This window comes from Hetaerina americana, unplaced genomic scaffold, assembly GCF_022747635.1.
Source record: "Hetaerina americana unplaced genomic scaffold, ioHetAmer1.1.p SCAF_37, whole genome shotgun sequence".
In the NCBI taxonomy this organism is placed as follows: domain Eukaryota; kingdom Metazoa; phylum Arthropoda; class Insecta; order Odonata; family Calopterygidae; genus Hetaerina; species Hetaerina americana.
This window is the reverse complement of record NW_027286952.1, coordinates 216,649-288,737: the sequence shown is the minus strand read 5'-3', so window position 1 is coordinate 288,737 and position 72,089 is coordinate 216,649. Positions and strand designations below refer to the sequence as shown.

Genomic DNA, 72,089 nt, shown 5'->3' with positions numbered 1-72,089 from the left:
CATTAAATTTGTAATTTGATGGTGGATTAATTATCTTGCGTATATCTTTCAAAGATTTCAGAGTAATAACAATACAATTTCAAGGACATCGGTAATTCTCATGAATCGCAACCAGAATAGAAGCTTCACCTCATTTCACTGAATTTCCAGCATGTGAATGAAAGTTGTTTGGGGATTCATTGAATTAGTTAGCTTTGCTGATGAACACAGGTGTAAGTTGCCAAGCAGCCAAGAGGTTGCCAGCATTGCCGAGAGTATGAGAAAGTCAGGGCGATAGATACGGGATGAGAATAAATATGGACAAAGCAAAGGTTATGCGGTTTTCGAGAGAGAGAAAAACTAAGTTAAATATTAAAGCAGGACTGCATAAACTGAATCAGGTTGAACAGTTCACCGGTCTAGGAAGTGTTTTGAACCAAGATGGTCAAAGTAGTCGGGATATAAGAAGAAGAATTGCACTAGGCAAAGAGCCTTTCACAAGGAGGAGGGTATTGATGACTGGGACTTTGAAGTAAGGATGTTAAGAAAAGGCTCGTCGAAACTTAAACTTGGAGCGCAGTTATGTACGGCGCGGAAACGTGGTCACCGAAGCTGGGTGATATCAGTAGATTGGAGGCTTTTGAGATGTGGATGTGGAGAAAGATGGAGAAGGTGGAATGGGCGGAAAGGAAACCAAACGAGGAAGTGCTGGGTTTGGTGAGGGGGGAGGAGAGGGGATTTCTGTGACATATGCAATCGTATTTCCATGTTGCCCAGGAAGATTTTCTAGTTTAAACTGGAAGCAGGCATTCACGCTAAAATATGTCAGTATAATCGTGCTCTCATGTGGATCGGATTGGAATAGTGCCCTTGCACTCCACTCCTTATTAGGCCCGGGTTCGAAAACCGGTGGTGGCAGGATTTCTCACCGGTATCAGGATCCCAACTTGCGACGTGGAGGAGAGTGGAGTTCGCCACCAGTCGATTGCCCCCTTCGTAGTCTAATGCCGACGCCGGGTTTCCCTCAATTCTCATCCTCCCCCTCCCTGAACATACCACTCTTCCGAAACGCCACACCATTCCTAATTGCGGCAACGGCCTCGACTGTCGATCGCCTCGCCAAAAAATCACGACTTGGAACCCTGGAGCATCGGGCGAAAGGGTGTGGATAAATCCGTCCGGATATTGCGCGTGCAGGAGCCAAGGGGAGGGCGAATAAAACAGAAACAAGTTAGCTGAAACATTGAGGCTCTCTTCCCCTTCTCGTCATCGCGGAAACAAACTTGTGATTTGATGTGCATTTTGTCATTCCGTGATTATGGTTTCGAGGCAAAATGTTGAGGCGTCTCACTAGTCGCGGAACGAAATAACATACGCTGGATTTGAGGGTTTGACACGATTCCGTCGAGGAGGGGACGGGAGAGAGAAGGTAAACCACCCGCCCCTCCTCCGGCCCTCCCCTCCGGAGCAAGGGGGCGAAGGCGGCCGCGGTGCGCGCCTCTCCCCTCTCTGCTTCTTCATCTTCTGGCAGCGACGGCGGCGGCGCTCGAGAGTGATTCCGGAACCGGAGATAGCGACGGCCGACTACGGCGAGCGAAGAGGAGACCAAGCCAAGGTGAGGAGGGGGCCGCCTCGGACCCATTCTCTCTCGGACCGAAGCGAATCGCGGGGTGCGGCGAGGGCCGCAATGGCCTAAAGGCGACATTCATCCGGTGGCGGCGAAAGGACCCCTAAAGGTGATCGAGCGGGTGCACCATCGTGCGGGAGGGCACCCCCCCCCCCGCGGGGGCCGGTGCCAGCGCCCCCCGACGGAATCGACTCGTCGCCCCCGTCCGATATCGCGATCGCGCGCACGCCCCATCTCTCCCCCCTCGTCTTGTAGAGGAGTTGGAGCGATGGACAGTCGGGTCGAGGAAATCCCTGCGAAAAAAGTCGAGAATTGAATCAAAGGATAGCGGTTCTCAGCTCGCTCGAAACTAATTCCTCCATTTGAGGTGAGTTTCGCACTTTTCGCCACTTATCCCGAGTTTCGCTCATTAGTATGCATAGGTTAAACGTCGATTAATTTGAATGCCATCGAGGAAATAAATGGATGCGAAAACGCACGAATGGCTCTTTCTTCTGCCTTCAAATCACGAATCCTGCGTGCATCGCGAACCCTCAGCCTCCACGACCGCCAGGGAGCGGCAAGTAATCACTAAATTCCTACCGCAAATATTGTTATTGTTGTGATAAATATATTTATTTTTGACTGGCCTTCAATTGGATTGAATTTGAAAAGAAAAGACGAATTCTAGATTCATTCTTCCAAGCAATAAAGATAGGAATAAATCGATTCCTAAGAGTGTATACTCTGCAGCGGGGAGCGCTGTGTGTGTGTGTGTGTGTGGGACCACTGTGGATTGATCGCTGGGCTACTGTCGAGAGGGTCCGGGTTCGAATCCGTCTTATCCATTTGAGCACCCGATCAGAGTAATTGTCCGGGTGCCAGACCTTCCTGCAAGATCACAGAATCGGTGAGGGGAAAGGAACGTTGTTACACTGTTGATGCGTGAATTTCAGGCGCCGAACGGGGCGAGGGCATCTATGCCCTTTAGGAATGCTGTGGTACTATACTTCTAAATACGTTAGCATGTTTCTGTGAGTGCATTGCGCCAGCGTGTTGGTTAGTGAATTGTAATTTTTAATTCACTTTATAATATTTATGGGACGTGGTAGTCCAGGGGTAGAGGATTGGACCACTGAATCGGAGGGCCCGGGTTCGATTCCTGGGCACGCCACTCTGGGCACCTTCAGCTCCAGCTGTGTGATTTTCCGGGTGTCAGATCTTCCTGGGAAACCATAAACGGCGTAGGGACAGGCACTGGCCCCCTTATTACCCTGATGATTTGTGAATTCCACTCGCCTTGTAGGGCTTAGTGTACTGGGTGAATTCTACCAACACCTACCAAACCGACCTTCGGGTTGATTACTGTGTTTATTGTGTATCCAATGAGTGTGTCCAGATTGTTTATATTTTTTATTCGGTATTCCTAAGGACAAAGTATTCCAATTCTACTCTCTTCAAACCGGTTGGATGGCGAAGGAAAGATATGCTGGAGTATGAATACTCGGGGTCCAGAAAATAACTGGGAATGTCGGGTGCTCTCGGCAGTCTCCATTGCCATTTATTTTATCGTGAATTTTCGGTACTAGTAGTAATCATTGACGGTTCCCCAGGAATATCGACGTGCCTCCTCCCCTCGAGTACGAATCGTTTCTTTCTTTTAGTGTCGCCATCGTCTTGGGAGATTGGAAAGGTTCGCCCGGCACCGACTGCTGTCCTCCGAAATCAGCCGTCCGACGAGAGCTAGCTCCTCAAGGGAACTCATTATTTTTTCACGTCTCTCCCCAAACATTACTCCTGGGTTAAATGAAAGAAGGGACCATTTGGTCTCGATTTCGCCCTAATAAAGACCTCTTATCTATCTCTCCTGCGTTGTTAACTTCGGTTTTTTTTAACTATTGTCGTGATGCAGAGGCTAGTGAGCATGCGCAAAGGGCGTTTCGGTCTTCGCCACTGCCACTCGTCTCCCGAGTTAGTGGGGCGAGCGTCGACCAAGTCCGTGTTTACTTACTTCAACCGAGAGTCCCCCGCCGCCTTGAACCAGCGCGGCGGCCAAACACGCCCGCCTCCCGGCGCACGAACCCCCCCCCCCCTTTTCACTCTCGCCCTCGACCTTGGAAGGGCGGCAGTGCTTCCTTTCACGCCCTCCCTCCTCGTCAAAGGGAAGGCGAGTTCGCCGGGATCTCCTTCTCGACTGCTTGGGCCCACTTTCGAGTGGTGTTGTATCGCTCGCGTGAAGCTGAAAGTGGCATCACCGTGTTGGCCCAAGATTTAAAATTCCATTTCAATCGGTTGGCTTCATCGCAAATCATAATTGGGATCCATTTGTGTTTCAAGGAGGCCAAAAAGTACATTTTTGGCTTCTTTTTTTTTTACAGAAACACGACCTTTTGAAATCGGGCTAATTGATTCCATGCCATCTTCCGCAGATCTTCCGAAAACACTTAACTGAAGCTACATCAGAATATTTCAAAGTAACCTGGGAGTCACAGTAAATCAAGGCCAACTAACCATGATTTGTCCTCGTTAAACTTCAACCACGTAAATTATCACTTAAGTATTTGTTAAATATGAGCCAATAACGAATTCCCTGCTATTCTTCGATGGTAAAATGATGGAATATAATATTTCTATGAGTGCGTAAATTCTGTACTTAAATATGAATACAGCATCAAAATTCTGAAGGAGCTGTTCCTTCAATCTAACTTAAAGCCGCTGATGGGATGAGCTTGGTGTGGGTCTCATGAAATAGTTTTTGATCCACAAGTTTTTTTTTTATTTGCGTTGATTTCTATGATTACAATCGTTAGTTGTAGCTGAACGGCCAATGTTGTGTGCCAGGTCGGTCTAATAAATACGCGAAGTTTTTATTTTAAGAATACCAAGTTTTTACTTTAATTTGCAATATTTGGTCTTACAATCGCTTTTGTCCCCTTCTTCAAAGTACTCTCCATCCGTTGCTATGTCTTGTCCATACTCCATCTTCTTCTTTTCCACTGTTAATTAAACAGTTTGGAAGTCCTCCTCGGCAGTTAGGAATTTTAGTTTTATCGTCGTTTCTTCCTTCATTGTGTCTTCCACATCTTCCCAGTGAAGTGCCCTCATCGCTTTTTTGCATTTTGGGAATGGTAAAAAGTCGCCGGGGTCGAGATCTATAAGAATAAGGAGGATGATCAAGGTGGTTGAATTTTTTGCCAGAAACTGGCGAACAGTCAATTGCTGAATGTGCAGGTGCGTTGTGTCATGGTGCGAAGGATCCATCCATCCATCGCCTTGAGTCCAATTCGGTCGAACACGACGCACGCGATCTCTCAAACGCTTGAGAACTCTCAAGGTAGAACACTCTGCATTAACTGCTTGTCCTTCAGGAAGAAATTCGGGATGAGCAACACAACTTCCACGTCAAAGAAAACGAGGAGCATCGTGACTTTGTACGAGCACGATCGGATTTTTCGGTTTGATTCAATTCACTTGAAAACAGATGTTTTATTCCGAGCATTATCGCCGCAAGCAGCTGTCAACATTTCAGTCATTTCTGGATAGCTTCTACCGCAATTCACCTGGAAACTTGATGTTGATCAGATGCTCCATGATTTCGCCAATTTCCATTTTTGAGAAACGGTAGAAACAAAGACAACAGAAACTAACATAACTGGCAGCATGCACTCAGCTTGACGATCCACCAAGCACATACGGCGCAATGGGTCTCAGGCAACTAGCGCCGCTGGGCTTTAGTTCGCGTCATGGGCGCCAGATTGGACCAGTTCGCGCATTTATTGGATACCTCAGATGCATTCAAATATCTATATATATATTCTATATCAGGAGACCTCACATGCATTCAAATGTGTTAATATTTGATTTCATGTTATCTGAATACGAAAATAACTATGTTGATACTAATCCAGCAATGGTATTTTTTTTAAGGAATTAATGTCCCTAATAATGCAAACGTTCTGACAAATTGCTTCAGTAATATCCTCAACTAATTTATTTATCACAATATATAATAAATATGAAATATCTAAAATCTTTCTCACTCGGCATGATACTCGTCTGCACAATAAGTATTCGGATGACGTAACTAGTGAAAAAGTAGTAACAAGAGGTTTCATTTGCTTCCGAAGCACTTTCACGTGAATCTCTCATCTTTCATAAGTATCTTTGAGTCCATACTTTTCTACCGACTGGTTGGCAGAAAAAGTTATCTCGCTCAGTGGCAGATTTGGCTTGGGCGAATTGACGAGAAGAAAACATTTTATCTATCCTCCCGGAGAGAAAAGTGGCTTTCAGACTTGGCGCCCAAGTCTGTTCGCACTGACTATTTCCGCCCTCATTGTACGAACACGCATTTCAAACGTAATCTTCCCTAATAATTTGAAATCTGCAATAATAGAATAAAAAATCATTATTATAATTAAAATAATTGCGAGTAAACCCGATAATTAGGTTGGCACTTCTATTTAAGAATTTGAAAGGCATTGGAATTCATGGAAAACGAAATAGCCGAGACCGTAAACTTGATTGGCTCTTGGTTTGTTTAAGGGGGGGGAAGTAAAAACAAAGTTACAAGTAAGGGGAAGATAGGGAGCTCACCCTAGGTAACTTGGTTGATTTTGGGGAACAGTGACCCATGTGTACTTCAATCACACACAAACAATTCAAAATTAATAAATAAGGAAACAAACTTACAACCACTCGATCACTATGGTGTGTGTTAAGGAATAACAGTCACTCTCGCGCATCGCATTCATACACACACTCAGGGTTTGCAAGGATATCTCCTATGCCAGGGACCTGTCGTTCTCACACTGGAATGAAAAACAAAATGAAATTAAAATCAAAAAAGACCCAAGTTCACATTCACAGTCATACAATCACTCGGGTGTATTAGACCTTTGAGAATCGCACTCATTCACTCTTTCAGGGTTAACAAGGATTCCTCCTATGCCAGTGACCCATCAATCACACAGATGAATACAAAAATACTAAGGATGGATGTAGGTAGCGGGGGTAGAAAATTACTCAGAGAAAACCTGATACCTGGTGCTTTGCCCACCAAGTAGGCCTATTCAGAGAAGAATGCGTTTTTACCTCCCCCTGTTAAACAAAACTAGTGCCAATTAAGTTTAGGGTCTCGGCTTTTTCGTTTCCCATTGCTTTACGACCATAGGTATGTTCAATTTCAATCCACAGTGGAATTCATTTTTAAAAGATTATCAATATGATGAGAAAACAGGTTTCAGTCTTTGAGTGTTGCCACCAGACATTGCCCTTCACCAAGGGTCGAAGTACCATGGCAGCAATAACTTTATATGGGTTTTTCACAAATCCCTATGCTTCCCATGGTTCCCAGAAAACTTAATTTCCAAATGACCTAGAAGATTTTTCACCTAGCTGATATAAAAAAAGTTGCTCGACCTGGTGAACCTGGATATGAGCCATGTGCCTGAATTCATCATGTGTGTATCTTTTTCAGACTATTGCACTCTGTATCTGCAGTTGAGTGTTGACTAGAGAGTTGGAACAAAGAACCATACACAACTCTTGGAGTATCAACCAAATAAAAGCCACCATTGGTAGGATACAACAATTTGGCAATTTTGTGACTCTATGTGTCCATTTTTTACATATTGAGGAGCAAAGTGTTGAAGCTGAAATCCAAAAGAACGGTCTAGGATATATTGTAGTCATGAAATTATTGAAAATGGGAACTTACCTTAGAAAAGGTTATATTTTTATGGACATTTTTTTATCTGTACCTCTGGCAAAACCTTTGTTTGATCTAGATTGTTTCATTACTGGCACCATTAGTGGAAGTGCAAAATTCTTGCCCAAACAACTGAGAAAAATTAGCTGTAGTAGTGAAGAGGTATTTCTGCCAAGGATCTATTCTCACTGCTGCCATGTACGTGAAGAAATCATAAGATTTTCCAGGAATCTTGTTATCCACGAATTCCAAAGCAGAAAATGTTGAACACTCACCCAAACGTAGAGGTAAGAATAAAGTGTTATGATAACCATCAATTATACAATGATGAGATGATTACCTGGGTGGAATCAACTCATCTTGTATGATGCTGTATGCATATATTGTGAGATATGGACTGTGAAATACTGGAAAAAATATGCTCCAACATATTTTTGTCAATGATGCTCACCAGCTCTATATGAGGGTACTTAGAAAGTTTCTCGGAATCACAACAAGATGTCAGGACTAGCGCATCGAGCTTCCCACATAGTAAATGTAATCCTTAATGAGGAAACACGTCACATGTTGGTGCTGTAGGAAGAGATCTGTGGTGTGTCACCTCTCTGTTGTTGTTCCCATGTACTAATTTGTGAAGATGGAAAGAAAGTGAGAAGTGATTAAATACATCTTAAAGAAAGGTACAATAGCAAAAGAAATTCATACAGACTTTCAGAACACTCTGAGAGACTCTGCTTCATGTTCAACTGTTTCCAAGTGGACAAACGAGTTTAAGTTTGGTCTGGGAAGCTTAGATGATGATTCATGTAGTGGTTGGCCAAAATGTACCTTTACCCCAGAAATTTATTTACTTTATTTATTTATTTATTCAGTATTAGTCCGAAAACAGCACATTTTGGCCTTTACATCGAACTATTAACAACGATAACAATGGTCACATTTACAAACACCCAAGCCCTAGGTGGAGGAAAACTCACCCAGGTGGGAATCGAACCCGCGACCCTTGGAATGGCAGACGAGGACTTTACCCCGCCGCCACCGGGGTCGGCAAAGAAAAGAAATTAAAAGAAATTATTGCAAAAGTGCATAAAGTGGTCATGGAGGATCACTGACTGAAAGTGCAAGAGATCGCTGAAGCTGTAAGAATGTCATCTGAACGGGCAAATCACATTTTAACAGTGGATTTGGATTTGAGAAAATTATCAGCTAGATGGACGCATCACAATGGAAATTTCCAACCATTGTTTGACCGGTTGTTAAAGCAACAAACTAGATGTTCGGTGCCGGTTTGTAACTACAATGAACTTCGGTCCACTATTATACCCCAGAGATAAAACAGCAGTCATCGCAGTGGAAACATATTGATTCACCATCAACAAAGAAAACAAAATCAATATGGTATGCCAGGAAAGGTGATGGCTTCAGTTTTCTGGGAAGTGAAAGGGATTGTGCTGATGAGATGAGATGAGATTTCCCACTGGTCAAACAATTACTGGACAATACTTCGCTAATCTCCTGGACCAACTACAGCAAAAGGAACACGAAAAAAGGCCAGGTTTGGTAAGGAAGAAAGACACTTTTCATCAAGACTATTCATGCCCTCACACAAGTGTCATTGCCATGGAAAAAATATGTGAACAAGGATATGAATTGTGGCCTAACCCTCTTTATTTCCCTGATTTGGCTCCATCAGATTTCCATCTCTTCCCTAAACTCAAAATTTTCCTTAGAGGACAGAGATTCTCTTCACACAAAGAACTAAGAGCTGAAGTAGACGAGTATTTTGTGGGTTTGAAGGACTCTAGACATTGAATATCACTGGACCAAGTGCTTTAGTATACAGGGAGAATACATTGAAAAATAAAAAAAAAATCCCTAAGGTAATTCATTCAGTTCTATTCCAATTAGAGAATTTTTCAAATTACCCAAATCATTAGTGACCATACATAATCTGCCTATATATTGGGGGAATGCCTTGAATGAATGTCTTCATAGTCAATGCTTGATATATTGTGTTTGTTTGGGATCTCATGTGTCCTCAAGTCAACTCAACCCTGCTCTTCTGATTATTATTATTATTAAAATTTTCATGTGCAGATAGACTGGGTCAGGTGGCACACAAGTCCCAAGTAATCACAAAAGATAATAAATAAAATCAGTCAGTAAAACAGAAGTATACTTTAAGGAAACTTCAAAACACAAATATCTTTCAGAAAACAAGAAAATCCCCATCTCATTAACATCAATCAATTAGCAAGGAAATAAAAAGATAAATTAAAAATAAATTATGCAGTTACATATAATTTTACACCACACATCAATCAAATTATTACACATATTCCTTACATCTTTTCTTAAAAGTACACACTCTGTTAGGAAAGGGCTCGAATATTTTTGCAGGTAATGTGTTCCATCCACAATTATTTTATTTAGAAAATAAAATTTTTTTTATTCATTCTCGGTACCCAGCATTTTACCTGAAATTTATGATCATTCCGCCCTATAAAATTTGGCTTCCCCCACCTCTTTCCTAAGATCTGCCCAAGCTTTCTCTCCCTTCAGAATGCCGAACATTCCACAAAGTCTGCTTATTTTTCTTCTACTTCGTAGAGGTTTCCAGCCCAGCATTTTGGACATGTGAGACACACTCTCCATGTTTCCCCAGTACATATCAGGCAGCCTTTCTTTTTACCTTTTCCAGTTTTTTCATATGTCCTTCTTTTTTTTTGATATTGTACCTTTTTATATGTCCTCTCGTCGTTTTTTGATATTCCCTCACCTATCCACATTCCTATGCTTGGTGAGGTCCCTCTCTTTACTCAGATGGCTCTACTTTGTAGATGTTTGCACCTTATGCTTTATGTGAACAAAAAGACAAAAGAAATGCATGCTAATTTATTTCTTTACTCCATCATGTTAATATTTACTCCTATATAATTTGGGGATCAAGATGGTGCGGTGGCTGTCATACTGGCTTCCCACCCAGGGTTCGAATCCTGGTGGCGTAGAATATTTTTCAGTGGTATCGCAATCCCTTCTTGAGGTGCTAGTTTGAAGGCACTTCAAGTGAGTGCACCATCCGTAAGATGGGACATTAAGCTGCGGACCCCTTGGTGCCTTTCGTTAAGAGTAGGCTAATGCCAATGCTGGGTTTCCCTCCACCCTTCATCCTTTCCTGTCCATCACTAATGGTGCAAATGACCTCAGCTGTCGGTCACCTCCTCTAAATACTATTACTACTCCAAAATATTTCTTTTCCCCTTATATCAGCATAAAAATTTCCTGAATTGTGCTTTTCTTAAAGTCAACTATGCAGTCTTATACATATGCATATAACCATGAAAAGTTTTCCTTTTTATATAAATGAAATTGTTTCCAATTGATTCGAGTGTGAAGAATGCTTAAAATAGTTAACCATAATTTTTGTTTAAATTTATAAAAATCACCATGTTAATAGGGAATAACAATTGAGAAAATTCCCCTTTGCCAGAATTACACCTTCGACTGAGTTGACGTTGTCGGCCAGTGTATTCTTGTTGAATGGTGTGACCATTGATTTGAGCCAATTAGGTCGCTATGGTCAGTATCCTACCATAAAAAAGTCTTACAAGCATGTGTACACATGGCCTAATTTTGTGCTGGTACTAATTGGTCTCATTAAATTATAGTTTTCCAACCTTTGTCCTAAATTACAAAGGTTGGAATGAAGAAGAAGATTTTGGAAATATATGTGCATATATTCTGGATAAGGCTGACTGGGTAAATCATATGTAGACTGAGAAAGCTATTCCATGATTGTTTTATTTTTGTTACTTTAGTTTATCTGAAATGGAAATAAAAGATATCCCAAAGTGCACCATTACAATATTCTCTGCAGTCTAAGGATTTTAAATGAGGCAGAAAATTCACACTTATCTTTTTCAGATGAAGAATAAAAATTCACAGCACATCAAGCGCCCTATGAATGCATTCATGGTGTGGTCCCAGATTGAGAGGCGTGCCATATGCCAGAGGCAGACAGGACTTCATAATGCAGAGATCTCAAAGAAGTTGGGGCAGCGGTGGAAACAGCTGACGGACGAGGAGCGGCGACCCTTTGTTGAGCAGGCAGAGAAACTTCGCGTGTTGCACATGAGGGAGCATCCAGACTACAAGTACCGTCCACGGAAGAAGAGAGCCAAAGGGCCTATGCCCTCAGCGATGGGGATCCAAAGGCCTGCATCCTCCTCTGGGGACACCCCCTCCGGGAAGCCCACCCTCGATGTAAAGAAGGTGACGGTGACCCCGGCCAATTACAGTGACTGGTGGGTGGGGGAGTCACAGACTGATGGTAATCTCTCGACTCCACTGCCTCTTGACCTGTGCCTTGCCCTCGACCCCCGGCTAGACATGTCGTGGGCACTGCCCTTCGACTTCGCTGCCCTCTTGCCAGAAGATGCCATCCTTGATGGGGGGGAGGACCAATGGCAGGACATCATGGCTTCCTAGTGGAGTGGTCAGGGAGAAGCCCTCGTTGGCTTGCTGAGAGACTGAGGCAACAGCAAGATAATCTTCCTGTTGTGCATGATCAAGCAGCCATTTGTTTTGTGTGTGTGCTCTCCTTGGAATTTCAGACGCTCATGGAGGAGAACTCCAAATAAGTTCCTGTTAAAACAATATAAGGTGAAATAATTAGTATATATTATGGTACTTTTACAGAGTGTTTATGCAGGGAGGAAAGAGTGGCTGGTTACCAGAAGCTCTTATGTTTGAATTCAAACGACAACCTAACGATACTAGCAGCAAAATCCCCGAGGTTTGTGGTGATCAAGGTGAGCTGCATTGTATCGGTCACTTACTATGGGGAACACAGGAAAATAAATAAATAAATTGACCATATAGAATATTAAGTATGCATTTTCAGTAATTCTTCTTTCTGAAAAATTCATTCAATGATGACTGAATGTCATGGAGTTGCCTCAACAGGCAGGTGTAGACACATTTCTTGTGGTTCCTTACATTAAGTGTAATTTTGTATTGCTGGTGTGATTATCAAGCACTATAAGTAAACACATAATTTCCCTCAATTTATTTCTCAAAATACATATATCATAATGAACAGAATTGCTGCAGAGCAGAATTGATTGGAAGATCATATGACAGAATTTACATACCAAACGTTTGACTATTGATGTCTCTTTTCTGTATTTTTGTTGAAAGCTGTACTGAGAGTTTATATCTGTGCAAGGATACAGGGAGAATTGGAGTACCTAATGCATCAATGATGGATGGTCTGATTACATGTTGATCACACAGATATCTATTGTTACGCAATTCCTTGCATGAATAGGTGAGTTTAATGGTTGTCCAGTGTATGGGGTCTGAGCTATTGATCCAAGGGCCCAGATTTGATTCCCGGGGATGCCACTAGACACCCTCAGTTTCACCCAACCTGCACCCAAGCAATGGTTTATGTTGCTGGGAATCATAAGCTACACAGGTAAGGGAACACGCTCATTGTAGTGAATTACTAATGATGTTGGGCTTAGGTGAGCTCTACTCTATCCTGTCCAACCTTTGGATTGATCTCTGTGGTGATGCATGCCAACTACAGAAAGTAGATAACCCTTGTTTTTCAGATCATGAATCAAGAAATACATTTATATAAATCTGATGTGAGCTTGTATGTGATGGGACTATGGACCATTGAATAGGACTCTATATATCAATTAATGGTAGTGTTGGTAAAAATATCGTTGAAAAAGTCAATTTTAAATGGGGTGAAATGGAAATTGAATGAAATTACCCCTCGGCAACACAGGAATCATGAGAAAGAGACTGAGATGACAAGTGCTATTGCACATGGTTGGGCAACATAACTTCCTTTTCTTAAGACGCAATAAAACCCATTCTATGAAACAGAATCTTTTTATTATCTTTTTAAATGTAGGTACATATTTAAAGTTTTTTTTCCTCAGTTTAAAAAATCGAATCAGGTACATGACACCCTCCATTGTTCATACACGGAATAAGCCGATTTCTGGCATTTGTCATGGCCCTTACCAGCATAGCAGCAGGTATGCTGGCAATTTCTGCCCGGATGTTGTCTTTCAATTGTTCCTGGTGGGGTCACCCATGCCAGATAGATTGAAGGTTTGGAGCCAGGCGAAAGGTAGACCACACAGCGTCTGTTCCTCAATGAGGCGGCTGCAATGGCGTCTGACCCAAGTAGGGCAGCCAGTAAGTGATATTGTCACGTTAAAAACACTATTGAGGAAGGCAATCGGAAACCACCTCAGTTATCATTCCCAAGATTAATATGATGGTCACTACAGATATTTTATGTCCTGGCAACTACGGGGCTCGGCCCAATCGACCGTGTGTTGTGCCCGGCATCGGGTGAGGCAAGGCTTCCGCGGTCGTCATTCCATGACACCCTTGCAAGGGACAACCGACAGCAGCAGGGCAAAAGACGCAGAAGAAGAAGAACACATTAGTTATAATAGGAACGTGGAATGTTAGGACAATGATGAAGACAGGGAAATTGGAGAATGTCAAGCGAGAGATGGAAAGTGGAAATATAGATATTTTAGGTCTATGCGGGGTGAGATGGAAGGATAGCGGGGATTAATGGAGTGATCAGTATAGATTAATGTATGGCGGCGGGGATGAGAGCCAACGAGGGGTTGCTATAATATTAAATAAAGAGGTAGGAAGAAGCGTATTCAACATAGAACAGGCAATGGATAGAATATTACTATTAGAGATAGATGTAGAACCAAGGAAATTGGTCATTGTTCGGGTATACATGCTCCGAGCAACCATTCGGAGGAAGAGGTCGATAGGATATACTATACGAACAGTTAAGAGGACATAATCGAGTGTGTTGCTGCAGGGAAACATTTGATAGTGATGGGGGATTAGAATGCGACGGTAGGCGAAGTAAGATATGGTGACGAGGTCAGGGACTACGGTTTAGGCACGAGGAATGACCGCGGGGAGAAAGCAGTTGAGTTCTGCAGGAGACAGGGGTTAGTCATCACCAACACTTGGTTTAGGCACCATAAAAGACACAGGTATACATGGAAAATGCCAGGTGACTAAGAAAGGTATCAGCTAGATTATATCCTGGCTAGACACAGGTTTAGGAACAGTGTGATAAATTTACACAGCTTCCCCGGAGCGGATCCGGACTCTGACAACAATTTAGTTGTTATGAAATGTAGCGTCCGTTTCAAAAAGATAAGGCAGGGGCGGCGAGTTTGAAAATGGAATGTAGAAGCATTAAATGGTTTGAAAAGGAAGGAATACAAACAGGTGGTAAAGGAAATCATGGAGGATGGTAAAGAGCTAAGTACCATCGAAAAAATATGGGAAAGTATCAAGAAATGGTTATCGAAAGCCGCAAAAGATACTATTGGAACCGTTAATGTGAAAAGGATTAGGAAACCATGGATCACGGATGAGATGATTACAAAGATGGATGAGCGGAGAAAATGGAAGAATGTAAACACGGAGTCAGGCAAAATGAAGTACAAAGAATCAAAAAATAAATTGAGGCAGGCAACAAATAAAGCAAAAGAAGCATGGTGGAAGACACAGTGCGAGGATATGGAAAGTCTGCAGAGGAAGGGTGAAATCGGTGCGCTGTACAGCAAAGTTAAATCTTTATCGGGAAGTAAGAAAGGGAAATCTATGCTAACAGTTAGAGATAAGGCGGGTAAGGTAATAGTTGACACAGGAAAGATCCAAGAGAGATGGAAGGAATATATAGAAGAACTGTATATTAAAGTGCTTAAGCCAACAAACTTAGATATTGAAAAGGAACATGACGTAGAGGAAGATAGCTTAGGTCCAGGTTCTCTTTCTTTCACCTCACCAAGATAGCTTAGGTCCAGGCATACTAGACAATGAGATAGAAAGGGCATTAAGGGAGATGAAACTAAATAAGGCTGTAGGGGTGGATAGCATTCCCATGGAACTATTGAAATGTTTAGGAAAATGTGAGAGGAAGAGGCTATACGGGCTGATCCGTAGTATTTATGAGGAAGGAATCTGGCCGGAAGGCTTTGTGAGATCAGGTTTAGTTCCTATTCCGAAAAAGGTAAAGGCTACATCATGTGAGGACCATAGGACAATAAGTTTTATATCCCACGCAGCTAAAGTTGTTCTCAGGATCATAAACAAAAGGATATAGAGTAGGGCAAATGATTACTTAGGGGATGATCAGTATGGGTTTAGGAAGGGGAGAGGTAAGCGTGATGCCATTGCAGTAATAAGATTATTAATCGAGAGGAATATAGAACACAACCAGGAGGTATTTGCCTGTTTCGTAAATTTCGAAAAAGCGTTTGATAGAGTGAACTGGGAAAAACTAATGAGTATTCTGCAGGAAATAAGGATAAATTGGAGGGAAAGGAGGCTAATCCGCAACCTGTACATGTCTCAGACTGCTCAGGTGTGGGTGGGGAACAGGGAGTCTGGATGGGCAGTGTTAGGAAGAGATGTAAGGCAGGGTTGCCCATGATCACCATTGCTGTTCAACCTGTATGCAGAGGAAATGATTAAAGAGGCATGGGAAGAGCTGGAGGTAGGAATGAAAGTGGGCGGGGAATTTGTAAAATCAGTTAGGTTTGCTGATGACCAAGCTTTAGTTTGTCAGTCAGCCAAGGGGTTGCAAGCATTGCTGAGTGAATTGGAAATTCAGTGCGACAGGTATGGGATGAGAATCAATATTAATAAAACAAAGGTTATGCGATTTTCTAGAAAGAAAAAGGCTAAGCTAAACATTAAAATAGGAGGGCAAAAACTAGAGCAGGTAGAACAGTTTACGTATTTTGGAAGTTTTTTGGACCAACATGGTCAAAGTAGTAGGGACGTAAGGAGAAGAGTTGCGCTAGGCAAAGAGGCTTTCACAAGGAGGAGGGAGTTGATGAGAGGGACTTAGAGTAAGGATATTTAGAAAAGACTCGTAAAAACTTTTATATGGAGCGTAGCTATGTTTCGCGCGGAAACGTGGTCATTGAAGCAGGAGGATAGACGTAGACTGGAGGCTTTTGAAATGTGGGCTTGGGGAAGAATGGAGAAGGTGAAATTGACAGAGAAGAAAACAAATGAGAAAGTACTTGGTATGGTGGGCGAAGAGAGGGGTTTGTTGGGAGAAATCCTATGGAGGCAGGAAAAGTGGATGAAGGGGGTATTGACCGGCAGCAGGATGTTGAAGACTGTAATTGAGGGGAGAATGTTAGGCAAATGAGGAAAGGGAAGGAACAGGATGGGGATATTGGACGTGATGAAGGGAGGAAGAAATTACTCAGAGATGAAGAGGGGCCTGATGTAGAGTAGGATGTTGTGTTTTGCTAGGGGTCACAAATTATTTAATTAGTAATTATGTCCATCCAAAAACCTACCTTAACCGGTAGATTACCTTAATAAATAAATAATAGTTGTCTTTCAGGTCTTGTAGGGTCCTTGGATGGTTGCATAAATGTGGGATTTCAAAAAAACTCCACAAAAATATTGCAAGGGATCAAATGGTAGGAGCCAGCTGGCCACTCCAAATCACCCTTTATTGAGACAAGGCGCTTGGGGAAGTGCCTTGTCTCAATACAGCCATCAATGCCCTTGAAGTGTCAGCCAATACTCCATCCTGTTGGATCCAAATGTCACGTCCATTTCATGAAGTCCTGGAAAAAAAATTCTGCCCACATGCATACCTGTCTGAATTCACTGTCACTGTGACCTCATTTTCTTCAAAAAACCAGGGAACAGCAATACCAACTGAGGAAATTGCACACCACATAGTGACTTTAGTTGAAAGCAAAGGCATTAGATGCAATTCTCTGGGATTGGTGTCAGCCCAGTAGCGCATGTTCTGTTGGTTGATATATCCACTTACACGAAAATGGACTTCATCACCGAAGAACGCAATTGCATCCTTAGGAATGTTTTCAAGAAGAGCCTCACAATTTGTTCCTCTGAGAATTGAATTCGCGTTTGGAGAGTTCCTGCACAATCGCCAACTAGTAGGGGTGGTAATGAAGGTCATTGTGAAGAATTCGTCTCACTGAACAATCAGAAAGTCCAAGGGCTGAGGCATGTTTTCGCGGAGAATGCCGTGGGGATTGCAAGATGGCAACTCTCACTTCCTCAATGTTCTTAGGTGATCTGATGGGCTGAGCGGATTCCAGTTCTTAATCTTGTCCCATTTGCAGTTTGTTTAAACGTATTGACCCATGTAGCAATTGATTTCCCATCCAGGACGGGGCCCAACGGGGCTATGTTGAAGGGATTTCAAAAGGTCTGATGGGTTACAATCACAAGCAATCCATTTTGAAAAGTAGGCCTTGACGGCAAACGTGCGCTCCTCACTGTACCAAGGCGTGATGGTGACTGAGAGAGGTGGGGAAAAAACTTAGGAACCCAGGCTGTCAAATGAAACCACTCCTACTTAGCTATGACCTCTACTGCCTGATTGGTGCAAATTTCAAAAAAGGAAGTAATGTTGCCACACTCTGTACAAGTAGGCAAGAGGGAGAGGAGAGTTCCTGAAATGTACCCGGTCATCCATACTTTATCCTGTGCTGTAGGAAGCCATGAGTAACTGAACCAATGCAGTCCTAAAGACCTTTGTGGTGGCTCGTTCTTCTAGTGAGTCACTGCATTTTAAATTGCAATGCCAGGTGATATTTCAACTAGAATAATGCATGCCTGAGGACTGTCTTGAGCCAGAGGTAGGCAGATTTTTGAGTCTTGAGCCAGAGAGGCGGGCCTTGGCGAGACTAACTTTTAACCTTTTGATGACCAGCCATTGCGATAGTTATCCTGCTCAGTACAAGAGGAACCGCAGGTTAGGACATCTAGTTCACGTGCTTGGTTGAGTGACCGATAGTGCAACACTGCCATCCTTGGGATTATGCCGGAATGCCTCTACCATAGAATCCTCTGTGGCCAATGAGCACTGGTGATTCAGTTACCTCATAGCAATACTTGAAGAGTACTTCAGTGTAGAGCTTCCTAAAGTTAGAAATAACCTGCTGGTTGATAGGCTTGCAATTGCTTTTCATTTATCCATATGAGAAGCAGCCATTTCACCATTGCATAGACGTTCCTGTCTTTCCCTTTGAAGCATCTATATCCTAAATCTTGCCCTTGCTCTTAAGGATAGTGCGAATAATTAATGTTGAAATGTTGATGTGTGTGCCAGATAAACCACACTCGCACCTTGTCCTCACTTTACAATTATTTCATTTTTCATTTCTATACTTATTTTAATTTCCATATGGCTCTCTTCTCGTGACTTTTTTTGTGAAACATTTTTGAGCGGTTTTTTTAACTTTCTAAGTAGTTTCTGATGGTTGTGCTATTTCACTGAGGAATCACTGAGTCCAGAAAAGATGTGCTGTAGCTGAGCAGAACCAACAAAGCATGTAGAGGTTTCTGCCAATGGTTTCAAATGTCTACAAGATGCATCATGGGAATTTTAAAATGATTATCTGGTACAAAATTTGGAAATCGCATCACTTTTAATACTCAAAATAAAAATTTTGCTGAATTTTACCTCATGACATTTTTTCAATAGGTAAATATGTATATTGAAAATGAAGATTTCTCAGCTTAATATTTCCATCCCAAACATTTCTGAGGCAAATTTTGTTGGCATGCAGCCTGAGGTGAAGACAAAATAGCCTTCTTATTCCTCTCATATCCATGATAGCATATCCACTGTGCTGGCTGGGTTCTGTCAGAAAAAAATGATGAAAGGTTTCATAAACCAATCAATTTACAGTAGGTTTCATCAGCTGTTTTTTCTATTGGCTCATTTGATTAACCAATGCATATTTACAACATATCAATGCCCCAGATTTTCACTTTCTCTGCTATTTCTTCACTCTATCAAATGATTTGAGTTTATTTCTGTTTGCATACACCCTGGTATAAAAACCTGGGAGATCAGGATTGTGCCGTGGCTAACATACTGGCTTCCTACCAAAAGTGTCCGGGTTTGAACCCTCGAGACAGCAGATATTTTTCAGTGATATCCCAATCCCTACTTGAGGTGCTTTGTGGAGAGCACTTTGAATGAGTACGCCATCCGTCAGATGGGCCATCAAACTGCAGACCCCTTGGCACCTATCGACAAGAGTAGGCTAATGCCAATGCCAAGTTTCTCTCCACCTCCTTCCCCATCTATCAATCCCTAATGGTATAAATGTCCTCAGCTGTCAGTTGCCACCACTTAAGCCTGTACTAATAACATGATAAAAGCAGGATAAGATATCCTGGGTATCTATACTGTATCCTGGGTTGCAATGTGCCAGCTGGATAACCACGTTCGAGTAATTCCAGATTCCCAGAGTGACAAAAGCTCCTTGAAAATTGCATTTCTTGTCCGGCATCATCTTCTTCTGTCCTGTTGGGAACATCTGGACCAAATGGTTTGTAAGATGGACCTAGTTAAGTAAGGATGCTAAATAAAGATTAGTAAAATATTTATGTAGAGTGTAGTTCTGCATAATGTGGAACTGAAATGAAAGATGAAAAAGATTGGCCTGTAATTGTTACATTATTTTGCATTATCTTTCTTTAGGGAACTAAAATGATCTTGAGTAACTGGTCTGGCCAAATGCCTGAGCCGCAGATTTTATTGACTATACTGGTCAATCAAGTAATTGCATTAGATTCTACTGATTTCGAAGCCTCAGTAGGTACTCTTAACACAGCTCAATGCTTTATTTTCCCTGAGATCTTGAACTTCACTCTTCATGTCACATCTTCATTTCTTATCCTCTTCTTTGCATTCACCTGCCAGCCCCAGACTTGAATGATCAGGCTGTGAATCATACATCATCCATATTTTCCTGCTCTCTCCCATTCACAATGTAAACTTTGCACCTTAGTTAGCATTCCTTGTTTTCCTTGACTTTTCTTATAATTTTCCTTGTTTTTAATGATTTTCTGTCTCCTCACATTGTGTCTGAATTCAGCTCCTTCTACCCTCATCAGTCAACCCTCTTAATTCATTGTTCATTTTTCTATACTTCCTCCAACTTCAAATGAACCATTTTTCAGTTTTCTATATAGTCCTCTATTTTACCAAGCAATCGGTGATCCACTATTTCCTATTCTTTTTCACTTCTTCCCCTAAAGCCTTTACATTGTATTTTGAATGGTAGCTCATTCCTCTTTTATGTCTATAGTTGGCCTTATATAGTAAAATTCATTCTCCATATTTTTAGTATTCATTTTCCAAGTATTTTCAATATTTCATTGCCCATTTTCACTTGAGCAAAGACCTATTTTGGTTTTAACCCAAGAGTTTTCCCTTCATCAATCCTAAGAACAAAATAGCACTTCTAAGAATCATCAGTTCCAGAGTGTGAAGCAATACACACCAATTATTGTATGTATTAATCATTGCATTTATGACAATTACTTGCATTAATAATTTATATTCATCAAGTTAAATATCCAAACTGGTTTATCACTGAGCTTGCCTCCCAACAGGTATAAAAAGGTTTAACATAAGAAATATAAACATTTTGTTCTTAGCATTGATTTCCTGATACTTAAGGAATTTAAAGAAATGTAGGATACTCTCTAGAAATTGGTGGAAAACATTTATTAGTTAAATTGTGGATTAAATTTGTCGTTGGTATTTAAAATACTTTTTAAAATTTCAATTGTTACAAAATACCACATTTTTAATCAATTAGACATAATTGTTATATTATTTAATCGTTTTATTATGACTAGTCCCTTCCATGGACTACAACCTTGATGTTGACGTGGAAGGGCTTGTACATTCCAATGATCTCTAGGGCTGTGCTGGCGGAAGCAATTATGATTGCTCCTTGTAGGGTCACCCATTCCAGATTGGTCGAAAGTTAGTAGCAAGACAAGAGGTAGTCCCTGCAGCATCTGTTCCTCAGTGAGGTAGTTGCATAGGCATCTGATCCCATTAGGGGGGCCATTGAGTGATGTTGTCACGTTAAAAGCACTATTGAGGAAGGCAACGGGAAGAAACCACCTCAATTTTTATTCTCAAGTTTTACATGATACACAATATAGGGAGAAAATAAGTCCTGGCAACTATGGAACACAGCCCAATCAGCCGTGTGCCATGCCTGGCAGCGGGAGGGGCAAGGCTTCCCCGCCACAGTTGTCATCTCACAAAAACCTTGCAAAGCAATTTTGACAGCAGGAGCATAAAAGACCCAAAGGAAGACTGAAATGGATAGAATGGGAACTTGGAATATAAGGACAAAGTTATGGACAGAAAAATTAGAGAATACAAAGCAAAAGATGAAAAGAGGAGCCATGGATGTTTTTACATCTGAGCAAGATGAGATGGAAGGATAGCGGGGATTACTGGAGTGATAGTTATATGGTACATGTATATAAGTATGTTGTAAATATACAATAAAATGGACAAGAGCCTGTGAGGGCTTATGTTTGCGCACTTATTGTATTGAATAAAAAGGTTCATAGAAGCATACTTCACATAGAGCAAGCAACAGATAGAATATTACTATTAGAGATAAAAGCAGAACTGAAGAACTTGGGCCATTGTTCAGGCATACTTACTAAGCAATCATAAGGAGGAAAAAATCATTAGGGTATATGATCAGTTAGAGGGCATACATAATCGCATGTGCTCCTGCAGAGAAACATTTGATAGTGATGGGGGATTGGAATGCAATGGTAGGCAAAGGAATAGATGGTGATTAGGTGGGGGATTACAGTTTAGGTACGAGGAATGATCATGGGGAGAAAGTTTTTGAATTCTGCAGGAGACAGTGGTCAGTCATCACCAACACTTGGTTTAGACACCACAAAAGGCGTAGGTATACATGGAAAATGCCAGGTGACTCAGAAAGGTATCAGTTAGATTATATTATGGTTGGGCACAGATTTAGGAACAGGGTGATCAATTTGCACAGTTTCAAGGGAACTGTTGCAGGCTCTGATTACAATTTATTGCTTATGAAGTGTAGCATCTGATTCAAAAAGATAAGGTAGACTCTGACTACAATTTAGTTGTTATGAAATGTAGCATCTGTTTTAAAATGGTAAGGCAGGAGCGGCGAGTTAGGAAATGGAATGTAGAAGCATGAAATGGATAAACAAGGAAAGAGTACCAGCAGGCTGTAGAGAAAATCATAGAGGATGGTAAAGGGCTGAGTGCTATCAAAGAAAAATGGGAATTTATCAAGAAAGGATTGTCTAAAGCCGCAAAAGACACTACTGGAACCGTTAATGCTAAAAGGACTAAGAAACCATGGATCACGGATGAGATGATTACAAAGATGGATGAGCGGCAAAAATGGAAGAATGTAAATACAGAGTTAGGCCAACTGAAGTATAAAGAATTGAACAATAAATTGAGGTGGGCAACAAATAAAGAAAAAGAAGCATGGTGGAAGACGCAGTGCGAGGATGTGGAAAGTTTTCTGAGGAAGGGTGAAATTGGTGTACTATACAAGAAGGCTAAAACAGTATTGGGAAGTGAGAAGGGAAGATCTGGACTACAGTTATGGACAAGCCGTGTAAAATAGCAGTTGAAGCAGAAAAGATCCAAAAAGATGGGTGGAATACTGTTTATAAAAGAACACTATCATAAATAACTTAGGCCAGCAAGGTTAGACAAGGAGAGAGGGTAACACGTAGATGAAGCTAGATTATGGGCAGACATGAGAAAGAAAGGGAATTAAGGGAGATGAAATCAAAGAAGGCCATGGGGGTGGATAATATTCCTGTGGAACTACTAAAAGGTTTAGAAAAATGTGGGAGGAAGTCCTCATAGATGCTACAAATCAGTCTATATGGGCTGATCCATAGTATTTATGAGGAAGGAATCTGGCCAGAAGACTTTGTGAGATCAGTTTTAGTTCCTATTCTGTAAAAGGTAAAGGCTACATCATGTGTGGGCTACAGGACAATAAGTTTGATATCCCACACAGCTAAAGTGGTTCTCAGGATCATAAACAAAAGGATGGAGAGCATGATAAATGATTACTTAGGAGATGATCAGTTTGGGTTCAGGAAGGGGAGAGGCATACATGATGCCATTGCAGTAATGAGTTCATTAATCAAGAGGAATATAGAACACAATCAGGACGTATTTGCCCATTTCGTAGATTTTGAAAAGGCTTTAGATTGAGTGGGATTGGGAAAAACTAATGAATATATTGTAGAGAATAGGAATAGATTAGAAGGATAGGAAACTAATCCGCAATCTGTACATATCTGCTCAGGTGCAAGTGGGCAATGGAGAGTCCGGATGGGCAGTGTTTGGTAGAGGTGTAAGGCAGGGTTGTAGGGTTGTCCATTATCACCGGTGCTGTTCGATGTATATGTCGAGTAAATGCTTAAAGAAGCATGGGAAGAACCAGAGGTATAAATGAAAATCAGTAGGGAATTAATAAAATCAGGCAGGTCTGCTAATGACTAAGCTTTATGTTGACAATCAGCCAAGGGGTTGCAAGCATTACTGAGTGAATTGAAAATTCAGTTCAAGAGATATACCTGTAGTATGAAAATAATTGTAAATAAACAATGATTATGCAGTTTTCCAGAAAGAGCAAGGCTAAGTTAAATGTTGAAAATGGAGGACAAAATTAAAGCAGTTGGGACAGTGTATGTATTTTGGACCAAAATGGAGAAAGTAGTAGGGACATAAGGAGAAGAATTGTGTTAGGCAAAGAAACTTTCACAAGGAGGGGGGAATTGGTGACAAGGATGTTGAGTAAGGATGTTGAGTAAGGATGTTAAGAAAAGGTTTTTTCAAACTTTGAAATGGAGCGTAGTTATGCAAGATACGGGAACATGGACATTGAAGCAGGTTGGTAGGCGTAGATAAGAGGCTTTTGAAATGTGGGGGTGGAGAAGGATGGAGGAGGTGAAAGTAGTAGTTGTGGTAGTATTTAGGGGAGGCGACCAACAGCTGAGGTCATTTGCACCATTGGTTTTGGAACTAGATCGAGTGCAACGTAGAGCAGCTGGGTTTGTGAAAAGTTGTTTAATGAACAATGCAGCAGGCTCACGGCACTATTGGAAGAATTAGCTTGGGAGCCACTAGTTGACTGTAGGTTGAAACACAGGTTACATTTACTGCTTAAATTTAAGGCAAATTACTTAATCGAGGATGTTAATTATATATTACAAGCCCCGACTTATGATGGTGGATTAGACCACGTTCGTAAAATCGGGGAGATTTATTGTTGAACGGATGGATTTAAAATGTCATTTTTTCCTCTTACTATGAGAGATCAAAATAGTAGAAGTAGTAGTATTTAGGGGAGGTGGCCGACAGCTGAGGTCATTTGCGAGGCCATAGGGGATGGACAGGAAAGAATGAAGGGTGGAGAGAAACCCGGCGTCGGCCTTAGCCTACTCTTTACGAAAGGCGCCAAGGGGTCCGCAGCTTAACGTCCCATCCGACGGACGGCGTACTCACTCAAAGTGCCCTCCACAAAGCACCTCAAGTAGGGATCGAGATACCTCTGAAAAATATTCAAAACCGCCGGGATTTAACCGGGCCCTCTGGGTGGGAAGTCAGTACGTTAGCCCCCGCACCATCTCGATCCCCATGGAGTAGGTGAAAGGAACAAATAAATGAAAAAAATGAGGCAGTCCTGGGTTTGGTGGGGGGGGGGAGAGGGAATTACTTAGGGAAATCATAAGGAGACAGAAAAAAGGGATGAAAAGCTTATTGATTGGCAAGTGGGATGTTGAAGACTGATAAATGGGAGAATGTTCGGCCAACGAGGAAAGAGCAGGAATTGGATAGGGATGTAGAATGCTATGAAAAGAGGAAAGACATACACGGAGATAATGAGGGCCTTATTGTAGGGCGTTTGGATGTGTTTTGTTGGAAGAGACCAGATAATTATTTGGCACTTGTGTCCATCCAAAAACCTTTCTTAACCGGTAGATTACCAACAAAATATTACTACTTGTAATACCATGTTATATAGTCATAATATATGTACTAATCATTAAGTGGTGGTTATTTAACGATTATTCTATTTTATTTTGCCTATTCTTTCTGCGGTTATAATTATGCATTAATACTATGCTTAGCAGCAGTTTCGTATATTTGAAATAATTCTCGCATTACTGCTCCTAATTTTAGTGAAATCTCGCAAAAATTGTTCACGGGTAATTTGGAATGCGTTGATTTCGTGGAATACGTGAACTTGAGACGAAAATCGTCATTGGCTGAAACCGTTGAAATTCTACGGAGGGGGCATATCCGGGATGATAAGGGTGGATACCAGGTTAAATGTCGGTGATATCAGGCTAAATGACAGCAGGAGTAATAATAGTCTCGGAAGTTGTGCTCTGACGACACCTCGACGGCTAAATGCCGACGGTCGATGGTATGTGTCGCATTATTTCTACACGTAAAAGCGGTAATTTGCTGATCCTCGAGCTTTTTGGTGCTTGCCGATCATGAGAATGCTTGTTGTTGTTTAGTGGCGTTAGTTTATTTCGCCGTGTTCTCGAAATTTCACTTGTGCCAGTCACGCACATCTTTTGGTTTGAAAATGCAGGTTTTCAGTTTGGTATTTTGTTTGGGATATTAATGCAAGATTGGATTTAAGTGATTTGTAAATGAACATAATTATGTTTTTTGAGGGACAATATTGTTCCTAGACCGATGAATTTTCTCAAATTGGTGAGTTAGTACAAATTGCGATTGTACGTGTTACTCGTAATTTGTTGATACTGATTAATTTCTTTTGTTATCTGAAGATTTGTTCACCGTTTATACCTCACACTAGATGCCATATTAAATATTTATTGGAAGAAATCAAGAGGGAAATAATGTTGTTGTGCACCTTGAATGTTTTGTTAAGGAAGTTTAACTATGAGTGTAATTCGATGATTTGAATGTCATGAAGTGAGATCCAAATTTGAAGATTCATATAAATTTCGTTTTCGTAACTATTTTGGACGACTCACGAAGTATCATAGATAAGAATTTTAAGGGATATATTGCCATTTACGTATGTCTTTTTGTGCCGGAAATACTAGTGTTTCAGTAAAGATAAGGTGACCATCTATATGTTGAACATAATTTCTGGAATTGCTTATTTTCTTTATGATATGATTTCTTAGCACATATATCCCGTTTTTACCAAAATACCAATGGTATCAAATAAACATAAAGATACGCGATGTCTCATTATTTGACTGAAGTTCATGTACACTCATGTGTTTAAACTAAAAGTAATAGGCTACCAGATATTCAGGGCATCGAAGTTGTCTAGAATCTCATTTTGCGGGTCACCTTTCCCAAATATTTCAATCCTACGAATAGGAAGAAAGAATTAGTAATAAAAGGATTATGGTTCGTATAGTTGAAAAAAGCATCGTTGAAAAATTGCGTGGATATTATGCTGTTTTTCATGCTGTCATCGCTGATTATCCTGCTACCTAGTCAATTGAATTTTTGGACCAATGATTGATTTTGTTGATTTCACCTCAGTTTTCTCCTTGCCAAAGTTACACCATTAAGATAATATTTTGGCGATTAAATTAATAGGAAGATTATCTAAGATATTTTGTGGATTTGCTCTCCTGCGTGGGCCAAAGATGGAAGTGAAATTGTTGGAGAGAGAGAACTTGGAGTATTAACAGATGCATCGAATAGCAAAAGAGTGACATTAAGTGATGTTCCAAATGAACATGTTAGAGTGGAAAAAGAAGGGCGCACGGACGGTGCAGTCATAGTGAAAGAAATGGAGATATTTGTAATACATTTTTCGAAAATAAGGTGGAACACCTAGTTACTTGAGTGGGGAAAAGGAGCTAGATTGACTTTATGATACACCGTGGGTAACATCTAAATTAGGCGAAGAGCTAGACTGTTACAAATGGGGAAAGTGTAGCAGCACAATGTAGTCCTGCAGTGATGGATTTGACAATGCCGTGAATTATAGTTGTTATTACTATATTGTGTGGAAAATTGTAGAAATGGTGTTTGGTGCATAACATTGGGAAAGGAATGAGGAGACGACTTGGTCGTGTAATGATGGGAGTGGATAAGGGAATAAAATAAGGGCAAATATGAACTTGAAGGCAAGCCAAGTGGAAGCCGAGTAATGTGACATCGCAGAAGAGAAAGCTGAAAGGGAAAGGCAGAAAGCTGGGGCAAGGACAAAGGCTGTGGAAGGAGCACTTGGAAGAGAAGAGTTAAGATGGTTGCTAAGGATACGCAAGAGCCAGAGACAAGGCTTCTTATTACAGAATCAATAAAATATTGAGGAAATATGTTTGAAAAAGACCATTGAATGAGGAAAATCCTAGGGAGAGGTGTGCAGATGGAGAGGCAAATGAGGGGGTGGTTTAAGACAGTTTGTAGGAAGGAAAGAGGTGGAATATGCACTAAGAAAGATAAATATGGGAGAGTGATAGGAGGGGATGAGATAGCGCTTAAGGAAAGTGTTGGTGGGGATGGGATTGAGGCACTGTGCGATGAAATTGGAAAATTATGTGAGCGGAAAAGTTTGCGAATTGAGTGGAGAAGTAGCATACTGATACCTGTCTATAGAGGAAAATGTGATTAATGAGATTGCAGTAACTATAAAGGAATAACAGTAATGTAACATATGATGAAGATCTGGGAAAGGCAGGAGGTGGAGATTGGTGAGGGACAGTTTGAGTTGGTGGCAGGGAGAGGAGTAACAGCTCTGTTTTAAGTCAGGTTGATGGAAAAATGTCGAGAATTGGCTGAGGTAGAGGTACACACAAAGGCAGAACCACGTGTGGAAATTTCTACATCCCATTGCCTGTCTAAATGTTCTGCATCCATCTTCCCTGCTTCCTTAGGATTTCTCCCTTAAGTCAACAATGATTGTTGATCCTTTCAGTCCCTTCATAACAATGCTTGATAAATGCTTTAGTGTGGAGCTTTCTAAAGTTAGAAGTAACCTGCTGGTCGATAGGCTGGAGTAATGGAGCGGTGTCCAAGGCAGAGTTTCTTGAAGTCACCGACGAAATCCTCTGCCTTTGAGTCAGAGTTTGCTGCTTTACCATGCCTACAATGCCATGGATGACAACAGTTCTTCTCTTAAACTTCACAAGCCGTGTACAATTCCCTTTAAATGCTTCTTTTTTTGTCCTTTGATGGTCCTGGCGTTTTCTTAACGAGGTCAGTGATGAAAATCACTTTCGCCTTCTCACAAATGATGTTCTCCTTAATAGTCTTGCATTTGCTTTCCCTTTATCTCTATGAGAAGCATCCTTTCAACATCTTTGAGAATACATAACCATTGAATAGATATTCTTGTCACTCCCTGTGAAGCATCTGTTGCATTATTTTTTCCTTGTTCTTGAGGATATTGCAAATCATTGATGCCGACCGATTGTTGTGTACGTGCTAAATCAGCAGCACTCTCACTTTGTTCTTAATTTTCGATGATTTCATCCGCCATTTCTCTGGTTCATTTTACTCTCTTATGGCTGTCTTCTTGTGGCTTTTTCTTTGGGGACATTTTTAAAACTATGCTCAAAATATTATTAAACTTTGCACGAGTCACAAATCACTAATAATATGCCTGAACACAAGCTTGGACTAATGTGTGGTCATATGATGCTGGCAGAACTGTGCCTAACCCTAACGTAAACAGCCGGTGCGGAATCAATTCAGCGATCTCCCTCTTCGTCACTTGATAAGCGACATGCCGCTTGCTACGGGAGTCTTTCTCGGGCACAATATTTTTGCTTGCGATGCAAATTACTCGCTATGGGAGGTACTCGTTAAGTGAGATTCCACTGTACAGTTTATGTAATTTTCTACCAATGCAGTTAATTTCAATTTCTTTTGGTGTGAGAGCCATAGCAATATGCTCCAATCCTCTTTCTCAACTATCGAAAGGTGCATCAATATCAGCTGATTTGTCTGTATGTTCTGCGCTGTGATTAGTATGAGACCAAAAATAGCTTCTCTTGTTCCTCCCCTAATTTTAATTTAATTTTCTCATCAACTAAGTGCTTTTTGGGGTAGACTTCACCGTACAATAAAAGTGAAGGGAGACTCACTAATGCCACACCATCTTCAGCCTTCTTAGGACCTATTTTAGGATTTGAGAAATAATTTTGTTGGAGTAAAGGTAGAACCGTTAATTATTTTAAGTAATGAAAGCTTAAGTCCAGCCATAGTAATCCATCCTTTAAGACCTGAAAGCGTGCAATTTCAACATCAAGGTCCTGAGGAGGGCAGAAGTGGGTACATGAAATATTTTGTGCATTTTATTGCAATCATGCATGCCAATTATTAATTACATTTAATTCAATTCTGTACAAATCCAAAATTACATTCTTTGAAAGGTGACACTTTGCACTCTGCACCAGAAGTTCCTCCTCTTGGTCCTCTTATTTCAATTGGCGCTACATCACAGGAATAATTCTTTTACACATTGATAGCCACTTGCATTTTTTGTCCTCAATGTGCACTTGTTTTTAATGAGCCTTGGGCCTTTGCAGAGTGGGTCTTGTGACGCAGAATTGGATGAGTGACGAAAGATTGCGGAGGGATGGCATTGAGCATGCCTTGCATCCGCTTTGACCTCTTCTGCCTGCTGCTCTATGCCCACCATGTATCATCCATGTTGGTGACCAGCCCTGCACCCATGGTGGCGCCACATCCACGGGAGTGCATCAGCATCCCAGGGGACTCCTGCCCTTTGCCTGGGGATCCCTGCCCCTGCACCCTGGCGCCTGGGGATTTGCCATCCACCGTCCCCCATGTCCCCATCCTGTGCTGCCACCTGGTGGATGCCACTCAGCTGTGGATGGGGGTGAAGTGTGCCATGAGTGGGAATGCCGTCGCGACCACTGCGGCTGGGGGCACCGTGGCCTTGCACATTCGAAACTCTACTCTGCAGGGTTTGGCGCGGGCCCTGGACGAACTGTCGCCACTTCCCATGCTCTCTTCGCTTGCCATGACGCACACTGTGGTTCCCCTCGATGATATGAGGCGTGGTCCACTGGCTACCTTGGCTTCAACTGTGGCATGCTTGAACCTCAGCAGAAATGGGATGGGCGACCTTCCCGCGAAGGCACTGACGGGACTCGGCCAGCTCCAAGCCCTCGACCTCTCCCACAACAACATAACACACCTCCCAGATCTCCCTCCGAGGGTGCCCGGCGACAAATCGCTCTGGGTGGACGTGTCGGGTGAGTTTTGCCGTGGGCAGCTCAAAATACCAGACCCTGCTGTCGTATTGTGTCTGTAGCAGGATGAAAATTTAAAATGTTGCTACATTTTCATTTTTATGCTTTTTCTTTGAAGTCTCTCAAAATAAAAGTCCCTTTCCTCTCTCCCACTTACTCCTCCCATTTTTCCCACTCTCAGCATCTCCAGTCACTTTCTCTGCTCTTCCTCCGGAGCAGTCGTCCTCCCCTCCGCCCGATGCCCTGCCCATTTTCTTTGTCCCTTCTGCCCCGCGCCAGCGTCTTGAATCCCTCCGATCAACACTCGTCGGTTTTCCTCGGAGGCTGCTCTCAGAGCCACAAAAGCTCAGACGTTCAAAATAGTTCAAGATGTTCCAAATCATAGATTGTCTCTGAGATTATCTTGAACTCTGGTCTACCTCTATGATCTGCCGTGACTTTGTTATGAATCAACTATGTGGACCTGTGATTTTGGTCTATATGGAATCTTTACTAATATATTGAAAAATATCCATAAGTAGAAATGAAACTGTTTTGGGGTGTTCTTTGTGGGACTACGTGATAATAACATTGGAAAAAGCAAAATTTTTTGTTTACCCCAATAAACTTATTTATTTCATGACCAGGAATCCTTACAGAGTGATATCTTCGGGTGACTAATGATACACAAAGAGCTAACATGTATGTAACTATGTGTGGGACCGAGAAGAGGGGGGGGGGGCTGAGAGATGGTAGGGAACCTTGTGGTCCTTGGGCATTCTTGAGTAAGTGTGGGGCTTCGCATTGGGGGGAGGGGGCAAGGAAGTTGGGGGCTAGAAGAGGGATGGTGGCATTGGAGTGGCTAAAGGCAGAGCGGGAGAGGTACAGCTGCTCATTCATCAAAGTCCATATGTTGTGAAATCTGCTCTGTTTTCATCTATGGTCCCTGTCTTTGCAAAATGCGCGTGAAAGCAATAGTTTTGATGTCTTCTGTGAGGTGTTTTGCTAAGATGTGAGTAGTTTTTGTCATTGAAGCATTCCTTGTTCTCCTTTGCCCAAGTTTCAAAATTCCTGCATGTTTTTCCTCTGCATACTGCTTGGCAAAGAGCACAGTGCAGTTAACATGCTCAACTTTGTTGAAGCGAGTTCAAATGGTCGTTGGTGTGGTGGTGAAGGTGGCTTGATTTGGTTTGTTAAAATATTGCTCTTACCTCCTTCTCCTCCTTTTTAATAGTATTACTTCCAGTATATCCCATCTATCTATCTATACCACCATTATAATAATAATAATAATAATGATACATTTCATGGTTGCGTTGTGGCAGAGCCACCTTATAATGAAAACATAATATGCAATACAAAGAATGACACATGTTGTTCAAGGGAAGAATGTGCATGATTCATTTTATGTCGTTATTGATAGGTAACTTAGGAAATCTTAATTTCTCATTTATCTTTGTAAAGGACATGATGAACATACGTGTGCAATAGTACAGGTAGAACACAAGAAATTAGCAAAATTCACACTCAAATTTATATTATGATCTCCTTTGAAAGAATTGAAAAAAAGCTACAGCACTCAGTTTAAGTTCAAATGAATATGCTCAAAATCCGTAGATTGATTTGATTTATAGTCAGAATGGGTGGTTGGGGAGGGTGTTCTTGAGGGTTAATTGCTGTGACACTGAATGATTTGTGGTGGGCCGTTGTTTTATGGGAGGGAGAGTAGAAAAGGCCATTGAGGCTTCATGGCCAATAATCTCTGTAAAGGATGATTAACAAACTTATCAAGCAGGTAATCTGGTCTCTTGTTGATAACCATTGGGTGAAGATACTTGTTACAATGCAGCAATTTCAGAGTGTACAAATCATTTGCCTTGACGGGGATTCGAACCTGGATCCCTCTATGACCAGCGGAGTGATTTAGCCAGTTAAGCTATCGAGGCCTCGATGGCTTAACTGGCTAAAGCACTCGACTGGACATCGAGGGATCCAGGTTCGAATCCCTGTCAAGGCAAATGATTTGTTCACTCTGAAATTGCTGCATTGTAATGCATATTAGCAGATGACTCCATCAAAAAGTTACTCTTGCGGCATCTCCTACAGTTTCTTGGAAAGATACTTTGTCTAATTGTTGTTGCCAGCCACTCTTATTTGCCACGAATGAGGGCTGATGTGATCTATTTTTTGTCATTGATGATGGATCCAGTGTGAGAGTTGATTAGAAATTGAACTTTAGATTTGAGTTGAGCACTTCCTTCTTTGTTTTCCCTTCCTTCTAGCTATTGCATGAGAAATATTCTTTCTTTTCATCCTTCTCCACACCCACATTTCAAGAGCCTCCAATCTATGCCAATCATCTTGATTCATTGACTAAGTTTCCACATGATACAAAAAATAGCCAGAAATTTTACAAAAATATATTCCAACTAAAACTTAAGAAATTAATCAAATTAAGAATTAATTTTTGCTGTCCCACGCATGTGGTATCAAAAATTAAGCCTTAATTTCATGGATGTAAAACTCCTGCCACATATCATGGCGGTGGTGGGCAGTTAGCATGTAGGTAGATGGGAGCTGAGGGAGCCCAGCAGCGTTACCCGGACCTGGTCATTAGCTCCAAGGTCTATTTGCCAGTCTAATATGCCTTGGCATACTCTACTCTGAATCCATATTTCTTACATCCTTATGATTTCTCCCAACGGTCCCTTCTCCTCCCCCACTTGGACTTTCTTGTTTGCTTGCCTTTTCCTGTGCACCTTCTCTCACAACAGATGGTGAGAATGGACAACCTTGATGTAATCCTCTTCCTAACACTGCACATCCAGTCTCCGTACTCCACTCACCCTGAGCAGTCTTGAGATGTACTAGTAAGGAAGTTGAGAAAAGACTCGTCTAAACTTTTATGTGGAGTATATTTATGTATGACTGGGCCACGTGATCATTGAAGCAGGATGATGGGCATAGATTGGGGGCATTTGAAACGTGGTTGTGGAGAAGGATGGAGAAGGTGAAGTGGGCGGTAAGGGAAACATATGAGGAAGTGCTGGGAATGGTGAGAGGGGATTGATTGGAGAAATCCTAAGGAGAATCCTAAAAGATGGATGCAGCGATTCTGATTGGCGATGGGATGTTGAAGACTGTGATAGAGGAGAGAATGGTTGGCAAACAAGGAAGGGGCGTGTGTAAGATACAGGAAGGGACTGGCACAGGAAATACATGGTTTTTGCATAAAAAGTACTGGGAAAAGTTTAGGCAAAATAGTTTTATATCAGATATTGCTACAATGCCTCAAAATTCTTGCAAAGACATCCCTTGAGTGCCGACGCACTATTGCCAGTGGCTTTTCCAGGACTCGAAGGCTCCCTGATGGATTGATTCTAGAAGGTCCTTCAGGGTAAGAGTGCAAGCTTCTTTGATGGCATTTTGGGTCCCATGGTGATGTCCTTTGAGGGAAGATTTCACTTTTATAGGGAATAGGAAATGGTGTGCTGATGCCCAGTCGGGACTGTGAGAGGGTTGGGTAATCATCGCGATGTCATTGCAGGAGGTCTTCGCCAGCAGACACACTCAGCTCTGCTATTGGTCATCCATGAAGACCTTCGGGACTAGTTCAGTGCAGATCTTTTGAATTGCCAAATTTCCAGTGATAATGGCGTGCATTGTCATCTTGTCAATGCCAATACAATCTCTGATCATGCTCGCACTAAGTCATTGGTCTGAATTTGGCACTGCACGCACACATCAGGGAAAAATTGTCATCGATGCTTTTCATACAAGCCTTGAATGTTGGACAGAATGAATAGAGGAAGGAAGATTATGGAGGTGAAGAGGATTTTTGGTAGCGTTGGATGTCAGGTTGTGTGTGTTTTGGAGGGACAAGAGAATTGTTGCCGTACCATTTGGTAGCTTGTGTCCATCCAAAACTGACCTCAGATGGTTAGTTTCAGATAAAAATAATAAATTGTGGAAGAAATCAGAAGCCCTTACTCCACCTAGGCATGATTGGTCCACATTAAATGAAGAAACAAATTATTTTTCCGATTAGTGCTATTAATGAGTGTAAGTATGCAAATATGCATCCAGGAGAACCAGCTGTGATGTGAGCCATTGGCCTTCATCCACATCTACATAATACCCCGCAAGCCGCCGCAAGGGCGTGTGGCGGGGGGTGTTAGGTCACCAACCGTAAAAACGAAAAATACCACATGCAAAAAACAACACGGAAAATTACACCCCAGCAGCGCACACAGTCATGCAAAACTCCCTCCATCCAATACTTTGGATGGGCCTTGCTCCTCTTATTTGCAAGGATTCTTTCTTTTCCAGGGAACGAGAGGCTTCTCTGCTCTGGGATCAAGGAAGCAATGTCTTGGAATGCCTCGGCATCGATTGGTGCCCTCTCCCCTCCCACAGTCCTCTCGAATGAGTCGTCTGCCCCTCACGATGGAGTTGGCCGTGGGGTGGCTGCGTTCCCCCCCCCCGTGGACCGGGGAGAGGCGCAACCTGCGGTGCTGTTCCACAACAAGGAGCGCACTTATTGCATCACTTTGATGAAAGACCTCTGGTTCCGCTGGGCGGAGCGCATCCCACTTGACAAGATTGAGCACATCATCAAGGTGAGCGGAACGAAAGGAGACAGTCTCTTGGTTGGCATCATTTTGCATGTGCCGTGGCAGTGCGTCGATGGTTGTTGAGTGCTAGGTGAACATACAACGCATCATCTCTTCTGAGGCTCTTCCTGTTTTCCTTTCGGGCCAATGTTGCCAAAATGATGCCTCTCTCTCTCTCGCATATTTATTCTGGCATTTCAATTCACACTGACGATCCTGCTGGCTGGAATTTTTCTGAGTATTTAATTTTGAATAATCAGGCAATTTCTTAAAAGGCATAATAGTGTAAAAATACATGCATTTTTATTAAATTTTGTTTTCACTATTGCACAAAATTTTTTGCTGTACAATTTTTTTAAATTAAAATAATTTTTTCAAAATTTACTATAAATTATGAGATTATACAACATTTTGGTTTTCTCATGGTTTTAACCTGCAGGCCCTTTCTCTACAAATGAGCTTTTATCCTATGTTTGTTTTTGTGTGGTAAATCCTACGACAAGTGTTAACACGGAGTGCTACGTTGCACTTTGAGCGATGGAAAACAGTGGGTGTTTCTTTGCCTCGAAGGGAGTAAAGGCAGTATCTGGCTTCTCTTCCCTGTTCGGCCCAATGTTCGTCATCTGTCACCTCCAGGCGAACGACATTTGTTTATACGGGAGAGGGAGGACCTCGAGGGCGATGAATTTGAATGGCTCCCCTCCAAAAGATTTATAAATAGAGTCAAATGGAACTCCCCAAGACTCAATATGCTCCCAACGCATGTCTAGGCAATCCTCGTTTTCAAGACAGTCAAATTGAGAAGGTGTAAGAATAGCTTCTTTGTCCATTTCCATGTTCTAAGACTGATTAGCCCTCCCACTGGATTTGTCCGTGCATCCCAGGTGCTTGTTATAATCTTTTCCCTTGGTCATCACAAAAGTTTCCCTCTTCTGGTGCATCATCCGTTTTGGTCAGCCTCTCTTTTGCCTCTCCGCACCATTGCAATCCTCTGGTCCTTACTTTTATATCCCCACCTTCTAGTTTTAATCTCTTATTTGGAAAATCTTCAGGCATGCCACTGCAATTCGATCTAACAGCACCCAAAGCATTTCATTTTTATTTTCTTTGGGCCATCGAAGAGCTTGGGAGAGGAAAAACAATTGTCCAAGATGAGTTTATGGCCTCTCCCTTCGACTCTTCTTGTCAATTTCACAGTCACGTGGGTGGCTGTCATTTCTTCTGTGCCATTTATTCTGTCTTTCCCAAGGTCATGTCTATCCCACGGAGGGGCATAGCTTATAGATTTTTATCACGAGCCTCTTATGTTTCTTTAGAGTATATTATTATTATTTGGTAATCTACCGGTTAAGGTAGGTTTTTGGATGGACACAGCTCCTAAATAAATATTTTGTGACTCCTAGCAAAATACAACATCCTAATCTACATCAGGTCCCTCTTCATCTCTGAGTACCTTCTTCCTCCCTTCATCCTTTAGAATATACCGTTCGAAAATAACTCTCTCCTTGAAAAGGACTGTTATTTCGTCCACTGCAAGATATGCTGATGGTCTATAAACTTTTACATAATTTTCATTTACTATCTCAAAAAGATCCCTGATCTTCCATAGCCTATCAATAATTTTCTTCATCCCTATTTGATTTGTTGTCATTATTCGTAATGTAAAAAAACTAAGAATGTGTAGGAATCTGATCACACGTCATGATATTGCCATTTAAAGGTGTGAAAACCTGTTCTGTAGGCATCCAATAATATTTGAATGAGTCTCGTATGCCATGTCCCGTTTGAGTTATAATTGCCAAAAATTTACACATTTCAGTTTGACTTCAGTAGACAAAGCTCTCTCTTGTTTGTGAAGGAACTGAGTGTGGTATCCTTCTGTTTGTTTCTTCGACCAGTAGATGTATGACTGCTTGGCAATACAGGAAAAACAACCATAGGTGAGGATTTTCGGTGATATTAGGAGAATCTGCTTGGTTCATACCTCTTTCACCCCCAGGAAAATGGAATCCGCCTTGGGAAGCGTGGGTCCTGGGCTTTTCAATCCAACCCTTTGACACATTCTGCTCTGTATTATCGTCGATGATGCTGTCCTTTTTGGTGGAGAAGTCACTCTCATCAGTGACGTGTGCGTCAGAATCAGTCTGCTGAAAGTTCTTCCCTAATTTCTCTCTCCCACAATTTTTGCTTGGGATCCATTGAAGAGAGGGGAGTGCTTTTTCCACTTGTTTCAGGCTTAGAAAATAATTATAAATAAATCTATTTCTGAGACTATTTTGAATAAAAATTTCCTACCAATGAACACCAAAAGGCATAATTGAATTCCAACGACTCCAAAAAAAACTGGTCGAACTCTTACACCATTGGGACCACTCAGAAAGAACTTCTCTCCCTGAAAGTAGCATCTGCACTAGGGAGAAGGGAGAAACTCCTGGCCTAGCAGAATTAATGCGAAGAATGGCTGGAACACAAAGTGATGTTCATGCAATATGATGCCCGTGAGATAAGGTGAGAGGCCACTCAGTGCATCAAAGATGCCAAGTGATGAAAAGTAAACAGTCATTAGGCACTCCAGGCAGCCTTGTAAAAGAAGAATGTGATAAGGAAAACCCAAGTGGTCCCCCAAGTGCCCATTCGGCCAACGGGTCCTGCCTTTTGGAGGGAACAAAAGTTCTCTTTTGGTCGATAAAGGTTACCCATCTGAGACTCGACAGTGTAAACCCACTTCATCTGCACTCCAGATCTGAGATAACTGTAAATCACATTCATACGTATGTGTATTTCATTTGCCCTCAAACGAAAAACATTAATTTTTAGAATTATCCAATGCATGAAAATACAAGGTTTGTATCAAAAGTATCAGGGAATGTTTAGGTTAAATGGATTTAGTTCAGATATTGTCACAATGCCTCAAATTCTGGCAAGTACACCCCTTGAGCATCTTACCTATACCTTACCGTACACTATTGCCCGTGGCTTTTTCATGACTTGAAAGCTCCCTGGTTGGTGGATTCCGGAAGGTCCTTAAGGGTATGCATGAAAGCTTCTTTGACGGCACTTAGGGTCCCATGATGTTGTTCTTTGAGAGAGAATTTCACTTTTGGGAATGGAAAATAGTCTGCTGGTGCCACGTTTGAACTGTTGGGGGTTGGGGAATCATCGCGATACCGTTTTTTGTCAAGTGGTTGGTTACCATGGAGCCTCGAGTGCTCAAGACCTTTGGGATGAGTGTGGCACGGGTCTTTGGCATTGCCAAATTTTCAGTGATAATGGTTTGCATCCTCATCTTATCAATACAATCTGTGATCATGCCAGTGGTCTGAATTCAGCACTTCATGTGCATATTGCTAGTTGTTTTTGGTTCTTGATGTCGACGGCTGTCCAGCAAGTAGCTTGTACTCTGCACTCTCTTTGCCATCTTTGAAGAGCTTGTGCCACTTAAAAACGGCATTTTGTGACATTTTCCATCCTTGAACACTTGGCAAATCATGCCCAATGCCTCCGCACCAGATTTCCCCCGTCCAGCACCAAATTTGATGGCACACTGCTGTTCGATTGTTTGCTGCATTTTGCAGTTGCACGGAATCACTTGACAGGGGTGTGCTAAAAACATGATCTCGCCTGAATGAGCACTCGTGGGTGATTGGCACTTGGAGATTGTGCTCAAGGCCAAACCCCCGAGCCTGCATGGTGCCGCGTACGCTCATGTCCGGAAAAAATTGTTTCTAAAACTTTTTTTACAAAGTTCTAAATATACTTGTTTATACACTGTATGTTTTCAAAGATCAATTGACCCGGAACACTTATCAATGTTCATAGACATTTTGTTGACTATGTTTTGAGTGTGCGATGCGTCAGAAAAATATCTTCCTCTCCAATCTGTGCAATCCCGGATTCACATCCTGCCCCCCTTCTTCAAAAGCCATCTCTCTCTCTCTCATTCCAGACTGAGTCTGTTGCGTAGCATCCTCTATTCGCAAATGAGGATGATGCCTTGCATACTGGGTGTGTGTTGAGTTGCCTTCCATAACTTTTGCCTCCCGCAGGCGTGCAATAATTATGATTCCTATCCTTCAGGAACTGTAATTATGTTAGGGCACATGGTATTATATTCATAATGCTAGCCAACCAATCTTGTCCAGCATTATTTAAATTTTGAAATAAAAGCGTGTGTTAAAACCTGTGTAATGTTTTCCACTGTTTATTGTTACTTTTACATAAAACCAGGTAACATTTATTTTAATTTATCTTAATTTTATATTTCAAATTGTTGCTCATTAGTACCCATTTTTCCTCAAGGGTCTTTCTGCTAAATTAGTATATGATTGAAATGCCTTGGACCTTCTAAACCTATCTGATTTTAAGCTTGGATAACTTGAATAAAAAACCTGTAATTTTGAAAAAACACCCTATCATAGAGATTTCTCTGTAATAATAGCAGTGATTGTATTAGCACTATATGGACAAAATCTTTCACATGGACACAAGGGGATTTTTTGAGAAAATTTAGTATGTAATTCTTGAGGAGAGGAGTGGGATTTGGAGGGTCGTAAATAGTTCTCTTATGTTTTTGGATGTGCATCAGTTGGAGTGTCCAAGTGGCCAGGGGTATATGTGTGTGTGCTCCTTGAATCGCTTTGAGCAGTCTGACTTCTCTGTGGCAGTGGACTGCTCGGGTCGTGGCCTCACGGAGCTGCCCAACGTACTGCCGAAGCACACAACCTCACTCAATGTCACAAACAACAAGGTAAGTCGAGTCCTCCTCAGCCCACCTCCCCTGCTCCCTTCATTGTATCTCTTAATCATCATCACTGAAATATTTTGTGCGCTGGCGAGTGGCAAATATCATCACCTGATGTTTAATTATGAGTGACGGCATGCCAAAACTAAGGGTTTGTTTCATTTCTGTCAAGATGTTCAGTGCGTGATAAATATTTCGCCGTGGTGTCAAGCATCTCTGTAGCCAGATGTACGGGAAACCACCCCAATTATTTATCCTACAAATTTATAATGGAAAAATTATGAGAATGAGTCCTGGCAACTACTGGACTTGGAGCACTGGGCTGTGGGAGAGTCATGCATAGCAGTGGGAGAGGCATCTGCAGTTGCCATCTCGTGCAATCCTTGCTGAGCGGAAGTGTATGCAACAGAAGCAGCAGAGAAGAAGACTGAACCAGTTAGAATATAGGGACTTGAAATTTGAACTTGGATCTGTGGGAGGCAATGGCTCATTTCAGCCAAGGACTCAATGATTGGTGGTTATATTCTTTTGTGGAGTGAAGCAAAATAATCTGAGAAAAAATACTTTGGTATATGCTCTTGTGAAAATGAAATGGAATCGAGGGATTAATGATTAGATGGAATAAATAATTAGATAATAAATATAACTATTAACAAAAACAGCAAGTACATGGAGTGAACTGAAAAAGAAATTACTTTGTTCTTCCACTTAGATGTTATTGTGCACGACCTAGGTTTTGACTTACAAAGTCATCATCAGGTGAATCATAGAAGATGCGTTGCCTTCTATCAGAGGGTCATTTGAAAATTTCTCGAAATGAAAAGAAATAAATAACTTGCCTCAGTGAAACTTTTCCATTTTTCAATGTAGTCTCCCTGTACACCAATGCACTTGATCCAGCAATGTTCCAATGTCTTGATCGTATCTTGAAAATAAGATTCCTTCAGGCCTGCAAAATATCTTTCTGATTTGGTCATTAGTTCTTTGTTTGAAGAGAATCTCTGTCCATTGGGGATAATATAATCAGAGGAAGCATGGGATTACTGTTCCAACAAAAATGATTTCAATTGAGGCAAGAAAATAAAATGTACTCAATAAGAATGCCTACTTTTCTGGACAACATCATGGTGCGAGATATTCATGAAGCATGTACTAGATCTACAAAAATACAAAAGCTGCCACTTGAATATGAAAGAACTGTTATAAGGCTTAAGGATGCAAGGCCCATGGCGTCATACCGATGGGAAGAATGAAATGGCAGTTGATTTCCAGTGTTTGTGATTGACAAAAGTCATGGTGGGAACTTGAAAGTAAGACTATGATAATGTATTTATCAAAACGTGGATTTAGCAGTGTGCATGTTGGAAGTGAAGATGGCATATTGTGTAAGAGGAAAGTGGCAATTCCCATTAAAAATAACTGAGGAAATGATTAAGCTGCAGTGATGTTGAATTTCTGGTGTTATACGATGAATAGATATGGAAAGTCTGCAGAGGAAGGGTGAAATTGCTACGCTGTACAGCAAAGTTAAATCTTTATCGGGAAGTAAGAAAGGGAAATCTATGCTAGAGATAAGATGGGTAAGGTAATAGTTGACACAGGAAAGATCCAAGAGAGATGGAAAGAATACATAGAAGAACTGTATAGTAAAGGACTTAGACCAACAAAGTTAGACATTGAAAAGGAACATGACGTAGAGGAAGATAGGTTAGGTCCAGGCATACTAGATGATGAGATAGAAAGGGCATTAAGGGAGATGGAACTAAATAAGTCCGTGGGGGTGGATAACATTCCTGCGGGACTACTGAAATGTTTAGGAAAATGTGGGAGGAAGAGGCTATATGGGCTGATCCGTAGTATTTATGAGGAAGGAATCTGGCCGGAAGACTTTGTGAGATCAGGTTTAGTTCCTATTCCGAAAAAGGTAAAGGCTACATCATGTGAGGACCATAGGACAATACGTTTTATATCCCACGCAGCTAAAGTTGTTCTCAGGATCATAAACAAAAGGATAGAGAGTAGGGCAAATGATTACTTAGGGGATGATCAGTTTGGGTTTAGGAAGGGGAGAGGTATGCGTGATGCCATTGCAGTAATGAGATTATTAATCGAGAGGAATATAGAACACAACCAGGAGGTATTTGCCTGTTTCGTAGATTTCGAAAAAGCGTTTGATAGAGTGAACTGGGAAAAACTAATGAGTATATTGCAGAAAATAGGAATAGATTGGAGGGGAAGGAGGCTAATCCGCAACCTGTACATGTCTCAGACTGCTCAGGTGTGGGCGGGGAACGGGCAGTCCGGATGGGCAGTGTTAGGAAGAGGTGTAAGGCAGGGTTGCCCATTATCACCATTGCTGTTCAACCTGTATGCAGAGGAAATGATTAAAGAGGCATGGGAAGAACTGGAGGTAGGAAAGAAGTGGGCGGGGAATTCGTAAAATCAGTTAGGTTCGCTGATGACCAAGCTTTAGTTTGTCAGTCAGTCAAGGGGTTTACAAGCATTGCTGAGTGAATTGGAAATTCAGTGTGACAGGTATGGGATGAGAATCAATATTAATAAAACAAAGGTTATGCGATTTTCTAGAAAGAAAAAGGCTAAGCTAAACATTAAAATAGGATCCATACTAAAAAGAAAGACTCGTACTTTTCCACAGATTTTATTATACGGTACAACGCGTTTCACCGACTTGCGGCATCATCAGGTACAAATTTGCGAAACAGTTTTGCAAATTTGTACCTGATGATGCCGCAAGTCGGTGAAACGCATTTTACCGTATAATAAAATCTGTGGAAAAGTACGAGTCTTTCTTTTTAGTATGGGTATTATATACTTCTACGAAGTGAAGCCTGAAACAATAGAATATATTAAAATAGGAGGGCAAAAACTAGAGCAGGTAGAACAGTTTACGTATCTCGGTAGTGTCTTGGACCAACACGGTCAAAGTAGTAGGGACGTAAGGAGAAGAATTGCGCTAGGCAAAGAGGCTTTCACAAAGAGGAGGGAGTTGATGACGGGGACGTTGAGTAAGGATGTTAAGAAAAGACTCGTAAAAACTTTGATATGGAGCGTAGCTATGTACGGTGCGGAAACGTGGTCATTGAAGCAGGAGGATAGACATAGACTGGAGGCTTTTGAAATGTGGGTGTGGAGAAGAATGGAGAAGGTGAAATGGACGGAGAAGAAAACAAATGAGGAAGTACTTGGTATGGTGGGTGAAGAGAGGGTTTTGTTGGGAGCAATCCTATGGAGGCAGGAAAAGTGGATAAGGGGGTATTGACCGGCAGTGGGATGTTGAAGACTGTAGTAGAGGGAAGAATGATAGGCAGACGAGGAAATGGAAGGAACAGGATAGGGATGTTGGATGGGACGAAGGGAGGAAGAAAGTACTCGGAGCTGAAGAGGGTCCTGATGTAGAGTAGGATGTTGTGTTTCGATGGGGGTCACAAATTATTTAATTAGTCCATCCAAAAAACCTACCTTAACCGGTAGATTACCTAATAATAATATATATGACAAATAAATGTTGAAATATGTGTCGATGTGAATTTTATCATGTAGCCATTTAATTTTCTTCGTATTAATTGTTCACATCAAAATACTTTGATCCCTCATTGTCTGATCCAAGTATTTTTTGTAAATTGTAAAGTGAAAGATCACAGGTTATGCCATGGGCCAGGAAATACAGAACTTCCCCTATTATTGGAGTAATAGGTTGTCATTTCACTTTACAGATTACTAGTCTTGAGCGATTGGCGAGAAACGGGTATTACAGTAAAATTCGTGACTTTTTTGCTGACAACAATGAGATAACTTCAATTGAGGTGCTGGAGGGATCGGACTTCCTGGACAACTTCCAGCATCTCTTCCTCAGTGGAAACAAACTGACAAATGTAAGTTCTGGTGCATTGTCTGGTGCACGGGGGAACAGTACTACCCCTGATGTGATGATTAGGTTAGCCCTAGCACTGACTATTTTATTCTTTCCATTTCTGGTGATGTCAAAATGTAAATTTCCATTGCAAATAGATGAACAAGTTCATGGATTGGTCGGCCATTTTTGACTGGCTGAGTATGGAAATATGTCACTTTTTCTGATCAAAAGCTCTTGGCTTAATAAATAGTCTTTTAGTGTTATGCATAATTTTTTTTGGATTCTTTTCGTTTTCATAATTTAATCTTTGCAATAAGTTTTTCATATTGTCTCATGAGTTTATTTAAGTTTTGTGTGGTGTGGTATAGAACTGACAAATAATTTTCTTTTCCAATGCTACATATGATCAAATCTTATGCAAGTGCTTTTGATTTTTAACAATTTAACAAATAATGTGGGTCTTAATTCTTTTTATACATAGTACCTCTAGAATAATTGCAAAGATGGTTTCTTGTTTAAATGATAAATGACATGAATCAATTACAATGTTCCTAAATATGTGGCTACCATAATATAGTATGACTGATATCTGTAAATTCTTCTTTTCTGTCCACCATTTATCCATGCATTGTATTGTTTTGACCAAATCATAGTAAATATTTAATAATAATAAATTCTGTCTCTATAGGCCTCAATTGCTTCCTCCCCACAGTCATTCTTTATTTCTAAACCACACTTCCATCTCTTCCCTTGCCTATTGTCGCATTCCAATCCCCCATCACTATCAAATGTTTCTCGGTAGGAACACATTCTATTATATCCTTCAACTGATTGTATACCTCATCGACCTCTTCTTCCTTATGGTTGCTCGGTGGCATGTATACCTGAACATTAACCAAGCTCGCCAGTTCTGCTCCCTTCTGTACTGGTAATATTCTCTCTGTTGCTTGCTCTATGTTGGCTGTGCTTCTTCCTACCTTTTTTTCCAATATTATGGCAACCCCTATAATCCCCTCTACTGTATATTACTCAATAACTATTACTCTAGTAATCCCCGCTATTGTTCCATCTCACCTCGCCTAGACGTAAAATATCTATATTTCCTGTATATCTTGATATTCTCTAATTTCTTTGGATGAACCAACGATAAGGAGATCGAGATGGTGCGGGGGATAACGTACTTGCTTCCCACCCTGAGGGTCCGGGTTCAAATCCCAGTGATGTTGAATATTCTTTAGAGGTATCTCGATCCTTACTTGAGTTGCTTTCTGGAGGGCACTTTGAGTGAGTACGCTGTCCGTCAGATGGGACGTTAAGCTGCGGACCCCTTGGCGCCTTTCGTAAAGAGTAGGCTAATGCCGGCGCCGGGTTTCTCTCCACCCTCCATCCTTTCCTGTCTATCCCCTATGGTGCAAATGACCTGAGCTGTCGGTCGCCTCCCCTAAATACAACTACTACCAATGATAAATAATAGATCCTTCCGCGATCTTTCTCATAAAGTGAAATATTCATTTTGTGAAACAACTTTTTACATATACATCAATGTAAAATATGATAATGCGTTCCATGCTGAAAAAAAATGATTATATCCTAGATTTATTCAAGGAAATTTATATATATATACACATGTATATATATACACACACACACACACACACATATATATATATATATATATATATATATATATATATATATATATATATATATATATATATATATATATACATATATATATATATATATATATATATATACATATATATACACATATATACATATTATATATATGTATATATATATATATCTATATCTATATGTATATACACATATATATATACACATATATACATATATATATACATATATATACACATATATACATATTATATATATGTATATGTATATATATATATGTATATGTATATATGTATGTATATATATATATATATATATATATATGTGTGTATATGTATATATGTATATATATATATATATATATATATATATATATATATATATATGTATATGTGTATATATATATATATGTATATATATATATATATATATATATATATATATATATATATACATTGTTTATGAATGTGAATCAAGTTAGCCTCTTCTTCTGTTGCAGAATGAAGTAATTGGGTATCAATTTATAAAATAAATCAAAATAAATAGTTAATTATTATTTATACGTATCCCATTCCTTTTCTATAAAACAGTCAAGGGGCATTTGGTTTTGCCAAGGCTTAAAAATTTCATAAATATGTGACTCAAAGTTATCATTGAATAAATTTCTGGCATGCACCGCCACTTCTGTAATAGGGCAACACGTCATACGCATGGTATGAGGTATTGCCCCAATACAGAAGTGGCGGTGGTGGGTGCGACATTTTCCCATGCTCTCTGCATCACATTTAGCCTGCCGTTTGGGACTTGATGAGGCTCGTGGACTTTCTGGATGTTGAACAAGCAGGGGTTTAATTTCCTAGTCGCTGCTCACCTTTTGGGAAGAATGAGATGACCCCTCATTGGCTTGTGGCCTGGGCAATGCGTTCTCTTCTACAGTTACATTTAGAAGCATAGGTTCCCTTCAGTATCTTCTTCCAGAAGAGACCCATCTCGTCTAGAGATTCATATTCACTCTCATGGAAGCATCAATCTCCTCAATTTTGCCCTTGTGCTTGAAGGAAAGGCCAATTGTTGACGTGTGTACTAGATCAGCCAAGCTCACTCCTTGCTCTTGCTTTTCAATGGCATTACTTTTCATTTCCACTGTTATTTGTAATTTTGTGGTGTTCCTTTTATGGATTTTTCCTCTGAGTCATTTTTTAAAACTATGCACAAAGTATTAAACTCTGCAACAAAGAATCGCAAATAATATGTCATGTTGAATTTGTCAAATGAAAGCCAGTTTGGGTAACGAACAATCACCCCGATGGCTGGTGATCTAACACTCTTTGCCACACACTTGTCCTGGCTTACTGGGTAAGGCATTCTCTTGTGTAATTAATGGAAACCACCATTTACTTACAAACTTTGATATATGGATTTATTTCTTTTCCCAGCTACCAATGTACATACTTATTAGAATGTTTAATCGAGAATCCAAGTTCATCCGATATTTGAAATTGGGAAGGAATGAATACCATTGTGACTGCAATACCTACAGCGTACTGAAGGTAAGTGGTTTTTCTTTTATGTCACTTAAAAACCACTCTTGCCCCATTCACCCATGCCTTCATTTATATTCTACCACTGAAATTGTGCTTCCACCAAAACTCGAAAAGTCCCACTAGTATGTTTATTTTTGCTGCTTATGTTTAAATGACTCAGTGGCAGTTCAGTGATACAAATGATGGCTTGATCACGGGACATGCTGCTGGACACTAAGACTAATAAGCAAGGCAAACTCACATATTTTGGGCATCTAAACCCTTGTCCGCAAGTTTTGTGGCAACATTTTTCTCACTGAATGGCTGCTCTCTTAATTTTCCCAAGTGTCTCTGTCCGAGGCTAAAGGTGTGGGATTGTGTATTTACGGCCATGCACTTTAAAATGAAATGCACATTAAATTAAAGAAAGAAAATCCAGTCGCAAGAAGTGCACGTGTGTCCATAATGGCTGCTGGAGCCTGTGGGGCAGGGGCTTGGAGGCCGGGGGGTCAGTTACTTGATTGAAGGCTGACCGAGCAAAGGCGGACGGAGGAACTTTGGTTCCTGTTTAATTTCCTAACTTCTGCTGGCATTCCCTCATTGTGACATGTCTCATTCTTTCCCAATTGAAAACCTGAAGTTAAGGTGATTGGGATGATGTGGTGGCTAATGTACTGACTTCCCACCCTGAGGGCCCAGGTTCAAAACCTGGTGGTGGTGGGACATTTGAGTGGCATCTGATCCCTACTGAAGGTGCTTAGTGGATTTGTGTGCTGAAGTGAAAGAATGAAAGGCGTGAAAGAGTGGAGTGTAGTGTACCGCTCCCCTGAGTGGTGCCATCCATAAATAGGGTAAGCAGGGCTTCACTGCACCCCTCCTCACCCTTTATCCTGAATAGTCCAACCCTACCTGCCAATCCCTAATGGAACAAATGACCTTAGCTCTTGGTCACCACCTCCCGCAACCAGAAAATTTTGAGAGATTTGTCATTTAAGTTAAGCAAAAATAGTATATATTAGTAGTGCTCATGTTATCAAATTAAGCTGACCTTGATGATTAGCCATATCAATAGATAAACGAATCATTCATCTCTCAAGTTCTGCTATTAACCTCCTTCTTGGAATAATCTACTAAAATTAGTGTTCCCTTTAACTGCAATTAAAAGTCACTGAGTGAATATGTTCCAGATCTTGGAAATAAAGTCAGGAATATATATGTGTCATTCAATAAGTCCTTGGGTAAAAATACCAAAACATTATTTTGGGTGCATTCTTTTATTTTTCATCATAAATCCCCTTTTAGCTTGATACATCTTTCTCAGCATTCCTCCAACTTCTTTGGGCCATCCAGAAAGTAGGATTTTGGAAGGTCCTCAAAATAGGCATCTTGTGTTGGTGATGGCCTTGTTCGATGTGAATTGTTTTCCATGGAGCCGTTTTTTTAAGTTTGGAAATAATAAAAATTCTCCTGGAGTTAAGTGCGGTGACTAGAGTGGATGCTGCAACTAATCCAAACTTTAATTCCACATTTTTTGCCATTGGAATTGCACATGCATTATTTTCAAGGAAGGGAATTTTTTATTTGCTAAATGAGTATGTTTTCTCTTGATTTCTTCACTCAACTGGTGCAATAAAAATGCATAATACTCTCCATTTATCAATTTTCCTTTTTGCCAGTAATCGATGAAGATGATTCCGCATGCATCTCAAATAAACATGACCTCGTCAGCTGATTTCACAGTCTTCACCTGCCTTGTAGCCAGATTGCCTTTAGAAATTCACAGTTCCGACTGTTCCTCTGTCTGTTGACTTAGGAACTCAACATGAGAGTGGTGGAAAAGTACCCGACCAGCCTCCGAGTCTATCCCATGAATGCGTTCATTCTCCACCGAGAGCAAAAATGGCACCCAACTAGTCGAGATTTCCTTGACAACATATTTTGTGTGCAAATTGAAAACACACTCTACCTTGTGAGATGCTTGCCACCTCAACTATTAGCTAACTTCGAGTTGTCAGTCATTGAAAACCTCGTTGGATTTGGACCAATCAGGTTGGAACCATTTGGTGGACTTTGTTTCAGAGGAAGTCACTCCCACTGAACATCCCAAAGGATGTTTTATCATTTTTGAAAGTACGGCCACATTTAAACTCCTTTAACCAGTTGTAAACTGTCGTAAACAGCGGGCCATGAGCTTCATCAAACTCACCTTTCATCTCTTATGGCCTTTCAAATAGAATTATTTTATCACTGTATGAAACTCAAATTCCATTTTTGAACAAAAGTTTTTTGCTTAAATCAAGCATGAAAATGAAATCTTGTCATGGATGGAGCTGAAACTAGCCACAGTCTAGTGAGAGGGGACTCTTTCTAAGCAAACATTTTCCCCTCTACGAGTGCAATCTAATGGATTTTCTAAAGGATTGTTGAACGGGCAATGTAAAGTCAAGGTTATTAAGTGCAGTATGTTTGCCATAACTTGCCATTGGTCAAGAGCAAACAGTGCATTGAATCTCTAATAAACCTGCCAAATAGGCCTCAGTTAATTTTCAAAGTGCATGTTTACAAAAACAAAATGATAATTGTATCTTTGACCAACAAATTTAGATCATGTGACATTAATTAACTTAAATAGAAAGGTATGAAAGATATTCAGAAGTTGTATTTGATTGTTATTGTTACCGTGATTTGGTTTTCATTTTGTGAAGTCTTTGCTTTGAAAGCAGAAATTTTATCAACTTTTACTGATGGGAATAAACCTTTTGCGAAAAGAAAGGCAAGCGGTTAAGGAAATGTACCGAATGGGCAATAGAAACAACTTATTGATGTGTGCAGATATCCACACAGACATAATTAGCAATCTAAAATTCTTCAGGTTTTTTAATAATTTTTTTAGGGGATCCTGGAGGGATAGGAAATAGGTTAATGTAATCTCAACTGTTGGCATCTCTCATAATCTGGCGAGTAGTAAATGTAATTTTGTGCCTGGTATCTAATTTGAGAGTGCTTCACATCTTGTCTTATGTGAAGGTACTCTGAAAGATATTGCACTTCGGATGTCCAAGTAGGATTCAATCTTATTATGCAGTAATTAAAAAAAAGTTATGTCATGACAAATTATGAGAACTTACCAAAGTAATCATAAATATGATGACTGCTTACCTCAGATTGCTCTAAAGTGGACTATAATGCATATGTATCTATGAGTAATGTTTAATATGCTCATAATTTTGTTCCCTAGAGAACATAATTTTAATCAACTTCCACATGGTAAATAAATTTTTGACTCCTTGCTTAATGAGCATAATTCACTCGAGAATCCTACTCATGATGAGACACACTTGTTAAGCAAAGCAATTTTCTGTTATAAATTAATGTAAAATACGATAATGCATTCCATGCTGAAAAAATAATTTTCTTTATTTCAAAAAAATTTAATTAAAGCTTGATTCAAGCAAATTATGTATACATTGTTTTGCGTGATGGATCATCTTTATTTTTTCTTCTATCATGGAATGAACCAAACTGGAATAGATGAAGTAATAAAAATTGAAGCTATCACATTTAGAATTGAATAAGAATCTTAATTTGCAATGCAATCATTAAATTGGTGTCATAAACATTAAATTAAAGTTACTATTAAACTCTTCTCACTTTCGGAGACTCCATTGAAGGCTCTTGGTGTTTCTGAATGGTAAGCAATGGTTTTATTTTCAAATGGCTGCTTGTAATTGGCCTCTGCTGTTGTGTAGGTTTGCTTTGGCATCTTCTTCCGGAAGACACCCGTCTCGTCACAATGAAAAACCTGTTGCAGCAGACAACCCTCAGACTCTACCTCCTTCTTGAAGTCATTGATTAATTTCTCTGCTGCCTTTGAGATTGCCTCACAATGCCATTGATGCTGTTTCTTCTCGTAAACTTATCCAACTATCCTTAAATACCACTTCAGCCATTGATGATCTTGGTGTTAATGAGGTCAGCAAATGTCACTTTCGCCTGATCACAAATGATGCCATGGCATTGTTCTGGTTCCTGAGGCTAGTGCAAATCTTCTTGCATATTTTTCTATGCTGGCGTTTTTCCAAGGGTTATTACTCTTTGCACAAAAAAATCAAGTGTAATATGTCTAAACACAAGGTTGGGAAAATATCTGATCACGAGATGGTAGCGGAACGAGTGCTAAACAAAAAGTGAAATGCAGAATTCAGCACTTCCCTCCTTGTCACTCATTATGCTAAATGGTGCTGTTCCAGCAAGTCTTTTTTCAAATGTTTTTGGCTTGTTATGCAAACTACTCAAAGTGCGAGGTGCTCCATTAAGCAAGGTTCCACGGTGTGTTATATGATTTAAATAATGAAGATACTTGAGGCTATTGTTTTCCTTTTGAATCTCCGATTGAAAGATCTCTCCCTCGATGTACATGCACGATGCACCCACCTCTGGAAGGATATGGGGGGCAGGAGCCATGGGTGCGTCGACTGACCTTTGGGCTCTAAAGAGCAGGGAAGGCAGGATGACTGGGCATTTGCACTCCCCACTCATTAAAGCTCTTTTGCTACATAATACACGATGTAAATGGTGGCATTAAACTGATCTCACTTCAAATGTAATAGCTTAAAGAAACGATAGAGAAATCAGACACAGGAAAAATCACGTACTGGGAATCAGAATCAATCAACGTATCCAGTGGAGGCCGTCAAGCTCTGGTGACAGGAACGGGCCACATGCCATTGCATTGTCTGGTGCCCTAAAGAAACATCTTCCAATGGTATTATTATTGCTCACAGATTCTCTTGATGCTCTGCATGCACTCGAATACGTTTTATTAATTGGGATTGAATGATTTTTGAAAGAAATGAAAATTGTATTGGAATTGGGAAATGAGAATCAAACCTGGAGATCCTGCATCAGAATTCTAATGAGAAATGCTGCAGCTATTACAACTCTTCCCCTGAATGATGTGATAAGTGACATCTTGTAAAAGTATATTTCCATGTAGTGTTCATTGATTTTATTCTTGGGATGTCCAAGTAGGATTCAATCTTATTATGCAGTAATTAAAAAAAGTTATGTTATGACAACTCATGAGAACTTACCAAAATAATCATAAATGTGATGGCTGCTTACCTCAGATTGCTCTAAAGTGAGATGCTGGCGACTCAAATCAACACTAAAATGCATACACTATGCATTTTAGTGTTGATTTGTCATCAAATGTACAGAAAAGGTAACCAAAATATGCTAATTGTAATAATATACTTGGGTTGGGGCCAGTCCTGGAAGGATTGGATGTTACAGCAAGGAAAATTGCTTTTTTTGGTGTTTTAATTGGGATGAAATTGAGGAAATGTGACCTGTACACACAATGCACTGTAAATATTCTAAAGAAGATTTATTGCAAAGAGAACTTTTCCAATAGATGTGGGTGTTTACCCAATATTAGCCAAAGTGAAAGATATTTTATTGATTATACATTGATCTAGTATTTCTCTGCCTTCATGCAAGAAAAGGCTGGAATTTACCCAAATTGGCTTTAGGGAAAGTATTTGGCTAAAAAGCCAAATTTCAAGTTGTAATCTTGCAGCAATTAAAAGCAGCCATGAAAGATATGTTTATATATATATATATATATATATATATATATAAATATATATATATATATATATATATATATATATATATATATATATAATATTAATATTTGTCCACCGTATGGTGGGATTTTGTGTTTCAGCGCAGGGCTTGTCCTCCCTAGTCTCTCAGCCATCTTTGAAGAGCTTGTGTCTCTTAAAACTGTGGTTTATGTCATATTTTCATCCTTGAACACTTGGATAATGATACCCAACATCTCTGCACCCAATTTCCCCAGTCCAGCACAAAATTTGATGGCGTGCCTCTATTCAATCGTTTGCTGCATTTTGTGCTTGCAGAGTGTCACTTGACGGGGGGTCAGCTAAAAACATAATCTAGGCTGAATGGCAGGCGATAGGTGCTTGGCACGTGTTCAAGGTCAGATGCCCCACCAACGAGCCTCAGCGCTTCAATGTTGTCACGTCAGGATTGTTCCTGATACTTAAAATACAAACCTCGCGGTCCTACTGGGCACATTATGGACTGAAGACATGTTTTGTTCTCTTTATTTTTAGGATTGGATCCTGCACAACAAGAAGCAAGTAACTGACCATGAGGACATGCTCTGTGATTCAGATGTTTCCTATACTAGAGTAAGTACTTGAGTCAATGTTTTTACCAAGCTATGTACGTTGAAAGAACTAACAATCATGTGAAAAAAAGCATTGAGGTATGTGTGTGGTGAAATACCCACATGCTTAACTCTTTGTTGCTCCAGGTATGGTGACTTACTTGCCTTCTACTTAATACTTAAAATACAAATACATATTCATACACACATTGAATTACCCTGCAAATAATTAATTACAGGCCATTTGCACCACTGATTTTGTGTATTAAAATGCTGAACTTTGACTGTGAGTCCATTAAAAGTTGTTCTGGCATAACCTCTAGTACTTTGATTTTGTGCGTGTGTGATGATCCCTGGCAAAAGTTAATTTGATGTGCAACTGTTGAGATGGTTGACATTTGGTTGGCAACTGTGTGTAAGCTAATGCTCTCCACATCTCGTAGTAAGGCCCTAGATAGACTCATCACTGTGCATGTTTGGTGGACTAAATTATTAGAGCCGTTTAAGTGACATTAATCCTATCTATGAAGTCTGTATGCATTCCGATCTCATTATTATTCCCTAAGCAATGGGGACCAATTATAACCAGTTTTGAGCGTATAAAGTATTGATTAGCAAGAGTTTTTTATTTTTAAGTAAGTAGTAAACAAACCTCGGGAATCTGTGCCATGGGCTCCCATGAGGAGATAACATTCCCATGGTGAACTTGAAAGGAGCCGCTGGAATGACTTGAGTCATGCTAGTCATCTACTCTGGTATTATCTGGGAGGTGTCGTTCATTAGTCTAGCTGAACCATTCACAATTTTGGTATTACGGAGAGACTTTGCTTTAATTACCAAGGGAGGATGTAGTAAAAATAACATTTGCATTGCTGTTATAGATCATTGACCTTCAGGCTGATGATGTATGCCTGCAAAAAGACTGGAAGGATTACCTGCCCTTTGTTGTGCTGGTGGAAGTGCTCCTACTGATTACAATTGTGACCAAGGTGTCCTATGATTATTGGATCTTCAAGACCAAGGGTTATCTCCCCTGGCCAGCCTCCCGCACACCCAAGTTGCCCTGCTGTGATTGGGCTTTCGATGCCTAGGCAAAATGCCTTTGTTTTGTATGAAGAGTAATTAGTTTTCTATGGTATTGTTATATTCCTGTCATGTGTCAATAATACTGTTATTCCTTGTTTGAATGACTGTACTACTTCTATGCAGTTACTGACTGCAATCCACAAAGAATGAAGCACTGATGCAATCTTCATGGCAGATTCAATATTGTCGGTGCTTCAAATTTGGAGAACTCTCTTTGAAAGGGGGAATAGGTTTAAAATAATCCCCGTCAATTCAATAATGCAGTGTATTGAATAGGAACCAATAATCATGTTTTACTTGAAGTTTACTAATATACAAACGAGATGATCTCTCCAGATGCTGAAGCAAGGTGAGAAAATGTCAGTTAATGAACTCCTTCATTTGGGAAAACACTGAAATTATGAGAGTCACCAAGTCACTGGGAAGAGAGGAGCACATAAACACACGCAGCATGTCTGCCAAAAATGAAAGCCCTGCTTGTATGATGCGACTGGATCATGGTATTTGGGACTGGCTGTGGATGGTCAAAATTCATACTTGGACTTGAACTCATATTTATTATTGCCAGGATGCCATTAATCCCCAATGTCCTACTGCCATAAGTAGCTGATTTAAATAGGACTAAATAAGGGGCCTTGATTAACTTTTGCCAAATGAATTTGTCTTTCACTGGGACAAGGATGGGAAACTTGATACATTCATATCTGGTTGATTAGAGGCATGCTCTAGTCACGATGACATTCATTGGATGAAAAAAGGATAAACTGGGGAGTAATTTGTGGTATGAATCCTTCCTTAACACTGGGGTGGTTTGTACCAAACCTCTTTCTATTCAATTGATCAGTGATCTTACCACTTGAATGATCGAAAAGCTGCTTCGTGGCCATTTTTTGAACTGCAACATCACCTTCCCTTGCTGTTGAGAGCACTTTTGTGTACAGAGCTGTGGGATATGATCCAGGAAGAATTAAAATTGAATGAAAGATATTGTGCCTCTCAAAAGCATTTAAAATGATAGCTTCTTGGCGGGGAAGAGGGAAACCATCAAGGTGTCCCTCCTGTTGATAGTTCGGTGTCATTTTTGGAGTGACACCAAATCAGACCAATTTTTCACCCCAAAATTGACACCCAATGTTTCGGATGTGAAAGGGGGGCAGCGGGAATCTTTACCAAAATTTGACCTCTTTTAAGTCTCCTGGAAAATGACACCAGCTATTGACGGGAGACAACCATGGACGACTAGATGCCGAGGTAATTGGGTATTTAAAAATTTGACCGTTTCAAGTCAACCAAAATTCGCACCAGCAATCGATGGTGGTCTAGAGGAGTGAAGTGAGCAGTAACGATTTTTATTTCACTTGTTGATGAGCACTGCTCTAATTTGCAGTATATTCGTGGAACGAAGTCCGTAATATCACAGTAAGGAAATGAAAACTTTGTGGTCCTGTGTTAACTGCTCTTTTTATAATTTTTTTTGTTTACAATTATATTTTGTATATTCATGAGATTGTTTTCTCTTTTTTATAATTTTCTATCTCTTCAGCATTAGTTGCTGTGAATTTGAAAAAATAAGCCTATATAAATCATAGTAGGGTAATGAAAAAAGTAACTTCCCACAGAAATGGCTCTTTTTTTTCATTTTTGCATTTTCAATCAAAGTTGACTCCTTTTGCAATTTTTTCCCTTTTTTTTAATTTAATTCTTCATTCGCCATAAGTTGCAGTGAATTAGTAATTATAAGTCGTTTTTTTTCAGAGGTAGGTAATCACAATGCTTGATGCTAAAGAAACTACTCTTTTTTTTCATTTCTTAGTTATCGATAAGATATTGTTTATTCATTAAAATTCTATATCTGAAATATAACAGTTTCACGCTTAACTCTGTGGAATTCATTCATGATGAGGGCATATGAGGAAACTGCACTTCCCCGTAAAGATTTAATGCTTCACCCGACCATGGATTCGATTCCGCGCAACATCATAAGGTGATGTACAGCCTCGAAACCATGCCCGTCTGAAGTATTCAATCATTATGTGTAAGTGCTAAGTTTATTTTACTTAATTTTATTCATATTCTACCATAAGTTGCAGTAAATTAGTATGAATCAGTCGCATTGTTCAGAGTACAGTAATGACAAAGGGTTGGTCGGAAAGAATATGCTCTTTTTTTCGTTTTCATACAGAATTTATATGGTTTAATTTTTCCTTTGATATAATTTTCCACATATTTGCTCTCAGTAGCAGAATTATTAGAAAACTAAATCGCATAAACCTTTGTAAGGAAGGAAAAACGGTAAGGTCGCACGAATAAGAAAAATTATTCGTGTGTATGATGAAGGTTTTTTGGCAGTCGCATTTTTTCCCTCAATTTTGCAGTAAATAAGTCAAAAAAATTCGCTATTTTCAGAGTAAGGTAATGACAACGTTTTGGTCGAAATAAACCGCTCTTTTTAAATTTTTTTCATTTTCGATAAGAGAGAATTTGATAAAATTTTTCCTTTGATATAATTTTCCACATATTTGCCATAATTAGCAATTTATCAAAAAAGTAAGTCGCATAAATATCAGAAAGGTCAGGAAAATGGCAATATCGTACGGAAATAACTTTTTTCATTGTCGCGTTTATGATCAAGGTTAATTTATTGTAACATTTTTTCCTTTGTTAATAATATAATTTACCTTCTGCCAAAAGTTGCAGTAAATTAGTTTGAATAATTCGCATTGTTCAAAGTAAGGTAATAACAACGTTTGGTCGGTAATAAACTGCTATTTTTATATTTTTTCGTTTTCGATCAAAATTTATTTGCTTAAAATTTTTTCTTTGATATAATTTTCCACACATTTGCTATCAGTTGTTGAATATTATAGAAAAAGGAAACGCATAAAGCTCAGTAAGTTCAGGAAAACGGCAAGGTCGCACGGAAACCACACTTGTACTTACGCAGGTATTATTATTTTTAGGTAATCTACCAGTTAAGGTAGGTTTTTGGATGGACACAGCTACTAAATAAAACATTTTGTGACTCCTAACGAAACAAAATCAAGCATCCTACTTTACATCAGGTCCCTCTTCATCTCTGAGTACTTTCTTCCTCCCATTATCCCGTCCAACATCCCTATCCTGTTCCTGCCCTTTCCTCGTTTGCCTAACATTCTCCAATCGATTACAGTCTTCAGCATCCCACTGCCGGTCAATACGCCCCTCATTCACCTTTCCTGACTCCATGGGATTTCTCCCAACAAACCCCTCTCTTCGCATCAATCAAACAAACCCCTCTCATGCTCCAGTTTTTGTCCTCCTATTTTAATGTTTAGCTTAGCCTTTTTCTTTCTAGAAAATCGCATAACCTTTGTTTTATTAACATTGATTCTCATCCCATACCTGTCGCACTGAATTTCCAATTCACTCAACAATGCTTGCAACCCCCTTGCCTGACTGACAAACTAAAACTTAGTCATCAGCGAACATAACTGATTTTACGAATTTCCCGCCCACTTTCATTCCTACCTCCAGCTCTTCCCATGCCTCTTTAATCATTTCCTCTGCATACCGGTTGAACAGCAACGGTGATAATGGGCAACCCTGCCGTACACCTCTTCCTAACACTGCCCATCCGGACTCCCCGTTCCCCACTCGCACCTGAGCAGTCTGAGACATGTACAGGTTGCGGATTTGCTTCTGTCCCTCCAATCTATTCTTATTTTCCGCCATTAACTCATTAGTTTTTCCCAGTTCACTCTATCAAACGCTTTTTCGAAATCAACGAAACAGGCAAATACCTCCTGATTGTAATCCATATTCCTCTCGATTAATATTCTCATTACTGCAATGGCATGACGCGTATCTCTCTCCTTCCTAAACCCAAACTAGTCATCACCTTAGTAACCATTTACTTCTATTAAAAAATTCAACAGCGTAAATAAAAGAGCGCGCTCTGTTGCCATACTTTCATATCCCAACTATAATTTGAAAAATGAGATACCTTCGGGACACCAAATCGTTTTAACTATTCATTTTTTCATCATCATCCCTGAGGACGATTCACGAGTCGGGCATCGAAACGTCGCCCAACATGGAACCCCTGACCCGGTGGAAGACCCGAGAAAACTTCATCAATTCATTTTTTTGTTTCCAATATATATTTAGTCAGTTTAAACCGTTACTTCTATTAAAAAATGAACCAGAGTAAATAAAAATCCGAAGTTTTTCGATCTACTTTCATATATCAACTAAATAACAGAAAATGGGATTCCCAGGCAACATCAAATCTTTTAAATTATTCAGTGTTTTGTGAATTTAAATTTATTTTGTGAATTTAAACCGTTAATTCTGTTAAAATATACACCAGCGTAAATATAAAATTGCAGTTTGTTGACATAGTTATATAATTACTATAAGATACGAAAAAATTGATGCACAGGCGACACCAAATCGTTTTAACTGGTCAGTTTTGTTTCTTCGACTTATTTTTCCATTTCCAATCGAACCTTCTATTAAAAAATACAAACGAGCAGAAAACACGAAAATTTTGATTGCCATGTGACAGTAAATCGTGTTAACTATTCTATTTAGGTTTTTTTATTTATGCTGTCTTTTAAATCGTTCCTTCCATTAAAATAAAACATCGCAAATAAAAAATCGGTCTTTCCATTTCCTTTTTAATCTAAACTAAATGACGAAACATTTGATTGCAACGCGATTGATCTACATCTACATAATACCCCGCAAGCCGCCGCAAGGGCGTGTGGCGGGGGGTTGATAAGCGTGTTTACTATTCTTTTTTTGGTTTTTAATTTATTATGTCATTTTAAATCTTAACCTGCATTAAAAAATACAGCAGCGTTAATAAAAAAGCGTAGTTTTTCCATTTAACTTTACAATTCAAATAAACATACTAAAATTTTGATTGCCACCCGACATTATATCGTGTTAACTATTCGGTTTGGGGTTTCTGATTAAGATGTCATTTTAAATAATTGCTTCAATTAAAAAATACAACAGCGTAAATAAAAAAGCGCAGTTTTTCAACTTACTTTTACATCTTCACTGAAAACACGAAATTTTGAATGCCAGGAGACAGTAAATTGATTTATCTATCATGTTTGGCGTTTTAAATTTATTTTGTCATTTTAAATCGTTCATTCAATTGATAAATACAACAACGCAATCAATAACGCGCAGTTTTCCATTTACAGGTAAATTTACCCTTGAAAAACGATAATTTTGATTGCCACCCGACAGTAAATCGTGTTAACTATTCCATTTTGGGTTCCAGGTTTATTATGTCATTTTAAATCATTCCTTCCATTAAAAATACAACAGCGTTAAAAGAAAAGTTTAGTTTTTCCATTTCCTCTCACATTTCCACTAAAAAAACGAAAATTTTGATTGCCACGAGACAGTTAACCGTATTAAATTTCTATTTTGGTTTTTAAATTAATTTTGTCATTTAAATCGTTACTTCTATTAAAAATACAACGGCGTAAATAAGAAAGCGCAGGTTTTCCATTTACTTTTACATCCCTCCTGAAAACACGAAAATATTGATTGCCACGCGACAGTAAATTGTTTTATCTATTATGTTTCGGGTTTTTAATTTATTTTGTCATCTTAAATCGTTTCTTCCATTGAAAATTGCCCAGCGTAAAAGAGAAAGCGCAGGCTTTCCATTTACTTACTCATTCACACTCAAAACACAAAAATTTTGATTGCTACGCGAATATAAATCGTTTTATCTATTATGTTTCAGGATTTTTAATTATATTGTATTTTTAAATCGTGAATTTAAATGAAAAATAATCAATCGTCAATAAAAAAGCGCTGTTTTTTCATTTACTTTTATATCTACCCTTGAAAAACGAAAATCTTGATTGCCACGCGACAATAAATCGTTTTATCCATTATGTTATGGGTTTTAAATTTATTTTGTCATTAAAAATCGTTATTTCAATTGAAAAATACAACGGCGTTAATTAAAAAACGCAGTTCATCCTTTTACTCTTACATTTAACTAAAAAAAACAAAAATTTTGATTGCCACGCGACAGTAAATCGTTTCATCTTCTATGTTTTGCATATTTTATTAATTTTTTCATTCAAAATCGTTACCTGAACTGAAATATTACTTCAGAGTTTATAAAAAAAGAGCAGTTTTCCCATTTACTTCTACATCCCACCTGAAAACTCGAAATTTTTGATTGCCACGAGATAATAAATTGTTTAATCTAGTATGTTTTGGGTCTTTAATTTGTTTTGTCATTTTAAATCGTTAATTATATATTTAAAAATACATCAGCGTACAATACATACATACTTTTAAATATCCACTACAAAACAATAACATTTTGATTGCCACGCGAGAGTTAAACGTTTTATCTATTGTGTTTCGGGGTTTTTAATTTATATTTTAATCTTAAATCGTGAATTCAATTGAAAAATACAAGGGGGTTAATAAAAAAGCGAAGTTTTTCCATTTACTTTAAAATCTACCCTAAAAAAACGAAAATTTTGATTCCCACGCGACAATAAATAGTTTTACCTATTGTTTTTAATTTTTAATTTTTTTGTTATTTTAAAAAGTTAATTCTATTGAAAAATACAAGAATAAAAATAAAAAACCTACGTTTTTCCATTACCCCTTAAAATCCACTAAAAAACTGTGATTGCTACGAGATCGTTAATCGTGTTAAATTTTATATTTTGGGTTTTTAAGTAATTCTATCATTTTAAATCGTTACTTCAATTCAAAATAAAAACAGCGTTAATAAAAAAGCACAGTTTTTCGATTAAATGTACATCCCCAATAAAAGCACGGAAATTTTTAATTGCAACGCGACAGTATATCGCTTTATCTATTATGTAATGAGTTTTTAATTTCTTTTTGGTAATTTCACTTGAAAAATAAAACAGCGTTTAAAAAAGCGCAGTTTTTCCTTTACTTTTTATATACCCAAAAAAACACGAAATATTTGATTGCCAGGCGATCGTATATTGTTTTATCTATTATTATTTTTGGTTTTTCATTCTATTGTCATTTTAAATCGTTAATTCAATGAAAAATACAACACAAATAATAAAAAAATGAAGTTTTTCCATAACTCTCACATATCCACTAAATGAACGAGAATTTTGATCGCTACGAGATCGTTAATCGTGTTAGCTTTTAAATTTTGGCTTTATAAGTAATTCTATCATTTAAAATCGTTACTTCAATTTAAAATAAACAGCAGCATTAATATAAAAGCGTAGTTTTCCGATTAATTTTACATCCATTGCAAAAACACGGAAATTTTTAATTGCACTCGACGGAATATCGCTTTGTCTATTATGTTATGGGCTTTCAATTTATTTTGTCATTTTAAATCGTTAATTTGAAATTTGAATAACCACATACTTAAAAAAAGGGCAGTTTTCCAAGTACAATCACATTTCCACTAAATGAACGAGAATTTTGATTGCTACGAGATCGTTAATCGTGTTAACTTTTACATTTTGGGGTTTGAAGTAAATCTAACATTTTAAATCGTTACATTTATTTAAAATAAACAAAAGCGTTCTTAAAAAAGCCCACTTTTCCGAATTATTTTACATCCCCTGCAAAAACACGGAAATTTTTTATATCCAAGCGACAGTTTGTCGCTTTATCTATTATGTTATGGTTTTTTAATTTTTCTTGTCATTTTAAATCGTGAATTTTAGATTGGAAATACAACAGAATTAATAAATAAGCGCAGTTTTTCCTTTACTGACACATTTCCACTAAATAAACGAATTTTTTTTTGCTACGAGATCGTTAATCGTATTAACTTAATATTTTGGGTTTTTGAGTAATTTTATCATTTTTAATCGTTACTTCTTTTTAAAATTAACAACAGCGTTAAAAAAAGCGTAGTTTTCCGATTAATTTTACTTCCATTGCAAAAACACGGAAATTTTTAATATCCACGTGAAAATAAATCGCTTAATCTATCATGTTTTGGGCTAATAATTTATTTTGTCATTTTAAATCGTGAATTTTAAATTACAATTCCACAGCCTTAAACAAAAAGCGTAGTGTTTCCATTTACACTCACATTTTCACTAAATAAACGAGAATTTTGATCGCTACGAGATAGTTAATCGTGTTAAGTTTTATTTTTTGGGTTTTTAAGTAATTCTGCTATTTTATATCGTTCATTCAATTTAAAATTAATACCAGCGTTAATACAAAAGCGCGGTTTTTTGGTTAATTTTACAGTCTCAGTAAAAACACGGTAATTTTTAATTTCCACTGGAATGTTTATCGTTTTGCTATTTTGTTATGGGTTTTTAATTTCTTTTGTCATTTCAAATCGTGAATTTTAAATTGGAAATAAAACAGCCAAAATAAATAAGGGCAGTTTTTCCATTTACACTCACATTTCCACAAAATAAACGAGAATTTTGATTGCTACGAGATCGTTAATCGTGTTAACTTTTACATTTTGGTGTTTGAAGCCAATCTATCATTTTAAATCGTTACATTTATTTAAAATAAACATAAGCGTTCTTAAAATAGCGCACTTTTACGAATTATTTTACATCACCTGCAAAAACACGGAAATTTTTAATATCCAAGCGACAGTTTATCGCTTTTTCTATTTTGTTATGGTTTTTTAATTTTTCTTGTCATTTTAAATCGTGAATTTTAGATTGGAAATACAACAGAATTAATAAATAAGCGCAGTTTTTCCTTTACTGACACATTTCCACTAAATAAACGCCAATTTTTTTTGCTACGAGATCGTTAATCGTATTAACTTAATATTTTGGGTTTTTGAGTAATTCTATCATTTTTAATCGTAACAATTATTTAAAATAAACAAAAGCATTCTTAAAAAAGCGCAGTTTTCCGATTAATTTTACATCCCCTGTTAAAATACGGAAATTTTTAATATCCACGTGACAATAAATCGCTTTAACTATGATGTTTTGGGCTAATAATTTATTCTGTCATTTTAAATCGTGAATTTTAAATTGGAAATACCACAGCGTTAATAAAAAAGCGTAGTTTTTCCATTAACACTCACATTTTCAGTAAATAAACGAGAATTTTGATCGCTACAGGATAGTTAATCGTGTTTAATTTCATATTTTGGGTTTTTCAGTAATTCTGTTTTTTTAAATCGTTCATTCAATTTAAAATAGATACCAGCGTTAATACAAAAGCGCAGTTTTTTGGATAATATTACATTCCCAGTAAAAACACGGTAATTTTAAATTTCAACGCGAATTTGTGTCGCTTTTTCTATTATGTTATGGGTTTTTAATTTGTTTTGTCATTTCATATCGTGAATTTTAAATTGGAATTAAAACAGCCAAAATAAAAAAGAGTAGTTTTTCCATTTATACTCACATTTCCACAAAATAAACGAGAACTTTGATCGCTACGAGATCGTTAATTCTGTTAACTTATATATTTTGGGTTTTAAGTAATTCTATCAGCTCTATCTTTAGCTAATGTTATTCTATCATCTAGCGAGGTTTTTCCAAGGACACTAACAGTTCCACTACACAAACCAAAAATTTGATTGCTACGAGATCGTTAATCGTGTTACTTTTTATATTTTGGGGTTTTAAGTAATTCTATCATTTTTAATCGTAACAATTATTTAAAATAAACAAAAGCATTCTTAAAAAAGCGCAGTTTTCCGATTAATTTTACATCCCCTGTTAAAATACGGAAATTTTTAATATCCATGTGACAATAATTCGCTTTAACTATGATGTTATGGGCTAATAATTTATTTTGTCATTTTAAATCGTGAATTTTAAATTGAAATTCCACAGCCTTAAACAGAAAGCGTAGTTTTTCCATTTACATTCACATTTTCACTAAATAAACGAGAATTTTGATCGCTACGAGATAGTTAATCGTGTTAAGTTTAAATCGTGTTTAAATTTTGGGTTTTAAAGTAATTCTGCTATTTTATATCGTTCATTCAATTTAAAGTTAATACTAGTGTTAAAACAAAAGCGCATTTTTTTGATTAATTTTACATTCCCAGTAAAAACACGGTAATTTTAAATTTCAACGCGAATTTGTGTCGCTTTTTCTATTATGTTATGGGTTTTTAATTTGTTTTGTCATTTCATATCGTGAATTTTAAATTATAAATAATAAAACAGCCAAAATAAAAAAGCGTAGTTTTTCCATTTGTACTCACATTTCCACAAAATAAACGAAAATTTTGACCGCTACGAGATCGTTAATCGTGTTGAGTTTTATATTTTGCGTTTTTAAGTAATTCTGTTATTTTATATCGTTCATTCAATTTAAAATAAACAGCAGCGTTAATAAAAAACGTATATTTCCGATTAATTTTACATCCATTGCAAAAACAAGGTAATTTTTAATATCACTCGACGGAATATCGCTTTGTCTATTATGTTATGGGCTTTTAATTTATTTTGTCATTTCAAATCGTGAATTTTAAATTGGAAATAAAACAGCCAAAATAAAAAAGAGCAGATTTTCCGTTTACACTCTCATTTCAACTAAATAAACGAGAACTTTGATCGCTACCAGATTAGTAATTATATTAAGTTTTATATGTTAGGTTTTTAAGTAATTCTGTTATTTTAAATCGTTAATTTAATTTAAAATTAACAACTGCGTTATAAAAAAGAGCAATTTACGATAACATTTACATTCCCAGTAAAAGCACGGAAATATTTAATATCCAAGCGACAATTTATCGCTTTTGCTATTATGGTGTGATTTTTAATATCTCTTTTAATTTAAATCGTGAATTTTAGATTGGAAATACAACAGAATTAATAAAAAAGCGAAGTTTCCTTTAATGTCAAATTACCACTAAATAAACGCGAATTTTTATTGCTACGAGATCCTTAATCGTATTAACTTTATATTTTGGGTTTATAATTAATTCTATCTTTTTTAATCGTTACTTCAATTTAAAATTGACAACAGCGTTAAAAAAAAGCGTAGTTATCCGATTAAATTAACTTCCATTGCAAAAACACGGAAATTTTTAATATCCTTGTGAAAATAAATCGTTTTATTGATAATGTTTTGGGCTAATAATTTATTTTGTCTTTTTAAATCGTGAATTTTAAATTGGAAATACCACAGCCTTAATAAAAAAGCGTAGTTTTCCATTTACACTCAGTTTTACTAAATAAACGAGAATTTTGATCGCTACGAGATCGTTTATTCGAGTAAAGTATTATATTTTGGGTTTTTTAAGTAATTCTGTTATTTTTAATCGTTCATTCAATTTAAAATAATACCAGCGTTGATACAAAAGCGCGTTTTTTTGGTTAATTTTACATTCCCAGTAAAAATACGGACATTTTTAATTTCAACGCGAATTTGTATGGCTTTTTCTATTATGTTATGGGTTTTTAATTTATTTTGTCATTTCAAATCGTGAATTTTAAATTGGAAATAAAACAGCCAAAATAAAAAGAGCAGTTTTTCTATTTATACTTAAATTTCCACAAAAAAAACGAGATATTAATCGCTACGACATCCTTAATCGCGTTAAGTTGTATATTTTGGGTTTTTAAGTAATTCTGTTATTTTAAGTCTTTAATTTAATTTAAAATAAATTGCATAGTTAATAAAAAAGCGCAGTTTTTCGATTAAATTTACATCCCCAGTAAAAACACGGAAATTTCAATTGCCACGCGGCAGTATATCGCTTTATCTATGATGGTATGGGTTTTTCTTCTTTGTAATTTCACTTGAAAAATAAAAGAGCGTTAAAAAAAGCGCAGTTTTTTCTTTACTTTTGATATACCCAATGAAAACAAGAAATATTTGATTGCCAGGCGATCGTATATTGTTTTATCTATTATTATTTTTGTTTTTTAATCTTTTGTCATTTTATATTGTTAATTCAATGAAAAATACAACAGAAATAATAAAATAAATAAAGTTTTTTCACAATTCTCAGATATCCACTAAATAAACGAAAATTTGGATTCCCACGGGATCGTTAACCGTGTTATATTTTATATTTTGAGTTCTTTGGTAATTCTATCATTTTAAATCCTTACTTCAGTTTAAAATAAACAACAGCGTTAATAAAAAAGCGTAGTTTTCCAAATAATTTTACATCCCCAGTAAAAACACGGAAATTTTTAATAGCCACGCGACAGCATATCGCTTAACTATTATGTAAGCGCCTTTAATTTATTTTGTCATCTTAAATCGTTAATTTTAAATTGAAACAAAGAAGCCTTGAAAAAAATCGCAGAGTATCCATTTACGCTCATATTTCAACCAAATAAACGAGAATTTTGATTGCTATGAAATCGTTTATCGTGTTAACTTTTGAAATTGTGGTTTTTAAGTAATTATCTCATTTTAAATCGTTACTTCAATTTAAAGAAACAACAGCATAAATAAAAAATCGTAGTTTTCCGATTAATTTTACCTTCCCAGTAAAAACACGGAAATTTCACCGCGAAGGAGATTCGCTCTTTCTATTATGTTATGGGTTTTTAATTTATTTTGTCATTTAAAATCGTTAATTTTAAATTGAAAATAAATCAGCGTCAATAAAAAGTGGATTTTTTCCATCTGCTCTCACATTTCCAACAAATAAACGAGAATTTTAATTGCTACGAGATCATTAATCATGTTAGCTTTTAAATTTTGGGATTATGAGTAATTCTATCAATTTAAATCGTCACTTCAATTTAAAATAAACAGCAGCATTAATATAAAAGCGTAGTTTTCCAAATAATTTTACATCCATTGCAAAAACAGGGCAATTTTTAATTGCACTCGACGGAATATCACTTTGTCTATTATGTTATTAAAAATATTGCGAAAAACAACAATCTTCTCTTTTAGAGTGAATGTTTGAGGTGTATAGAAGGCATTTATTTCATTTTTAGAAATTTTAATTTTTCACATTTCACCATGAAAAGTGTCAATACCCCCCCCTTTGGGTTCTAGGTGAAATTCTCACTCGACACAAATCAAACGAAAACGTTTCATGGTGTGTATTATTGTTCATTTTCATCAAATAAACAAAAGAAAACCAAGAATATATCCTGAAAAAAAGAAATGAGCATAATAGATGCTTCAGCGCAAGTGATAATGTTAGTAAAAGAGTCCATATTTGCAAAAATATTGCGAAAACCAACAATCTTCTCTTTAAGAGTGAATGTCTGAGGTGTATAGTTGGCAATTATTTCATTTTTTGAAATTTTAATTTTTGACATTTCACCATGAAAAGTGCCAATACCCCCCCCTTTGGGTTCTAGGTGAAAATCTCACTCGACGCGAATCAAACAAAAATGTTTCCATGGTGTGTATTGTTGTTCATTTTCATCAAATAAACAAAATAAAACCCAGAATAAATCCTGAAAGACAAGAAATGAGCATAAAAGATGCTCCAGCGCAATTGTTAACGTTACTAAAAGAGCAAAAATTTCAAAAAATATTCCGAAAAACAACAATCTTCTCTTTTAGAGTGAATGTCTGAGGTGTATAGAAGGCATTTATTACATTTTTAGAAATTTTAATTTTTCACATTTTTCCATGAAAAGTGCCAATACCCCTTTGGGTTCTAGGTGAAAATCTCACTCGCAACAAATCAAAAAAAAATGTTTCCATGGTGTGTATTGTTGTTCATTTTCATCAAATAAACAAAATAAAACGCAGAATAAATCCTGAAAGACAAGAAATGAAAATAAAAGATGCTTCAGCGCAAGTGTTAACGTTGCTAAAAGAGCCCAAAATCAAAAAATATTGCGAAAAACAACAATCTTCTGTTTTAGAGTGAATGTTTGAGGTGTATAGAACGCATTTATTTTATTTTTAGAAATTTTAATTTTTCCCATTTTTCCATGAAAAGTACCAATACCCCCCCCTTTGGTTTCTAGGTGAAAATCTCACACGACACAAATAAAAAAAAAATGTTTCCATGGTGTGTATTGTTGTTCATTTTCATCAAATAAACAAAATAAAACCCAGAATAAATCCTGAAAGACAAGAAATGAGCATAATAGATGATTCTGCGAAAGTGTTAATGTTAGTAAAAGAGCCCATATTTCCAAAAACATTGCGGAAAACCACAATCTTGTCTTTTAGAATGAATGTCTGAGGTGTATAGAAGGCATTTATTTCATTTTTAGAAATTTTAATTTTTTACATTTTTCCATAAAAAATGCCAATACCCCCCACTTTGGGTTCTAGGTGAAAATCTCACTCGAACAAATCAAACAAAAATGTTTCCATGGTGTGTATTGTTGTTAATTTTCATCAAATAAACAAAATAAAACCCAGAATAAATCCTGAAAGACAAGAAATGAGCATAAAAGATGCTTCAGCGCAAGTGTTAACGTTGCTAAGAGAGCCGATATTTCAAAAAATATTGCGAAAAAAACCACTATCTTCTGTTTTGAAGTGAATGTTTGAGGTGCATAGAAGGCATTTATTTTATTTTTAGAAATTTTAATTTTTCACATATTTCCATGAAAAGTGCCAATACCCCCCCCTTTGGGTTCTAAGTGAAAATCTCACTCGACAGAAATCAAACAAAAATGTTTCCATGGAGTGTATTGTTGTTCATTTTCATCAAATAAACAAAATAAAACCCAGAATAAATCCTGAAAGACAAGAAATGAGCATAAAAGATGCTTCAGCGCAAGTGTTAACGTTGCTGAAAGAGCCCAAATTTCAAAAAATATTGCGAAAAACAAAAATCTTCTGTTTTAGAGTGAATGTTTGAGGTGTATAGAAGGCATTTTTTTTATTTTTTGAAATTTTAAATTTTTACATATTTCCATGAAAAGGGCCAATACCCCCCCCTATGGGTTCTAGGTGAAAATCACACTCGACACAAATCAAACAAAAATTTTTCCATGGTGTGTATTGTTGTTCATTTTCCTCAAATAAACAAAATAAAACCCAGAACAAATCCTGAAAGACAAGAAATGAGCATAAAAGATGCTTCAACGCAAGTGTTAATGTTGCTAAAAGAGCCCAAATTTAAAAAAATATTGCGAAAAACAACAATCTTCTGTTTTAGAGTGAATGTTTGATGTGTATAGAAGGCATTTATTTTATTTTTAGAAATTTTAATTTTTTACATTTTTCCATGAAAAGTGCCAATACCCCCCCCTTGGGTTCTAGGTGAAAATCTCACTCGACACAAATCAAACAAAAATGTTTCCATGGTGTGTATTGTTGTTCATTTTCATCAAATAAACAAAATAAAACCCAGAAAAAATCCTGAAAGACAAGAAATGAGCATAAAAGATGCTTCAGCGCAAGTGTTAACGTTGCTAAAAAAGCCCAAATTTCAAAAAATATTGCGAAAAACAACAATCTTTTGTTTTAGAGTGAATGTTTGAGGTGTATAGAAGGCATTTATTTTATTTTTAGAAATTTTAATTTTTTACATTTTTCCATGACAAGTGCCAATTCCCCCCCCTTTGGGTTCTAGGTGAAAATCTCACTCGACACAAATCAAACAAAAATGTTTCCATTGTGTGTATTGTTGTTCATTTTCATCAAATAAACAAAATAAAACCCAGAATAAATCCTGAAAGACAAGAAATTAGCATAAAAGATGCTTCAGCGCAAGTGTTAACGTTGCTAAAAGAGCCCAAATTTCAAAAAATATTGCGAAAAATCACAATCTTCTGTTTTAGAGTGAATGTTTGAGGTGTATAGAAGGCATTTATTTCATTTTTAGAAATTTTAATTTTTCACATTTTTCCATGAAAAGTTCCAATCCAAAGTTTTCACCTAGAACCCCCCCTTTGGGTTCTAGGTGAAAATCTCACTCGACACATATCAAACAAAAATGTTTCCATGGTGTGTATTGTTGTTCATTTTCATGAAATAAACAAAATAAAACCGAGAATAAATCCTGAAAGACAAGAAATGAGCATAAAAGATGCTTCAGCGCAAGTGTTAACGTTGCTGAAAGAGCCCAAATTTCAAAAAATATTGCGGAAAACAACAATCTTCTGTTTTAGAGTGAATGTTTGAGGTGTATAGAAGGCATTTATTTTATTTTTAGAAATTTTAATTTTTTACATTTTTCCATGAAAATTGACAAAACCCCTTCTTTGGGTTCTAGGTGAAAATCTCACTCGCAACAAATCAAAAAAAAATGTTTCCATGGTGTGTATTGTTGTTCATTTTCATCATATAAACAAAAGAAAATCCAGAATAAATCCTGAAAGACAAGAAATGAAAATAAAAGATGCTTCAGCGCAAGTGTTAACGTTGCTAAAAGAGCCCAAAATCAAAAAATTTTGCGAAAAACAACAATCTTCTGTTTTAGAGTGAATGTTTGAGGTGTATAGAACGCATTTATTTTATTTTTAGAAATTTTAATTTTTCCCATTTTTCCATGAAAAGTACCAATACCCCCCCCTTTGGTTTCTAGGTGAAAATCTCATACGACACAAATAAAAAAAAAATGTTTCCATGGTGTGTATTGTTGTTCATTTTCATCAAATAAACAAAATAAAACCCAGAATAAATCCTGAAAGACAAGAAATGAGCATAAAACATGCTTCAGCGCAAGTGTTAACGTTGCTAAAAGAGCCCAAATTTCAAAAAATATTGCGAAAAAAAAAAATCTTCTGTTTTAGAGTGAATGTTTGAGGTGTATAGAAGGCATTTATTTATTTTTTGAAATTTTAAATTTTTACATTTTTCCATGAAAAGGGCCAATACCCCCCCTATGGGTTCTTGGTGAAAATCTCACTCGACACAAATCAAACAAAAATTTTTCCATGGTGTGTATTGTTGTTCATTTTCCTCAAATAAACAAAATAAAACCCAGAACAAATCCTGAAAGACAAGAAATGAGCATAAAAGATGCTTCAGCGCAAGTGTTAATGTTGCTAAAAGAGCCCAAATTTAAAAAAATATTGCGAAAAACAACAATCTTCTGTTTTAGAGTGAATGTTTTAGGTGTATAGAAGGCATTTATTTTATTTTTAGAAATTTTAATTTTTTACATTTTTCCATGAAAAGTGCCAATACCCCCCCCTTGGGTTCTAGGTGAAAAACTCACTCGACACAAATCAAACAAAAATGTTTCCATGGTGTGTATTGTTGTTCATTTTCATCAAATAAACAAAATAAAACCCAGAACAAATCCTGAAATACAAGAAATGAGCATAAAAGATGCTTCAGCGCAAGTGTTAACGTTGCTAAAAAAGCCCAAATTTCAAAAAATATTGCGAAAAACAACAATCTTTTGTTTTAGAGTGAATGTTTGAGGTGTATAGAAGGCATTTATTTTATTTTTAGAAATTTTAATTTTTTACATTTTTCCATGAGAAGTGCCCTTTGGGTTCTAGGTGAAAATTTCACTCGACACAAATCAAACAAAAATGTTTTTATGTTGTGTATTGTTGTTAATTTTCATCAAATAAACAAAATAAAACCGAGAATAAATCCTGAAAGACAAGAAATGAGCATAAAAGATGCTTCAGCGCAAGTGTTAACGTTGCTGAAAGAGCCCAAATTTCAAAAAATATTGCGGAAAACAACAATCTTCTGTTTTAGAGTGAATGTTTGAGGTGTATAGAAGGCATTTATTTTATTTTTAGAAATTTTAATTTTTTACATTTTTCCATGAAAATTGACAAAACCCCTTCTTTGGGTTCTAGGTGAAAATCTCACTCGCAACAAATCAAAAAAAAATGTTTCCATGGTGTGTATTGTTTTTCATTTTCATCATATAAACAAAATAAAACCCAGAATAAATCCTGAAAGACAAGAAATGAGCATAAAAGATGCTTCAGCGCAAGTGTTAACGTTGCTAAGAGAGCCGATATTTCAAAAAATATTGCGAAAAAAACCACTATCTTCTGTTTTGAAGTGAATGTTTGAGGTGCATAGAAGGCATTTATTTTATTTTTAGAAATTTTAATTTTTCACATATTTCCATGAAAAGTGCCAATACCCCCCCCTTTGGGTTCTAAGTGAAAATCTCACTCGACAGAAATCAA

At 38.2% G+C, this 72,089-nt stretch overlaps 2 protein-coding genes across 4 annotated transcripts; both read left to right on the top strand.

Moving 5' to 3' along the window:
* The first annotated feature begins 1,496 nt into the window (after positions 1–1,496).
* On the top strand, positions 1,497–12,310 carry LOC139691526 (transcription factor SOX-15-like). Its single transcript, XM_071589388.1, has 2 exons — positions 1,497–1,594; positions 11,220–12,310. Exon 2 carries the CDS (start codon positions 11,220–11,222, stop codon positions 11,781–11,783), a length of 564 nt encoding a protein of 187 aa, XP_071445489.1. The 5' UTR covers positions 1,497–1,594; the 3' UTR covers positions 11,784–12,310.
* Positions 12,311–25,529: 13,219 nt separating this feature from the next.
* Positions 25,530–55,870, top strand: hfw (leucine-rich repeat domain-containing protein hfw). 3 transcript variants are annotated; one of them, XM_071589372.1, is made up of 8 exons: positions 25,530–25,657; positions 29,769–30,461; positions 34,767–35,056; positions 39,636–39,797; positions 43,526–43,684; positions 46,740–46,853; positions 52,970–53,047; positions 53,907–55,870. In XM_071589372.1, exons 2-8 carry the CDS (start codon positions 29,819–29,821, stop codon positions 54,114–54,116), a joined length of 1,656 nt encoding a protein of 551 aa, XP_071445473.1. In that variant the 5' UTR covers positions 25,530–25,657; positions 29,769–29,818; the 3' UTR covers positions 54,117–55,870. The 3 variants fall into 3 exon arrangements, with proteins under 3 accessions (XP_071445473.1, XP_071445474.1, XP_071445472.1); XM_071589371.1 differs by lacking the exon at positions 25,530–25,657 and adding an exon at positions 25,698–25,956; XM_071589373.1 differs by lacking the exons at positions 25,530–25,657; positions 46,740–46,853; positions 52,970–53,047; positions 53,907–55,870 and adding exons at positions 25,684–25,956; positions 44,817–45,073.
* The last annotated feature ends 16,219 nt before the right edge of the window (positions 55,871–72,089 follow it).

Bases quoted from the DNA above. Each gene is read 5' to 3' on its own strand.
- LOC139691526 (XM_071589388.1), top strand. From the start codon at position 11,220: ATGAAGAATAAAAATTCACAGCACATCAAGCGCCCTATGAATGCATTC.
- hfw (XM_071589372.1), top strand. From the start codon at position 29,819: ATGGCATTGAGCATGCCTTGCATCCGCTTTGACCTCTTCTGCCTGCTG. The intron at 30,462-34,766 runs GTGAGTTTTGCC...TTTCTTTTCCAG, and splicing joins GCTCTGGGTGGACGTGTCGG to GGAACGAGAGGCTTCTCTGC. The intron at 43,685-46,739 runs GTAAGTTCTGGT...TTCTTTTCCCAG, and splicing joins GTGGAAACAAACTGACAAAT to CTACCAATGTACATACTTAT.